We start from the raw sequence: 72,089 nt of genomic DNA, 5'->3' as shown, positions 1-72,089 counted from the left end.
CCATAACTGCCCCTAAATTAACCCTAAACACCCCATCAACCATAACTGCCCCTAAATTAACCCTAAACAGCCTATCAACCATAACTGCCCCTAAATTAACCCTAAACACCCCATCAACAATAACTGCCCATAAATCAACCCTAAACACCCCATTAACCATAACTGCCCCTAAATTAACCCCACCTCCCCTAACTTTCAGCAGCCCAAATATTAATTTTATACTTACTGTTAGATGATTTGCTGAGCAGTGTGGATGCTATATGGAAAGGGGCGGGACCAATCATCAGTGTGACTGCAGGGAGGGAATGGGAGGCAAAAAGGGGCAGGGCCAATTGTCAGTGTGACTGCAGGGAGGGACTGGTAAGTAGTAACTGCTGTGAGTTACACTGAGTGATCCAAAGAATCGGGTCATGAATCAGATCATTTCAATGAACGACCCGAAATGAACCGATTCACTTTACTGATCCTAACTTCACATCACTAATAGAAACAACAACAACAAAAAAAAGGAAATCACTGCATGTTGCTATGCAAGTGTATGTTTGAGGAGGGTGTTTAAACAAGATAGCCTTACAAAGACACTGTTTCCATATTGATTTCAAATGTTTTAGCCGAAAGCAATTGATACACTGTGCTTGTTTTTACTGTTGTCATTGTCTTCTCAGTATATCACATTATCAGAGTTTGCATAAATGCTGTATCTCACTTGATTTTATTTACTTTTTAAAGTTGTACTTTTTTTTTTGCTTCAGTAAACTCTCTGCAAACCTGGAAACTGTCATTCTTGTCGGTTATGTCATATTTAAGATATCTATTGTATTCCACAAGGTGAGATAGCAAAGTCAAGACACATAAAATTATAAATATACAGTTTAAAAACATTATACAGAAAAGTAGAACTATTTGAAGAAGAAAACACCACTATACTTTGAAAAATGTATTTTTATCTAATTAAGTTCCTCTTTAAGTAATTAATACACTTTCACCACCTGTTTTATTTGTTTATTCATTGTAGTTATTGCCATTGGCTATTTGTAGGTGAGATGAAAATGCCAACTTTCTGACTTCATTATGCATTATACAGGGCAAACCCAGCTCAGCTCACTATTCTTTTTTGGCCCTTCCCAATCCATATTAAAGTCAGGTTAAACATTCCAACTGACTCCAGACATAGACAAAATCATTGTAAACAGTAGGTTTTGTTGAAAATGGATACAATAATCTTGCACTGTACCTTTTCAATGCTCTGTAATTTTGTAGGTATGTAGCGATCAAGGATATTTATTATCAATAAACATTTAGGTCACTGATCTGCACTAGGTGGTGCATCACAGAATACAAGAAAAAGTTGGTTTGTCTCATAAAAAAAATACAATTTATACATTTTAATAAAAGAGTTCAGCTCATTATCATATGAAATTATCATAATTTCTGATTTCCTAAAAGAACTATTCCAGTGGAATGTGACAGTGGGGCAGGCAAACTAAGATGTATCTTGTTGAATTGTTTTTTGATGCTGTATGAATACAAATATTTTAAAACTTTCCCCTGAGTTCATTCAGCTGTATGTTCCATTCCTGAATGGGAAGGAGATAGGTGACTCCTGCCAGGATTTTTTCCAAAGGTAATATGTAATCAATTAATTTATAATAGTGTGATATACCAACCATTATCCTATAAACCATTATCCTATCAAATGAAACCCTTATAGGTTGTTGTTGTACAGTAGAAATGGAAATATTTGATTCAATGTGGAAAATAGTAATAAATGATCCTCCCACCTATAGATTACCGTATGAATTTGTTGTAAAACAATGATAACATATTAATTTAAAATTTCCTTTTATAAATTAAAACAATATACAATTTTCAAGAAAACATTTTCAAAACAAACCAATCATGGTTAAAGTCAGAATTAAAACATAATGCCATTAGATTTGGAGGTTCAACGTAAAATGAAATGATTTGAAGTCATGTCTTCAGAGTCCTTGACATAACTCCCAGGCACTAAATCCACAGAGATCTTGATGTGTCTGCGGGTTACCACATAACTGCATAGCACAGTTCCATGTGGTGTAAATAGCATTCCCAATGAAAAGGCTTACGGACTTGTGTTGTATAAGGCTCCATTCAGAAGAGTCTGATAGAAATATATTATATCTGTAGCCTTTCCAACACAAGATACAACTTTATTAAGACCCAGTACTTGAAAAATGTGCTTTATAACTTCAGTCCATTTCGTACCCTGGATAGGCATCTTTGAGGAACCTCACTTCACATAAATTCCTCAAACCCAGAGGCCATATAAAGATCTTTTTTACAAAAGCTTTTCCCTAAACCTGCCAGGGAACACAAAGCTTAATTAATACACAATAACTCACAGGTGTTCATCATTACCCATCAAAGGTCCTATAGCAAAAGCACTAGAGTATGTTAATCCTCCGTGAACAGGTCAAGTTACTGTGGACAAGTTTCCACATGTTCATAAGGTCAACAGGGAGAAGTTTGTGTACCACTAACATGCTCCTGAAAAAGCATGGCTCTTTGTTCATCTTGCTATTTTTATTTTTAACAATGCCAAATGTTTTAAACCCTTCATGCATGATAGGGTTGACGTGGATCACCTCCAAGCACATCCCAAGGAAGACATCATCAATGGGGTATAACTCCAAGGTCTCTGATGCTTTGTACAACTTTTTGACCAAGGGACCTGCCATAACGAATCCTCCACCACCAGCATATGGAGGGTACTGGCTCTTGTTGTAAAGAGAGGTGGGTATGTAGTACTTGTTTTCTTTCCTACGGATGGGTCGTGCTTTGAACAGGACATCTCCCACAAACAGGTCAGGATTGCGGTTGCCATCCAGGTAGTCTAGAATGTTAGTTGGGCTAACGAACACATCATCATCTCCCTTAAAAACATAGCTTACTCCCTGACAGTAGATGTTCATCCATTTTAGAAAATGCACTTCTTTAAGGGTCAGGTTAAAGAAGGAATCTAGGAAGTCCCATTGAAGAATGTCCCCATATATCTGATTCTCAAACTCAAGAAGCTTTTGGTAATTGTCTCGTTCTTCTTCTTTCATTGCTGTCCCCAAAAGAAACAAAGTCTGGATTCTTTTACCATTCACTTCTGTTTCCTTTCCCCAGGTTTTACGGATCACATCTCTTCGGTCATGCTGTGTGATTATTGATTTAACCACGATAAGAAGTTTGATGTCCCCGTTGCATTTCTGCGGATTGTTAATAATCATTGGGAAATAACGACAGTGTCGGTACAGCAGGAATTGCTGGAAATTTGGTTCCAGTGTCTTAAACCAGTCCAGCTTGGTGAGGTTCCAGTTGGCTGTGCAGTTGATTGAATTTACATCCCACTCGGAAGGGTGTTCATGGGTAGGAGGGACCTCTGTGAAGTGTTTGCTTGTTTTGGGTGCCCAGAAGCCATTGTTGCTAGGATAAGCATCTCTTTTGTGAGTATTTAAGAGTTCAGTTGATCCCTTCTGGGTGAAGAGTCCAGGTGGTGATCCTCTTTGTAAGACAGTTAATGTTATGACCACGCAGAAAGTGAGGCACACTCCCTTATATATTTTCTTCTTCCTGGTGGTAGAAAATACACAGTTGTTATTTTGGTTGTCCAAGCATATTTTGTGTCAGATTTAAATATGTAGGAACCTGGAGAGATTAAGCCCCAGAAATGAAACCCTACAGATCCCGTCTTCACAGATGTCCAAAGTATTCCAAGTGCACCATTCTTTAGGGAGATTTAACTCCATCCAGACTATAGATGCCTAATTGCGTATATTGCTAACAAATGTTGACATTAAATTACATATTTTTATATGTTTTTTGCTTATATTTAAAGACTAGCTATTGCTAAATAGACATTCCCCGACCCCATACAAAACAAACTGGTTTTATCTCAGTAACGATGTGATACTTATTATAATGAGTATATATTTCATCATTTATTTTATACATTCAAGGATGTGTAACATGATATAAAGAGATAACATATGCTACTGCTACACTATTTGCCTTTATTATGATGTCATTATGACTTCACTACTGGTATGCGTCAGCGTTAATAACTTGAACCATGCTGTTATCATATCAGATTAGTGTTTATTGTTGGGGAAAATGCGTAGTTATGTATAGTTTTTCTAATGGACCTACTGTACACATACTGTTATCTCATTTACAAACACATATAGATAGATAGAAATAAAGAGTTTTGTCGTTTATTCTTAGGTTATTTTAAGTAGCTCACATGGACTGTCCCAACTTCATCAAGACTCAATAAATGTGTTGTTTTTATTACTTGGAAACAGAGATGGGGATGACAGTGAAAAAGCTTGGTGTATTCCATCAAACAGTTCTAATATTACATGGGGGCTCTAAAGAGAACTAGAGAGGTTAACGATGCTGATTCTGAACAGCTCCTAGGTGCCCCTCGCACACCCCGCATGACAAGTTTACATTACAGAGAAGCCTCTTCAGTTTCCAGGTAATTAAATGGGACTTTGCTATGAATGGGGTCTTTCTCCCCAGTAAGCAGTAAATGCTGGCTAACAGGGAGGGAAGGGACATGTGAATCAAACTCTGCATTGTGAGGACTGCCTGGCAGCCTGGATGCATGTAAAACAGACCATGGATACACAGATATATGTGTAACCCCGATCAACACACTAACGCACAGGCAATCACAATTTCACATTCATAGTTCCAAGCACTGTGTATGAATATATATATTTATATATATATATATATATATATATTTATGTATATATTTTTTTTAAGCTTTGCCCTAACATACACAATGATTATACACATGATCAAACATATCCCCAGTTAATACGCTTTAATTGTAAAGACAGAATATTTAAAATACACATGCATTTTAGCACACTCGATGCACATAGCACACATTTCTCTGCTCTATGTGAAATACCCTTTACAAAATAAGATCCAACAGAAAATCTTGCTAAAAACATAAAAAACTAGTGAATGTCCTTAGAAATCCAGGACTGATGTCACGCCACACACAATACATCATTTTACACTGCATCCTGTTAAATTTGGCCATATACCCAAATATAAAAAAAACTCATTTATAATATTCATCTCTCCCGTTTTATGGAACATTTAGAGTAGTGCAAATCATACACATTTCAATCAAAAACCACCATAAACTTTATATGTTAAAAAATAGTTTTAAATTAAGCCTGTGTAGGTATCTTATCTTAGTTTTACCATAGTTTTTTTTAACGACAAGCACCCATAGAAAACCCCCGAAATACTCTACTCTTTAATAAAATAAATAATTAAACACCGCCAAAAGATAGACGGACAGGAAGGATTCCCTGGTCTTCCAGCTTTGCAATACTCTGGACATCTCTACTCATTTCCTCTTCTCCCCCAGCAAATTCCTGCCACATTCCCCACATAGAAATGAAAGGTACAGATATCCCAACGGCCAGGATACAGCGGAATTAGAAAATATTTGCGTCCACTTTCAGTCCTTTCACTTTAGAATTACTTTTACCAGAATGCATGATTTCACATAATATCAACAAAACTGAGTGACATTATTAAACACTGAAAGAAAACGTACAAAAAGGGAATAAATCTACCACGTGCCATTAAACGTTCCATAGTTGGAAAAATGATGTTTATTGGCCAAGATTCATTAACTAAAACATATTTTTATCTATTTTTCCCCCATTACAATCTGTAAAGAGACTTTTATTCGGTCAACTTATTTCTGAGGTTGAATATGTAGATATGTATTTTAATAACTGCCAAGTGCCTAAAGACTGTCACTGCTTCAGCTTTTTTGCTTGGGTTTTTATCCTGTGTACTTGTATATACACATATATATATATATATTTACAAATATATTTGTTCACTAGTGCTACACTACACTCAGCCCCTACAAATAAAGTTATACTACATTTTTTATTCCGCTAAATTTCTTCAGGCATGTATTTTAATGTGATTCCAAGTCTGTTTTAACAAATTTCCTTCCTTGTTTTAACAAGTTTACTTCCTGCTGCGGCGATTGCCCAGATGAAATGAGTCCTTTAAAGGGTTATTTACTCTACTGACAAAGCAAAAGGCAACCCACAGTTTAAATGTTTTAGCATGTTTTCATTATAGCATTCGAGGGGCTACGGAATGCCATTTGGGCCACGACAGTTACAAGTTGGGTTTCACCATCCCTGGCTGTGAAGGTAATAAGGAATAGGGAAGGTGACGCCATGGGAAATGCGAACGGGTGGTTGATGTGGAAAACTTTAATTGCCCCATTGTATTGTTTTGCAACAACATTTTCTGGAATGAAACAGTCACTCGCAAAAAGTAGATCTGTGGATGACAAGATGCATAGTCATGCAATAAAAACTAGTACATCTCATCAATGAAAATATTTGGACTTGTCAGCTCAAGTCTTGTGTCGCATGAGGGTCGCAATTTGTGTTCTGAATGAGTGAGGGTTATTTTTAAATGGCGGATTTTAATTTTTCCAGTCATTATATGCATTATAGGTCCCTTTATATTTTCATGGTATCCCTGTCACAAGTACTTGGGGAGAGGGGTTCTGCTGGATGTGCATTCACCCATTTGCCTGCCCCAGCTAAAGACAGGAACAAGACAAGCGGTGTAGCTATGGAATAGGAGATGGGGACATGGAAAAGTTTGGAGAAGAAGGTAGGGAGACATTAAAAGAAAGAGTGAGGGAGAGCATGAGAGAGATCATTTGTGATAGCATAAGCGAGAGTGTGTGAGGGTGACAGCAAATTTCAGTTCTGATTAAAAAAAAACCTTTCAATTTTCTCTGAAATGAAAGTGCAGGAAACGACAGTCCCAAAACAAATGGCCAAAAACCACACAAAAAATGTGTTCATATGCAGAAATCTACTTCCCAGGGATGTCCCCAAAGCTCTTCTACTCACTATAGGTGACTGGAAGAGGGTATGTTCACATTAAAGGGATTGGGGTAGCCTTGCTGCATGTAATATTAATCTGCGGTATTTAAACAGACCTGAAGAACAAGCGCCTAACTTGTCACCATGAAAAAACGTGAAACTCATATTTTGCCAGCTGATTTTCAAGCAAACAAAATAGCAATTTTGTGGAAGTTTCTTTGGAATGATGTGCAGCAGTCCGTGGTCCTGTCATAACCCTGTGTGTAGCCGTCAATGTCTTTTAATGAGAACGTTTGATGTTGATGGGGGTCTGAAGAGATCCCATCTCTAGAGTTCACCGAGCCAGCCCTGGAGATGACTGGTCACACAAGGAAAATAGCAGGCGGAGGGAGAAAGGGCGAATGCATATGGGGGGCCTTCTGCAGAATCCCCCCCATGCACTTGCAAAAGGAACAGTGAAAACTTTAAGGGACTGCACAGCTATCATATGAATTGAGGTGCATATTGGTGTTGGAACTAGTAAATTGAAGGCTGTGGTTGTGACCTTTTCATGTTTTCTATATTATCTTTGGGCCAGTTAGTAATATCAGTTACAACTACAATATCACATAAAACTGTTGGAGTGACCTTTAAAACGAGATGAAGAGCATATTATATTTCACCAGGAAAGTGGTAAAAAAATGCCGTGACTTACAATTCGTATGTCTTTGAACTAACAGAGAAAACTACGTGTAACCTTCACAGAATATTATAACAAGCATTAGGAAAGCCAGTGAATCCATGCAGCATCCTTTATACATGCACTACGACAATACGCAGGTACAATAATCAAGTGGTGTCCCTGAATAAAACACAATATATTTCACTAAAAGACAGCTCATTTCTACTCATTAAAAAGACAAAATTAATCAATTGCACTCTCTGGCATGTTGTACAAATAGATCTTAGCAGATACTTAAATCCCATAAAACCAATACAGAAACTTTTTAAGGGCTTTTAATGTAGAATTTGAGAAAAACATGAATTTAAGGGACCACTCAGACATAATACGCATTAAAGTGCATATGATGGCTGGAGTATCCCTTTAATTAAAAAAGGGGTTCAGCAGAGTATGTGATCCCTTTAGTTCACCCAAGATGTCATATAAGTGAATACAAGGATCGTGGCCAAACATGGTCAACATCAGAAGTTTTGCAAAACACAGAACAGAAATAGTTTAGAAACGATCCATATTATGGGCAATGCAATAGCTCGCATCACAATAGCTATAAGTATTTACTGCAGGACAGTACAGCAACTTTTTGCAATGGGTTTCTAAACCGATAAAACTGAAACGTTGTACCTGGAGTTACTGTAGGATGTGATTACTGCTGCTTCTTGGTATTCTGTAATAGTGTCTGTTTCAGGCGTACCGTTGTACTGTTGTGTTCTCTGCTGCATTGCCGTTAGTCTAGTGTATAATGTATGTTTGGTACTTAAATAAACACAATCAAACCTGGAATCAGCATACTAGTGGCGATGATGGAAAAGTCCTTGTATACTCAATCAAAAAATTGCTTTTGACAAAAAAAAGTGCATTACACAACATTTAATGCCATTTTAGTATTGCGAAACTGATAGATCAAGTGTCACTATATATAAGAAACACTCATATTATCAGTAGCTAGTTTCTTGTAGATAAAGTTAATCCCTGTGATACATAACAAGCGGAAGAAGATGGCTTATGGTCGACTTGTCCTGTATATCAAATCTATCAAGGTATGGCTTTTTACACCAAGGTCGGGAATACAAGGCTATCCTAAAGATAGGACGACTACTTTTACCATGTGGCTGTGACTACGCGACACTGATCACGTGAATTACAATGAATCAATAGAACATAAAAAAAGATTAAGTATGCTACTAAAATAATTAAAAGTATCTCACTTCGCATAGGAATATAACAAGTGATTAGTAATGTCTGTTACATAGCGCTGTGCCCTGTCCTGTAAATAACACATTCTGCTTTTAAATTGGCTATTATGTTAAGTTGTAACACTTCTGTAACTCAATACAGCATTAGAAACAATGGCCTCGATTCAACGGACCTGGCCAAATCTAAAAGCAAACGAACTATCGCTCTCGGCCAAAATACACGCAAACCACCGTATCACCTAATCACACCACAGTGCGTGCCGTGAAAACGGTCAAACCACTTAACCACCAATTAGATCAAAGGAAAATGTACGACGCGACGCTGGAGCACACTGGCTGCCACAGGAAATGCTGGTTACAGCGAAAGGGGAAAACTTGCAACAAGCTTTCCATCTAACTAATAGAAACTCATCTGAAATTTGCCAGCTCGTTTACTCCCTCTCTCTCACACTCTCGGAGTCTCCCTACTTTCTCTGCCGACCACTTCTGCTTCCACGTCTCGCATCTTCTTGTTCTTCATCTTCTCATTTGTCTTTTCTTTCTACATCCGCATTTCCACAGTCATAACCTCCTGGCGAACTTCTGCCAAAATAGGGGAGCTTCTGGTGATGTCCTCTCCCCCTGATTCGAGGTAGAAGACGTCACTGGGAGATCCGCCATTCTGCCCTTACACTGAGTAAACTTCTGCCAGAATGGTGGGGCTTTCCATGACGTCTACTCCCCCTGATTGGAGGATCTGGGGGGGGGTCACCAGAAGCGCTGCCATTTTGGCAGGCGTTCATTAGGAGGTTATGTCTACGGAGACACGGATGAAGAAGAAAGAGAGAAGAAAGAAGAGAGAATATGGAAAGCAAGAACATATGAGATATTGAAAGGGTTAAACAACCTCGGTGACGTTTATTTCTCCTCGCCTGTGCGGCGTCATTAACCGGTGCTGTGCATTTAGTTTAGTCAGGTTTAACGGAGATTAGATGAAAGATTTGATGGTCTGAAATGTACCGGGGGGAATAGTTGTTTGGACACACAGTGGCCCTCACTGAATTGCTTTGTTTTCGATGGTTACAGTGCAGCATTTTTTACACTATTGCGGCCAATTAAAGTTTGATGATGTCATTGAATGGAACCCATTATTCCTGGAACTGAAATGTATTATTTAGTTATTTACTCTCCTGCTCGCTAAAACATGAAATAATGATTTAAAGACCCCTTTTATATATCGGAGGCTTTTACACAGGAAGCAGGTGGATGTCTCGTTATAGAGACAATTAAGAAACAATTAAAATTAATTTGATTGCTATGTGACACTGCAGCTTTCAATGGCATTTTGGCTTAGAGTCATGTGATTTGTAGTCACAATGACTGGATTATAGGGAGTAGATACTGAATTTGATTTGAGGATTTGCTTTAGATTTCAATTACAATTATTCATGTTAACCTTTTTATGGTTTTAGGTTATTTATACCTTGTGTAAACCCAAGAGTCAGACTCCAGATAATAAGGGCCAGTGCTAGGGGACTAGACAATAAATAAAACGTACATATAACTATTTACATTGTATGTAAATGTATGCACCGGCACGTTATAATAATATACATTAATCCTTCCACAAATAGACTGTATGATTTCTTCCCCAAACCATGTCCATTTACTAGGAACTATTGGCTTCATTTACTTAAGGGAGAGTGTGCATGAGGGTTGTGGCTTCAATTGCCTCAGTCCAGGGGACTGGAGAGTTCTCATTTAAGTATACATTACACAGGGCCATCTAATCTCTTCCTCCAGCAGGAGCAGCTCACTGGGGTTGACCACTTGTAGTGTGTAGTGAAGTCAAAAAACTCAACACAGCTCTCCTCACAGCGTCCCGTTTAGTGAATAGATGCCACAGTCTTTCAGAAACTCGCTTTCCGTCAAAAGGCAGCAGCCGGTAATCCATTTCTACATCAGCTGCTAGTGACTCACATGCACCTGCATGGAGGGAAGCTTCTGGTTTAGTCTACTGTGTGGGCTTGGTTTTGGGTACACGATCCTCCTGCCCGGGAAAGGGACGCGAGTGCCGCTGGTTAGCGCTCCACGGTCATTGATCGCTGGCAGCCAGAACTAACAGACAGTGCAATTCCAGCCAGAGCAGAGGGTCTGAGCTTCCACGCGTGTCATATGCTTTACTAAACGGAACTAGCGACCGATCACATATCCCCGCACCAACTGCATTCACTCCACACAGAACATGTCACGGAGTGTGCATCAGACACTCGGCACACAGGCTGCCAGACAAACCCATACAGCCCCTAACACACCCCAAATACATATAAATGCATATATGACATCAGCACGTGTATATAGTGTATACATTGTATAATAATGTGTATATATATATATATATATATATATATATATATATATATATATAGTACATGTATGTATAATGTGTACATGGTATACTAATATGTATATATAAAGTACATATATGGTATATTGATGTGTATATAGTGTATATATATATAGTATACTAATGGATATAGTACATATACGGTATAATTATATATATATATATATATATATATATATATAATGGCTTAATACTGTATATATATATATATATATTTAGTACATATATGGTATAATACTGTGTACATAGTGTATATATGGCATACTAATATATATAGTACATATACAGTATAAATATATATACTATATATAATACTGTATATATATATATATATATATATATATATATATATATATATATATATATAGAACATATGTGGTATAATACTGTGTATATAGTACATATATATGGTATAATACTGTGTATATAGTACATATATATATGGTATAATACTGTGTATATATATAGTACATATATGTGGTATAATACTGTGTATATATATATTGTACATATGTGGTGTAATACTGTGTATATATAGTACATATATGGTATAATACTGTGTATATAGTACATATATGTGGTATAATACTATGTATATATATATATATAGTACATATATATGGTATAATACTGTGTATATATATATTGTACATATGTGGTGTAATACTGTGTATATATAGTACATATATGGTATAATACTGTGTATATAGTACATATATGTGGTATAATACTGTGTATATATGGTACATATACGGTATAATACTGTGTGTTTCTTACGTCTCCTTTGGCCGTTCAGCGCACACACCGATACACACCCTTTGGTTACCCCGGAGATTCGCATAGCTTCGGATAGCGGAGAGACTATTGCGCTCTCCTTGGTTCAGTCACTGGTGACCGTGGACTGTTTCTATAACACGCGCCTCTCATTATTTTAGAACGTGGGCTCGTTTCTGGATATTTTACACCCATTTAGTACAATCCACAATCTTACTAAAGTGTAAAGCAGTACGAGCTCCCCGTATAGAGAGCGGGTGTCGGGACGGTAAAGGCAGATATAGATGACATGTCCAAGTTCCCGGATAACAGCATAATACTACTACTAATAATAATAATATTATTAATAATAATAGCCGTGTTCTCATACTCCCAGCGGGAGAGCACTCACCACTGAAACATCGTGATCCTCGGCAGCGATTACTCCGATCGGGGACGCGAGCAGCCACTGTGTGAGTGAGAGAGAGAGGGACTGACACAGAGGGAATGCAGGAGAGGGGGGAGGTGTAGGACACGTCCTGCCTACTTTTCCTTTTGGCAGCTACCTAGGCAGAGTCCCAGATCGTTCTTTTACACAGGTGTCTTCACCTACCGGCTCCAGGAGCTGAGATTTAACGAATTCCTGTCAGATCTGTGTGGCGATCCAGGTGAAAACCACAAACACTCAGAACAGGCACATCGGAATGACTGATTCTGTTTTAAACCTTAAATTACCGCATTAAGCTGGTCTGAGCAGGACCCTCCTCACCTGTTGTCTCTGTAAGTCAAATTGTAATGTTACATGCTACTGGTTATGTCCTGTCTACCCATTGTACAGCGCTACGGAATTTGGTGGTGCTATATAAAACAATAAAAAATAATAATAATAAAGGGTTTAAAACATAAACCACAAAACCAAACACAGTATGCATACACTATGCAGTGCATGACGAGCCAGAGAAAGAGAAATACACATGTTCTTTCTCTTACATAATTGCACAATCCACTCTCACAGTTCCTACTATAATAACCTTTTACATTTAATAACTACTAATCCGAAACATTAGCCAACAAATTGATCTCCCCAATTACTTTGAGGGGGAGTCTGATGGGAAAACAAATTTATTTCGTTTTTGTTTTATTCAATCTGGAAAACAAATTTCTTTCCTGCCCTTTCAGTTCAGACGAAAATCGAAGGATATGTTACATTCGGAAACGAAATCCGTTGCCTCTTTATTATTATTACTATTATTGTTATCTTTTTTTTATATAGCGCCAACATACTGACAGACTAAGACAAACCCATACATAAGCTTACAATCTTGAGGTAATTGGGTGACAGGGCCGGCCCTACAATGGAGCCGACTGGGGCAATTGCCCCAGGCGGCACTTTTGAAGGGGCGGCACTTTGCTGCCCCAAGCGCTTTTTTTTTAAGCGGAGGAGAGAGAGGGGCGCCGAGTGGTTTTCGCTTACCCGCTCAGCGCCCCTCTCTCTCTCCTCTGCGGCGAGTCTCCGTGCTCTGCCACGGTGCCGGCTTGTAATGCTGAGCGCCGGAAGTGACGTCAATTTACGGCGCTCAGCATTACAAGCCGGCACCGTGGCAGAGCAAGGAGACTCGCCACAGGACTGTTTAAAGGTAAGTACCGGGGGGGGTTAGGGTAGATAATGGCGGCGGCGAAGTTTAAAATGCCGCCCCCCCGGCGTCGGCGGGGGGGGAGGCATTATAATCTTCGCCCCAGGCGGCATTAAGTCTTGGGCCGGCCCTGTTGGGTGACAAACATAAGACACAGAGACGGGTGAGAGGTAGTGTGGGGTTGTAGCAGTGACAAGGAAGTTCACTTTCTCTTATTCACTCTCTCATGCACTTTCGCATGCTCATTCATGCTCTCTTACACCCTCATTCACTCTCTCGTGCTCTTTCACACTCTCACTCACTGTCTCTCACATACTCTGACTGTCTCCTTCCCTTGTCTCTTTGCCAAAAAGCTCCGCTTCCTCTCTTGCCTCTGTATACATGTCTATATATCTAGTACATATATGGTATAATACTGTGTATTTATCACGACTCCTTTGGCTGTTTAGCGGACACACCGATACACCCCATTTAGCTACCCCAGATATTTGCATACCCAGGCAATCTACAGGAGGCTGCATTGTAATAATGACAAATAGTATTAGTGGTGGAGCTGTGTAGTGGACGTTCATATGTTGGATCGTTCCGGCGGTCCCCAATCACCGTTGATTGCATCCCCAATCTAGGCCACAGCGGCCACAGCTAACATAAATCATTACAATGGCTTTTGTGGGAGGGAGTATGTGGATAAAACAGAATGGAAATAGGCATGGAAAGTAACATAAATTGGTCAAAATAGAAGAAGCTTGGTGCAAGTAGGTGTGGCTACCATTCAGCCCTGCCCATCATGTTCACCAATGAAACGCCTGAAGCATGATGCTCTTGGCACATAGCTGGTGTAACTAATAGCAAATTAGGCCTTGTCTTCAAAGAACCTTCATATATTTTTGTTCTTGTAGGGGAGGTCGCTCTAACTTGGGGGGCTGAGGCTTGCTAAGGAAACATTAAAAGCACCAATACTGAGTTCTCACTGTCTTCGTTTCATGAGCTTTAGCTACCGAAGTACCGTACAACAAAACAAATAGACTGCCAAACACTTGTGACGTTTTATTTTATTAAAATACGGGGTACATATGATCCATTGAAGGACATGCAGTTGTACAGTGGTTAAATGTATAGAATGTATGTTGGTCACATGGAGCCCTATCAGAGTTATCTTAGAAACGTTGTAGTACATATGAATTCAGCTTGTAGAGTAGATTTTTTTTACATCATACCATTCAAATTCCTGCAAAGAAAGAAATAACAGGGAAAAAAAACAAAATGTCACAATAAATAATTTAACCTTTGTACTTAAACAAAAAAAAGCCATGTTTCCCAAATCTTTAAAAGCTAGATAAAAAAATCGAACAGGATTAAGCAGAATGTGTAAAAAATGTATTGTAATTTCAGGGTCTACCATCTTATCCTTATCTTTTAAGTAAATAATCGACCTTAGGTGTAATTAAAAATACTTAAGAAAAACAATTTAAGATGACACAAAACAAAGCAAGAATTCAACACATGCCCAGTGAATACCATTCAAAAAACACCTATTTAAGGTATAAATATTGGGGATTCCGTCACACTATATGGCCATATATTGCTTTGCCCCCCATTGCCCCCCATTACGTCAAACATACCGGTGCGGGAGGAAAAGAGGGAGCAGCTGCTCTAAGCTTACAATTCCTTGCTCATTTACTAAACACCAAGAAAAAGTGTAAGGGAATTATCTTTTTTACATAAAACATGTTTCTACTTGTGGACTTTTTTTTTAAAAAAATACATTTTCTAATACTTTTTTACAACTCCAGTTAGAAGCTAGAGTTCTACATGCGGAGAGTTTATTGATGTGGAAATAAACCTTATAAAAATATAAAACCTATTTTATAACCTGTTAATTCTGGACTGGCCTTGGATGAATTGCACCATCTATGATACTGTTGGCTGCCAGGTTGACGTATATTCATATGGGTAGAGCGTCTTTATGGTCAGAACACGAGCCCAGCCTAGCAATGATCACACCCGTCCCGCAGCATTCAGTTTCTCAGTAGCCAGCCCTGCTTGGGTTGTGAAAGGGAGTAAACTACAATCTTGGAGATAACACAGTTTGTTCAATAATAAAATAAGAATGTTTGATCATGAAAGCTACAGAGGCCAAGTCTTTTCATAGGATAGATTGCAGGACTTGGTAGCCATTGAAACGGGAAACAAACAAAACAGCTTTTTTGTGTCTTGATCTCTAATAATAAGCTTGCTTGGGTCAATCATGTCCTCCTAGTTTTGTGGAAAATCCTGTCTTGCTACTTGGTTCTTGGATCAGGGTGTCATATTGTTAACCTTCCAGTAAATCCTGTAGATTGTGTTTTTTGGTTGTTTGAAACATAATTTGGCCAATACAGAAAAAGGTCACATAAGCTAATGGTCATTTTCTATCTTTGCCCAATAAAAGGTATCAACGTCAACTACGGTAATTATTACATTTTCTCTTAAGCTTTTATTTATCCTTTTATTTTAGAACACAAATCTAGAGGAAAATCTAGCATCCAAAAATCCAGTTTGTGCCTTATTTTAAAAATATAAGTGATACAATTGTTGACATGAATGTTAACGTTTTGCAGTTCTTGTCTCATCTGTGATAAATCTACTTAAAGGATTAAGTTATTCGAAAATGTTCTAATTTTCCTCATACTTACACTATGCCAACTGAGTTTACCCCTTTAAAATCCTTGTGCATGCAGACAACCCCCCCAGATATCTCCTCTCCATTCTTTACACGACTATTCTCCCCAGCATAGGATAGTCTCTCATGTATCCTCAGACCTCAGGGAAGGGGACCTGGGCATGTCACTGTCTCAGGGCCAATGGAAAAAGATTTTATTAACCAAAAATGTTCTGTTTGCATCCCACATACAGGAAACCCAATGCAAAATACTCACCAGATGGTACACAGTACCTGCTGACCTTCATAGGTTCTTTCCTGAAATCTCAGAGATATGTTAGCAATGCCAGTCCTGTAGGGGTGACTTCTTCCACATCTGGTGTTCATGTCCCTCTCGGTCCAAATTTTGGGACAAAATAGAGCTGGCCATCAGATAGGTATCAAACCAGCAATTCACCATGTCCCCCCCGTCGCAGCAAACCACAGCATATCTAACCAACACATACTACCTGGTGCAAGAGAGTTAACTTCATCTAATGCAGGGGTCGGCAACTCATGGCACACGGGGTGCAAATGAGCGCCACGCGGGCTGCCGACTGCTCACAGTGGCGTCAGCAAGGGGAGGGCAGAGGGGGCCATGCCCCTCCTACATCATTCTGTGCCCCCCCAATTGACACGCCATTTTTTTTTGCAGCCCAGAGGAAGCGCTAGATGCAGAGGAGAGAGAGTGGCGCCAAGAGGTCGCTCAAGTTTTCAGCAACCGCTCGGTGCCCCTCACTCTCCTCTGTGAGGTTTCTGTCTTCAGTGTCTTCGTTGCGGTGCCGGTGTTTCATGCTGAGCGCCGGAATATGGCGTGATATTCCGGCGCTCAGCAGTGAAGCAGCACGCACCATGATGAAGACACTGAAGACAGAAGCATCGCGCTCCCACCACAGGACGTCTGAAGGTAAGTGAACTACAAAGGGGGAGAGGGTAGATAGTAAGAAGGAGGGGGGTAGATAGTAAGAAGGAGGGGGAGAGGGGGTAGATAGTGAGAAAAGAGGGTAATGAGAATATTGAAATAAAGTCAGAGTCAGAATGAGTGAGAGAATGAACAAATTTGTGTACGAATTGTGTAAATGAGTTAGAGAATAAATTAATTAATGTGTGGAAGAATTGTGTGAATGAGTGAAAGAATTAATGAATTTGTGATAATGCATTAATAAATATGTGTAACTAAATTGTGTGAAAGGGTGAGAGAATTAATGATTGTGTGAATTAGTGAGTGACTGTAAAAGTGTCTGTGTGTATTATGTAATAATAATTGATTTTTGGAAAGGCAAAGATGGCACTGGCAGGGTGTTTATGGGATAAAAAGTGGCACAGGTAGCATGTTTATGGGACAAATGGCACAGGATGTGCGGTTTGGGGACAAAGATGGCACAGGGTGTGCGGTTTGGGGACAAAAATGTCATATGTTGGGCTGTTTGGGCACAAAGATTGCAAATCCTATGTGTGTTATCTGCGTGCTGGTTAGTTTCTATGTGGAGAGTGTGGACTCCAGGGCTGGCTTTGGAATGTGCAACCTGTGATCTATGCCTGAAATTTAGGGGATTTTATCTATACCTTTAATGCAGAGATTTTGTGTGAATTCCAAATGATCTATACCTGCAAAGCTATTTTTTTGTGTTTCCATACATTATTTATGCATACCTGTAAATACAGGGCTTGTTTGTCTTATTCATTTTTTTTTTCAGGGGGCAGGTAGGAGGTTGGGTTCCAAACAAACAACATTTTCCCCTCTGCAGTGCAGCGGTTTTCTGAGAAAGAAAAGCAGTTTTCATGATGTTCCTTTTTGTTTACGGAATATAATTTTTCTCAACCAGTTGCTCCTCTTTGAAATTATTGCCGGCACACCAAGGGACTTGAAGGTTTTACTCTGGCACACCACTACCAAAAGGTTGCCTACCCCTAATGTACGGAGGAATTGATGTCTCTTTCCAACAGCCCCTTGCATTGTAGTCAATGGTTTCACTGGCAGAGCTGCACAACCCACTGAGGGCGATGCAAAATGCCCCTTGTCTATACCCACCCGTTATACCCATTAGTAGTCACGACTACACCTCTAGCAAGTATACACTTAAACATTATTTCTGTTTGGAAATCAGAATTGAATAACATCTTGACATTCATACTATGATTCTCTGTCCCCCCCTTTTATTTGGATCGTGTGCCCAGACAATTGCTTTTCCATTCAACATCGTACTGCGGTACATTTTGCCTTTTTACAGGTACACTCAGTCTTGCTACATAATGTTCTTGTTATTGTACGTTATTTTGCTGTTTGTTATGCACAATAAACTCTGTAATTAAACAAAAAGTCCCTGTTGGTGTAATGCTCAGGTGTCCCAATGCTTTTGTCCATAAAGTGTATTTACTTTCACAACAGTGCAAATTTAAAGATATCCCTGCATCAACACCAGGGCCATTTGTATTAATACACATTCTGGTGGACCTTGATCATGGAAAATACTGCTTTAAAGGGACAGCTCAATGCCCCTGAAGACCCCATTAAAGGGAGAATCCAGCCATCATAATCACTTTGAAGCACAAGATAGTCGCTGTGGTTCCTTTTACATTTTCGTGGTGTTGCTTTTGTAAATATATGGGGAGATTCTGCCACATCCAAAAATCATGACATACCATGGCATATCATCAAAATCAGCAAAAACACCTAAATATATCTACATTCATTCATTTTTAAGGTACATCCTTAAGAACATTTTCTTAAAAAAAAAAACAAAAAAAAACATACTAAATGGTTTATCTATAAGCCTAAGGGTTTGTAAAAGAAAATAAAAAAGCTCTACAATATAGTATTTGTTAGCTTTAACTAAACGGGAGTGGGGCAGAATATGCTTGAAAACAAGATAGCATGCCTAAAACCTTTTAGTCCTTAAAGGGGTTCATGTAAGACTAGGATGTATGTATGTATGTATGTATTTATGTATGTGTGTGTGTGTGTGTGTATCCGTGTCCTTAGTGTACAGATACACCACAGCTCTGTCAGGAAGACATTTGTACTGGAAAAAAACCAGTCCATCAATTATACAAAAATACTGCCTGTCTCGAGCCAGATGACCTGTCCCAACCTTTTGCCTACTGACTAGGGTTTGCTCATTACATCATTGTCACATTGAAGAGGATATGTCCTGGTCTCTCAAAGCCAGACTGGGAAGTGACCATATCTGGGATTTCTCCCTGGAAATCAATCCAGGTCAATTCCAGCTTCCAATGGTCTCCACTTCAATGTATTATTTATTTATTTATTGTTTTTTTTTTATAGTGCCATCATATTCCGCAGTGCTGTACAATGGGTATACAGGACATAACAAGTACAATATAACATTTGGTTTACAAAGGCGAGGCGGGGCCTGCTCACAGGAGCTTACAATCTAGAATTTCTGCTAGAATGGCCTGTGGCCATGCCCGCCCCCTGCCCACATTCAGCCATTTATTTGGACATCTGTCACTCCAATGCGCCAGCCTGTGACAACTATTTCTGCTTTCCATTTTTTGTCACTGTAACTGGAAAAATTTGGTTTTACCTCGAGGAAACTCTGATCTATGGAAAAAGAAGCATAACAATTAGCTCCTGTTTGGCGCTCCTCTCCCATGTCCTTAACCCACCTTTACAAAGTATGCAAGAACAAATAAGCTTCCACTAAACGGGAAGAATAGTTTAGTGGTATCCCTACCATACAGACAATCAGGGGGTCTCTGGGGAACCCACCCATTTCAGGTGCAGACTGCCAGGGGCACTTTTTTCAGCTCAGTTATTCTGCGTTTCTTAGTGATTTCAGAAGTGGATGTTCTTTGTCTCTGTTAGTCCTATAGGCACGCAATAAAGGATTTATCAGATAACCCACTCAGTCCTGTCCAAATCACTTATAAAGAATTAAATGTTTGTTGAGCATTTCTGTTGTGATAGAATGTAGACCACTTTTCAGTAGCAACATTTTGTATACATTAACTGTGAAGTAAAGCTGTTTCAAAGCATTGGTAACAAGACACATACTGTATACCAGATCCATTATAAACATATCAACGCAGCCACTCCACTTTGGACTTTGAATCGTTTACCTTTAAATAAGTCGTTTAGTCATCGGTGACCATTACAAGACTTGCAGAGATCTTTGGTGCATATGGGACGTGAATATTGCTATATACTCCTTTAGTAATAACAGATCCCAAACAGAGAATATTGTGACCAGGATCCCTTGACATGCATATGAAATTTATTACATTTGCAGTCTGGTGCACTCATCATTTATTTTTCTAATAAGGAATGAGATACTGATATACTCCCTTGTAACATTATCTATTTTATATTACTATAAAATGAAATGCGTAAGATGCACATGCCCCACTTAGATACCCCTGGCCATGGTTCTTACTTGTACTTGTGAAAGTAACAGATAGCAAGCTGCCCCCCCCAGCTCCTATCATGGAGGATCGCAGGGGCATTAATTATCAAATAATTATCAAAATACCTCTTTGGCATTATCTGGCAAAAGCCCCATTTAACCCTTAGTAGTTGTTTGACCCCATACTGGAAACTCCTGTGACTCCGGCTAGGGAACAGACTCTGGAATGTATTATCCTGGCAGTAACCGACTCCTTTTTATCTCTCTATCTCCCTGTTCCTGTTTACGCCACAATTCATTAGTCGTTAGCACATTTCTGTTTAGAGATTGCACTTCATATTCAATTACATTGGGATTTAAAAAATGTGCACATTGGGTAAATTAATAGTGTCATGCTATTATTTATGTGCAGGGCAGTGGCTCAAACATCTATATTTGTGTAGGAGTAGGGAGCGCTACTCGTTGCCTTCCACAACAGTTCCAGGATCACCAACAGCATAATGTTTCAGGACAGGCATCAATAGCTGCGTAAGACCTTGGCACGCGAAATCCCAAAGAACAAAAATGAGTAGTCTAAAAGATCACGTTAAACACTTGGCTTCACAGGATCACTCACTTTGTCATCCCTACAAGGTTCCTTGCTGTTTTTCAATCAAAAATGATAATGGTTAAAAATGGTTATAAAGGATATAATATTCATGGGGCAGATCTTTTAACGAAGTTCAGATAGTTGTAGCAGATGTAATATTTTATTCTTACAAATAAATCATATGATAAAGCCAGAGAGGAGATCAAATAAAACAAGGCAATGGGCAGAATGTTTTATATATATATATATAACACACACAAAAAACACTATCTGGTTTTTCAAAGCTGCTTATTGGGGTTTTTTAATCAATCAAAAAAATACACACTAATGTAATACAGGTTTGGTTAGGCTATTTGGGGCAGTAGACTGCAAAAAAAACAAAAAAAAAAAAACATATGTATTGGTAGGCACCTGTCTGGCGAGTATGCCAGTATGTATATTCTCCCTATTTTATGACTTTTTGAGAATGTTTTGGGGAGAAATGCCGCTTCGAACGCTTGGGATTTTAGGATGATGAGTCTTGCCAACGAGCAGATTCACATTAGTTGATCATAAGTGCTTCCTGTATAAAATCTAAGAAGGAAATCCTTGCTTTCCCGCATAACATGATATAAAAGAAACGAATGGGTTGCTCTGTTACTCGTGTTTGTTTTAGTGAGCAAGTCATGGTGCCCTGGCTTTTGTTCCTGGTCAACTCTAACTTATCTAACCATGACCGCCATGCTTACAATAAAACAGCTGAGAACAAGGCCTTTTATTTCAGCAGAAATACATGTATAAAAGGGCCACAGAGTCCCTAGCATTATAAAGCAGATCCGGAGACTCAGCTGTCACCACGATGATCATGTTCTCAGGGTACCTGCATAGAGTAGCACAGCTCCAAGCTCACTGGCATATGCACACACGCACGTCTTCCTCTCTTTTCCGCTGTAGACAGATGGACAGTTAAACTGAGCTTGTCTTACAGGAGCCAGATTTTGTCCGTAAACGAGGAAACAGAGCTAGTTATTATGTGCCAGGTTTCACTCGGCATCTTGTCTCTTCTGTACATCTGGCCAGGAAGAGCCAGCATACCTCGGTTGTATTCCCATTCACTACAGGGCCTGCTTTCTCTGTGCGGTTGTCGGCTCTCCGTTATATAGTCTCAGGCTACTGAAACTTCTCTACAATTCCTCTACATCTATCTCTGAGGCGGGGAGCAGGTACCACAAATGCTATTATAGTGACAAAGGCCACTGTTTAGAGTTATACTACACTGTGGTCCTTGGTTCCATTCCGCTGTTTTTAGCTTTTCATTCCAGCACTAAGTAACCAGAAAGAATGAACAGAATACTTTTCATTTTGTAACAGGGATCAACACTATATTGATTCTTCACTCAGCAGTTAGTTACACAAATATCCACAAAGTTCTGGCATTGAGGTAGTCATGAGATCCAAGTACTACTGCAGCTTGAGCATAACATGAAACCTTTAGTCATGCTAAATGTGTAAGGCATGGCACCCAATTTATTATACAAAACCGTATTAATAACAGTACTATACATTTATGGACATGTTCATCTATAGCGGCCCAAAAACTTTTTATGTAATGTAATATTTTCTTTGTTCGTAGGTTTTAAAATAACCGTTTTTGATCGCTGAGGATGACAGTAACCACTTTAAAGCTTACCTGGCTACACGTTAATCCGTGTAAAGCTGATCATTGCTACCTATCATTACAGTAGTCTACATTCATTCATTTTTACACCAGTGATTGGAAATTTCAGAATAAACATACAAAATAAGGGCGAAATTATAAAGCTCTTTATTAAATATTAATACAAAATCACTATATACACTGACCCTTAACCCTGCTACATTACAAAACAACACATCAAATAAATAAATGTATGATCATACATGGTTGTTACAGGTGGGTCTATTTACTAAAGGGGGAGTTGTGGTTTCAGCTTCCTCAGTTCACTTTCTATCACGAAGGGGTGAATAGACCCAGTGCGGGATGAACTTGGCTGGCCCTGTATAATGTATCATTGAAACGCTGAAGAAACATGCCCGTCTTGAGCCTTTGCAATGGTCAGTGGTAAGGGAGCTGAAACTACAGCTCTCCAGACAAATCTTCCTTTAGTGAATAAACCTCAGTGATGCCAGAAAGAAAAACATTGGCGGGAATATTACAAAGTCTGTATGGAGTGAGCCCGAAAAGGCCCATAGGTATGGCTAAAGTTATACGACAGGCCTGGATACAAATTCAGACTCATGACTTCACAATCACTATAGGGCACAAGTACCAACTACGTGGTAATCATATTTTAGGTCACACACACACCGCATCACAACAATCCAATTCTGCAATTCTTAGTCTGCACAGCAGCATTTTGTTAACTCATAATAGGGTATTGGTTTGCTAAAGTAAATTATGGTCGACAAATGACATAAAATATACAGACTTATGATCATTCATTTAATGTGTAAATACAAAAGGTGGATTGGACACTATACAAAAAAACTGCCCTTCAACGTGTTAATCTGGAGTTTTAAAAGTGACAGTTTAAGAAGAGGAGTAGCATTACAATCAATTATTAAACCGATACATTTCAATACAGTTAGATAATGAAAAAGTAAAAATAAAAGAAAGAGCTTTCTCTAATATTATGAATTTCCCAGATACTATATGTCTATGGCTCCACTCACTAATCCTGGTGGAAACCTGTGGGTGGTCTTAACAAGCATTTCAAAGTTTCTGTAACTTACCCTGATTTGAGGAGAACTACACTGAAATGCTCCAGTTAGCCAACAAAAGGTTACAAAATACTGAACGATAAAATATTTTGTGTCGTTTTCACTTAATTAGCAGGCCACCATAAAGAGCAGTCGCGTATTGGCTAACAGTTCCACCGAGGATAAGTGGCCATGACTTTGGTGTGTGTGTGGGGGTCCCATAGGAACACATGTGCACTTCCACCAGTGGAAAGAAAACATGCAATATGTCATTGTACGCTATAAAACAGTATAATAGAGCATGTACAAGGCTGCTGCGATTTCTTCTGTTGTCCCAAGAAAGCGAACACAGGCAATTGGGATTGATTCAGTCCTTCATGATCCGGAACGTTAGACAGATATACAGTAGGAATTACTGGGAGCTGTTGTACAGAAACTGGATGGAGGGATTAGGATGGATTATATCAAAAGGTCATGAAATGCAAGAGAAACATTACAGAGAAGGTGATACATTGAGCATTAGGAGCGTTAAATAAATATATAGGAAGCACGTATAGACTAATCCGAGGACATGGGGTAAGGAGAGGGGTGAGGGGAGAGGGTAAAGAGCAGTTCAATTCAGTTCCTATATTCAGTGATTTGAAGCGGCTATACAGTTCAGGATTTGTATATGACATGCTTACAAAAAAGGATATAGACACTGTCTTTTAAATAGTAATAAAACGCACTTGGGAATTATAAATAGTTTTTTATAACACTTCACAATAACATATCATGTTAGGCTGGGCTTAGAATGAAGGTGACAGGGACTTTGGTTTAGTTAACTGGTCCATAGAAAACACCGGCTCTAATTGCAATAGGCTTCCAAGACAGGCAATTCCAAGAAGAGGACTTGTTCTCATTTTCTATATGACTGGCTGCCTGTAAGATAAAGATGACAGAAGGGTGGTTAGAAATACCGTCCATGAGCTGTCTTAGTGAACACGCATCTCAATGTGTTAAGATCTAGTGATCTTAGTTGCATAACGTCATAAAACAGTGTAAAAACGTGTTCAATCACCTTACCCAAGAAAACAAACATTTACTCAGTATACAAACAGTAGTTAATCTCATCTGACCCCGCTGCTGCAGGAATTATGAATACAAGACTTCAGTGAGTCATCTACAGAATCCATACATCGCATTGCATGGCTTCCGCCGATGACCACTTCAAACTATAGAGCAGAGAGCAGCTTATACAGCTAAATTCATTCTTAAATTAAAAAAATGTGTACAAGAGACTCTTGCTTTCTATAATTAATTCTAGTGTTTTGTAATAGTATATCTTTAAGAGTGCTGGTGCACTAATTTGCTGAATTTACACATCGCTAAATGCAACATTGGAAACTTCATCCTTCCTGTCATGATTAACTCATATAATGTAGTGGATGCATGGAAGGGTAACCCAGCAGAGGTGGTTAGTTTCTTTGTTTAAGCGTTCAATGAGTTAATCTGATGTTGATTTAAATGTGTTTCTTTGTGAATGCCCTCTGTATCTGTTCTGGCTAGAGGTGTCATCTTCCCAAAGGACCCCTGTGGTGATTCATGGCCTAACAGATAAGGATCCTTAGTTATAGGAATTCCATTCCTATCTTAAGTGGAGGGGTTTCCATCACCTTTACCCCACCATAACTTATTGGCACATCAAAGATGGGACCCGATTCTTGGGGATGGTGTCATATAATCAGTCATGTGGTCAGAGGGGCGTTTGCTTGCAAAAGTCTGATTTAGGGACAATGCAGCGACCTCAAAGCAGAACTCCATGATATACTCTGATCGGAACAACATCGTAAGAACCATCTGGATTTAAGGAGTTCCCACAGGCCTACTTATTGGAGAAACTCGTGAGTGAGGGTCCTGTGTTTAAGTCCCATTGTTTTTAAGAACTGTTTGCTGTTTTATTTTCTTTTGTATGTCTTGTTTTTTGTAATTCTGGCACTGTGTAATCTTTGTCTTTTTGTTATTAAAATATTCAAAATCTAAGTCTGTCTTTGGGCTCTAGTATCGATATCCACAAACCCGAAGAGAGGATAACACGTTACCGTATTGTTATTGAGTTCTACAGGATAAATATATATATGTTGCTTGCCCGGGGTGGGTTGATATATATATATATATATATAGAGATAAAGGTTCTAATTCGGATTTCTCACGAATCCGGTATCAAAATCGTGAGTGGTGGCAGACTACCTGGGGGGATACAGGCAGGATTTGGGGGTTAATTTGGTGTAACTTATGCCCTGTTAAGGGGTCAAGTTAGTAAATCCAGAGGCCTGGTGCTATTAACCCCTTCATGCCCACGCCCTCCACACAGTCACGGCTTGGCAAGTAGTCCTGACCGTGACACTTCCTACTGTTGAATTACTGTCCCCCTATCGCAATAGCGCTACAGAATTTGCCGGTGTTGTATACCGTAAATAAATCTATTGTTACTGTCAGGTGACACAAAAGCAGGCAATTACAGGACATTACAATAAAAACTGAAAGTGTTTTTTTTCTTAAATAAAAAGAGAAGATTGTGCTGTTTTCTTGCAATTAAACCTTTAGAGGAAAAAAAAAGGTCTATTTGCTTAACACGCACACAACTTTGCACTCAAATTACCCACCACATTATTTCATTTGCAAGCTGTTTAGGTGGCATATACAGATTTCTATAGTTTAAATGACTACAATAGAGCTGTCTCATCACTGAGACATAGCCAAGCGAACAAAACTACATACGCTGGAAAATTACTGTACCAAACACATTTCAAGCTGTCTAATCATTTTTTTTTGTATTATAAGCACATTTTTAAGCATTGCAAAAACAAATGTGCTTCTGATTTGTGCCAATATCCAGAGCACAAGGTGAATCGAGAAAGTGACTGGATGAGTGGCATCAGATGAACAGCTATGAACATTTTGCCAGTCTGAAATCTTAAATATTTTTAAGTAAATGATCCAAAATCCAAATCATGGAATGAGTGAAAACAGCGATGAAATCCACCTGTATTTATTTAGATTTATTTGGATGATCTCAGCCCCTATTCTTACTTTGTCGGCTTCGGGTGGAGGATCCCGCAGAGCTGGGACGGCTTGTTTGCTGTGGGCCAGACTGAGAAAACTGGGGAGCAATGGTTGGGGTCTTGGCTTTGCGAGGGCTTGTAGTTTGCGTTTCGGGACTAAGAGGCTGCCACGTTCTGCTACTGCAGGATGAGAAAGAGATTAACGTTACATAAACCTTAAATGGCTGCATAAACTGTGTTGCTTCAGTGATACGCATTTTCCTACCAATAATAGACAAAATGTGGCAGATGTGTAGCGGGTCATTTGTGTTCAATTGCTTTGTACTTCAATTACGTGATTTATACCACAAGCTGTGTGATGAGTGCTCTATGCACGATTACATTACCGGCTGCTGTGTCCATTGGTTTTCTCCATGGCCAAGTCCAGCATACGAGGTGAAGGAGGAGATAGCGCTCCATGCTGGTCTGACCGACTGGCTGGAGCAAAGAGCTGAGACGACTCTGAATCCATGGCTGCAATAAGACAGAGAAGCAAACGATCATCGCTATATCATCTCCGGTATAACACCCTGCAATCTACATACATCAACACGTAAATCGCTCATAGAAACGAATAAGATTAACTATAGTTAACGCCAGCTTTAGGAAGTGTGATTTCATTTCTACTCCACACATGCAGAGCTGTATATACTGCTATAGGATTGTACACAAACAACTTGACCTGCAGGAAGGGTTTACACAAATTGAAACAATTTGTCATTTATTAGCATGTGTTCTCCCGTTTGTGTGATATACTAAAGGGTACGGTTGCCTTTTTCCCAGGCCTGTGCAGCTCTAAGATTTCTTTCGCGTTCGTGGAAATACTGTAGAGCATCCATGCGCAGTTTCCTGTGAAAGATACAGGAAGAGGGATTTCCTGCATGCTCTTCAGCAGATTTTGGTCAGAGGAAATTCATCTGAATGTCTGCCTAGAAGTGCCACCTGTTCAGGGTCACAGCGCGGGCAAATGACGTGACAACCGAATCTCAGAGCGTTAAAGACCGTAACACAAAAGTAGAGATGCTAAATCTCCCAACGCACACGGACATCAAACATTTCAGATTTGACATCCTCTCCCCAGAAAAAGAATCCTATCTTATCGTGACCATTCCCATTTTCAAGCCAACAATGTACAAGTATGTCTTCATAGAAATGGCCTCGCCTAAACATGGGGTGAATTACAGTACATTTATGCTTAACAGAGTATTTCTAAAGCATGCCTACGTTTTGTGTCCGACTTTATCATTACAGAGCATCGGCCAACACAAAAGGCTCATTTTGGGCTCACTCAATGATGTAACATTTCTCACATGCTACGCCAAACTGTAGATTAACATTTGAGAATGTCTAGGGTCACCCATGCTTATTTTTCTCCTTTAGAGGAAAAGAATTGCCCAGTGGCCCACAGAGGTTCACATTTCACTACTAAGACATTGAACACATTCCATCATATGCCGAAAGAGTTGAGGTTTTTTGTTCATCCAACCACAAGTACAGAAGAATTCTGAATGTAAGCTTCAGATTGGACCCATGTTTCTATGTGTGACGTGGTACCATGCAGTTTAAACAGTGTTAGAGGGTTCCTTAAAACAGTACAGCCAAAAGAAAGAGTCCATATGGTGACACCCGGTAAAATTCCACCCTTACTCACACGCTGATGAGACACAGTAATCCGCAGTGCTAGAGCGACTACCACTGCGAGTGGGTGGCCTTGAGTTGGAAAAGGAAGACATTTTGCTGATTCTCACACAGCTTGAGGTGCGTGAAGATAGGACAGTGTTCTCTGGCCTGGAAAAATAAAAAAAATCAATAGTGAAATATCCCACTCATGCTGTCAGACGCAGCCATTTTTGTACAATACACCTTGGGAATATTAGTGATTTCACAGAAAGAGATAATGGACAAAAGAGAATGAAGATCTCACATATGGCTTTTTGCCATTTTAGAACAGGACTAAAATGGCTTGTCACGTGGACAATATGACATTAATGTTTCTCTTCGTTTTTTTTAGAACAGGTGACACTGATGCATCCTCGCACTTTTGGATGGAGAAAAGGAGGAGGACGGCATCATACCAAACTATTGGCAAACCCTAGTGTTAAAGTATCTGTGGATATCGCTGAAGGTGCCATCGGGTGTCTTTCTAATGTTAAATTTGATTCTGCTGTGATCTTTATTCCCTACCCTGCTGAAAATGCTTCAATTCATGGATGTAAAAAAACCTAGGTGTAATGCTCTGCAATATACTTACAGCTGGGGCAAGATCCAACCAAACCATAGAAAATAAAAAATATTTTTGCTATACCACCATAGAAGGCAACATTTTGTTTTCATGCCTAGAATAGTGGTATAATAAAAGTTGCATTAAGGCACCAATCATACTGCCTTGTGGTATACAACAGCATGGCTCAGTAAAGGCACACTCCAGCTATCTTATGCACTTTAATGCATATGATAGGTGTGTGGTCGCTTTATATTTTCAGTCTGTTTAGTAAATGTATGGCGACACTTTGCAGAATCCCCCCAAATGCACCTTTCCCAATTCCCCACCTAAATGCCCCGCAGGAGATGCATTTGGCAGAACAGAGTGCTTTAATATACATATTGTAGGGGTGTCCGGGACCCTATTTAGACCACCAAGACTCACAGACTAATGACATTCCATAGAGGAGCAGACTTCATACGCATTGCCATAAATAATCACTCGAGTGCGGTGTTTATTCAGGGAATCACCAAAAATACCACGACTTACAATGGCAGCAGATAAAGGAAGTTTATCGGAACAAAATGAAATGACATAATTACTTTACACCGCACTCTAATGCTCAAAGAAAAATATCTGTATTTCCATGGGACTTCCCTTTTAAAAGTGTCAGACAAAACATTGATGTGGTTGTGGCTCCAACAGCCGAGTCTAAATAGTTTTGTTATCCTTCCAAGTTATTGTTGGACAACAAATCTGATTACTCTTTGCCTGTGTCAGGATTACTGAACACAGCACAGAGCTCAAATTCAAAAACAGTTACAGAATGGTATTCATTTTCTTTTTTAGGATTCATTAAACTGATCGTTAAATGCCAAGTTAAAGGCATCACCTACATGCGCAGATCCTGCAGGTGGGCATATCTTCCTTGGTAGCCCCACTGCTATACGTAAATGGCACCCAAAGGGTTAAAGGAACAATCAAATTAAAAAAAAATTCTTAATATCTTTTCAATTTAAACCAAATAACCTCAAGTATGTATTAATCAATCATACAGTCTGTGCACACATAGTCACTGTATGGCTGATGATAGTATGTAGTATGTACTCACATTGTATGCACGGCGCGCTGAGTGCCGGGAGTTACAGGTCTCTGTAACGGTTCATCAATGCTCTGCAAGATGTTAGGAAACATTCTCTTCTTTGCCTTTAGTGTATGCGTCATAATCTGCAAGGAAAGTAAAACGTAGCATGTGTCTCCTCACGTGGCATTGTATGTATTAAGTACTCACATCATGACCTATCTAAATCAGAAGACCACAGAGGACAACATAACCATAGATAGGGTAAATTGTTTTGAACACGGCGACAACACATAACTGAAGTAAGTCATCTCAAATTTGAATATATCCCCCTTGACCTGACATAACCCCAACATATTCAGTATACTCGGCACCCCAACTATCCCGTATTTAAATGCAATCACCATTTACATGGGCTCACTTGCTCACTCCTAGCTCCTCCTTGGAAGCGAGATGCTACGGCTTCTAGCCACATGATGCTACCCTGTGTGATCAGTCTGACACAAACCTACGTTTTATTCTCTAAAAACACTATTTTACACCTATGAAGAATCTGCTCAAAAACAGCAGGAGACCGACTGTATGGGGATTACCGAGCGGAAGACACTATGGTATGGAATGTCTGGCAAACGTGTGAAGGTTTGGAAATAGCGATCCACATCCTTGCCTAAATTAGGTATTTTATTTGTATTTATTCTATTTTCCTCTGATTCCCAGCAACCCACTGACTGCCCCAGAGGAATAGCAAAACCGGGAAAGTGAAAGCAGCTGATCCAGTAATGCTCCCGAGGCTTCGGGGTATGGGAATATGGCTCTATCTATATGAAAACAGAAAGCAACAGTGTGGCATTACAGTGGTGGTAGTAGACTTTCAAAGATTGATAATAAATAGAGATAGATCATTTCATATTAAAGCAAGCTAAATGAAGCTATCTATCCAGCATTAAACATACCCCCAGGTATTCTGTAGTCAAGAGCTTTTCTCCAGCCAGCTCCCCAGCCTGAGGCTGAATAACTTCATCTTTGTCTAGATCAGCTTCCAGGATATCTTGGTCCTCCTGCACGCAAAGAAACATTAATATAAGCAAAATCATTTGCACATTAATAGTCTGAATTGTCACACAAGTGTCTGAATACATTGACTACATTCAACGTGAACTGATTACTAAAGCATTAAACCTCTGCCCACATTTTTTGCGGATGTAAAAACATGAAATTAAGATATGAGTTTAGTTTCTGTTTTTTAACACAGAAGAAGCCAGCATGGCTCATACGAAGAGAGAATGACAGGTGGGAAAACAGAAAACAATTAAAGTGTATATTTATCATGTTATATATTTATATATATATATATATATATCCTCCAACAAACTTTATAGGCACTATGACACCGTTGCGTGGCTGAGCTGTTCTCAGCTATACAGACGGCCGAGGCAGATCTTGCAGGGAAGAAATTTCACAAAGTGACTTTTAAAAAGGTGGCATCATCTAACAAACATTATATATATATATATATATATATATATATATACACACACACCACACAATCTTACAATGTATCGATCAGGCATAAGTCTCCTTTTACATACAAATAGGTGTATCCATTTAGCACCATTTATTATAGAGGTACATGTACTGCTCACAATGCTTAAAGAATTCTACATAATCAATAAACCACGGAAACAAAAAAAATTCATAGCAGCCGAAGAACAATCAATGATAACACATAATATATCCAGCCTGCTTATAGACATCAATACTCCTTCAGGTGATCTCATTAGGGTCCAACAAAGAGCAGTATGGATGAAAGGTATGTGCCCCCACCCCCCAAGTCCCAATGTAAGGGGCATCTATAATCTTTCTAGCTCTGGTATGCGCGGTCCACAGGAGATGCTTTGTTCCAAACAAATAATCCCCAAAAGCAATACCCCACTCAGGTGCAATGCAATGGGGGGGAGGGAAGTTGTATGATCATAATAAACAAAGGTTTATTATGTATCTATACACACCGTGGATAATGACGGGCGACTTTGCACTTAATATTAATGAAGAAACCTGGAAAATGTAGTCTTAAAATGGGGGTACTCGTATAAGCACATGATAATAAACACAAACACCTTCAGCTTAGAGGTCAGTAAAGGAGCTCTTTATTAATGTACAAGAACCAAATGTAACCGCTGTGCTGTGCTAAGCAAGGTCTTAGAAGCTGCAGCTTCCTCCGTTGTCCCATGTTTCACACAAGTGATTAGCTATTTGAAGAGGCAGGAGAGTGTTCCCACTGGAATCACAGAGCTGAGCCCGCTAGGGGTGAATACATCACCAGTCGGGAGTTGTGTTTGGCCGAATAGCTGTTGGGGTTGCGAAAGGGGCAAATGCACATGGTGGGATTCTGCATTTCTAAGGTGGGACACCGTGAAAAGGGATCTCTCAACTACCATATGCATTAAAGTGAATATGATGGCTGGAATGTCCCTTTAAGAAGATGGCCAACGTGATGCATAAAGTGAATCACAAAAAGAAATAGCAAGAGCTGAACTCTCAGTTTGTTTGTCAGAACATTCACCGTGTCAGTTACTAACACAGCAATTATAATACTTTTTGTTCTGAGTGGGAGGCAGGATGGGGAAATTCCCTGTGCCAAGATAGCTTTGCAACTTCGGTATTGTGTTGCAGTGTGATGAAATTCCATTGTCAATGGTGAACAGGGAACAGATGTATGGAATAAAGAATCGCAAACAGGTTATTTCAGGTTGCCAGTCCAGTTTCTCTAAATGCCAGCCTGGTCTGAAAGCTGAAAGATACATGTCTAGAATTAAAGAGTCAGGAGTGCGACAGGCCATCGCGCACACGGAACGCCCATGAGCAAGCAGGGAAACTAAACGTTCACAGTGATCTGGTACCAGACAGCCTTTGCATGACTCCCCCAAAACCGGCACAGTGAATGGGAAATCAGTAGCACAACAGGCTTTTAGGGGGAACTGCAAATGTTGGCTTAGACCTCTGAGGAAGACATCTGTACGACACACAAGCAGCACAGATAAAGCAGGCTGGAGTTATGGAATATCAGTTCAACCTGCATCTGGTGCTAACCGGAATATAGTGAGCAATAACTACTGCTGAATAGGTATTTTTGAGGCATAGCTTCACGCTCTTTGAGATAAAATACCTTGGATATTTTTGGGTTCGCACGTGCCATTCTATAGGAGGAAGTATTCGCATAACGAGAATGAACTCTGGCACAAAATAACCCAACTGTGACTAATCTGTGCCACTGGTGTGTTGGCCGGTTGAACAGGCTAGCATTGTCCTAGGGCACGGCCAAGCACCTCTACAGAACTTTTCATGCAGAAATATTTGAGTGGGAGAGGGCTTTCATTTCCACTAAGAAGGAACAGGTGTGTCATATTTTTCAAGAATGTTCCTTTAAGAATGTTCCTTTAAACCAAAAGTACATTTTAAGTTGTATAAACATGCATATGCAAATATTATTCATAGATACATTTGTTATAGTGTTTTATGAACAGGAGGAAGGATTTGCCAAAGACAAAATTGTATCCAAATAAATGGCATGCTTGGGAGAATGCTCACCTCATCATCCTCTGCCTCATCTTCATCGTCAGACTCTGCTACTTCATCAAGCTTCTCTTCTGTAAGATGAAGTGGAACAGGTCTTGGAATTAGTGTCCTAGCCTTCACAAAGATGTTTGTTCAATATAGTACATCAGTGGGTTATAATGATCAGATTTACTAGAGACCTCCTTAAAAGAAATGCCTGACATCATCCAAAAAATGTGCACTTTATTTAAAGCGAGTACAGAGACCTAGTATTTATGAAGTCTGGATGAAGTGTGCTTCTGAACCAGACAAGACTCCAGGACCAACACGGCACATGTAGGAATAAAACGTTTCATGTGTAAGTACTAAACCAAGTCATTTCTACTCATGGATACTGACCTGAGTTAAGTTGCCGTATGATGAACTCAAGCTGGCGATTCATATCTGCGTTCCCTTCTTTAAAGAAACATCTCAGAACTTCCTGCATTCCCTGAGGACAATGCATGCACATTTCAGCAAGGCAGAAACGAAAGCCCAACAAGCTCCATACTCGTATTACTTTTTGCTCTTGGAAGGCAAGGAAATAAGAAGCTTTGATTTTACAGAACACACAACAACTCCAGGTATGGGTGGTCTTTCCCTTGTTTTGTGATATCAGACCCAACCACACGAAGTTGCTCTAATCGAGCTCAAGTGGTATTATTATAGTGGTAACTCACCATGGCTCTGGATTCTTCACGTATGGGGGGCACAGAAAGGATGCTGTACAGAGCTCCGTTCACATAGGGGCGAATCTGTTGGGGATGAAGATATACACATATAGGTTTTTACTGACTAGGTCATAGAAGCTGACTATTTTAGTCATGCATGTATATATATATTGCATGGTCATTGATGGCCACTATATATAAATATTATTTTTACTGCTTAGAGGTATGACAAATTAAGATCAACACAGATACATAAAGGCCCAATTCACTGATACATATTCTCTATGCACATCTCTGCGTCTCTTTGCCAAAGTAAATATATCTGGACAAATCCCACATAGCCATGGCATCAAAACTATTTGCACTTCCTATCTTATCGTGATCCTCTTGGGCACATACATCCCAGGACCTTTAAAAAAAAGTTGGCTACTTAAATAGAAAACTCAAAAATAAATTTATTTTATTTTACAGATTAGAAAATGAATGCAGTGTCTGTAACCGGATTGTTAACAAACATATGCACCCCAATGTATATGTGTGACCTATAATCAGGCAAATACGGGTGTAATTGTACTTTTGCTATCACACAATGATACAGACAGATTAGCAAGGTACAAACCTCATGATTCTCATGGCCAAGCAAGTCAGACAGAACTCTTAGCACATGGCTTGCAGCTTTGGCACACATTTTCTTTCCTGTTTATGACAAAACACAGACTCCTTATTCTGCTATATAAGGTTGCTTACTGCAAGTGTAATAGTTTATAGAGTGTAATAATACGATGTCGACATCAAGCTATGTAAAATGATACTAGTATTGATAGCAGCCGAAACAGATGAAATATATGCTCCGACCATGAAATTGTTAAATTGCAATTAGATGATGGATAATAGGTAGTAGCATATCATTAAAAATTGTGATACATCATTTATTTGGGTCAAAGAATCACTACACGTTGAATTTAGTGTTTAAATCTTTTGAGGGCCGAAAAAATCTATTACTGCAAACAGATATATCAAATATATTATAGGTGTTTGAGAGACTGTACCACTTAGCTAGGGGGAACAGTATGCATGTACACATATATAATTAAAATACTGTATAATGTATAAATATAATATACGGATTCACCCTGGAATATATAACTGTTGCAGATGATCTTGGCTATCAGGCCGAGTCAAAAACAAATTCTCAGTAAGGTTCTCCCCTAGACCATTCCTCGAATCACATCCCATAAAACAAAACAAGTTTCACTATCTCAAACTAGGAGATAAGCATACCTGCACTCCGAAGACAGAGGTTCATGAGCAGTGCTACAGAATACTCCACAGTGTAGTCTGAAAGTTGGTCCGTGTCTTCTAACTCCTGCACCAGCCAGAAGATGAGGCCATCCTGGATCATGGCAGACTGCATAGAGCGCCTGGAAAAAGAAAAATCATACTACTCAGCACCGATATCTTCAAGATCACTATAGAATAAGATGATGGAATGGGGGGAAAAACACATTCTCGAGATCTAGAATTTTAAATAAGTAAACTGGATTGCACACACATACTCAAGTCTGTCAAACAATGCTGACTCCAGACCAAGGGGACATTCCTGAGGGCCACAGTTTTAAGGAATGGTGATTGGAATGAGGGCAAAAGACATTATCAAGCCAGAGGACCTCTCTTCCATGCACTTGAGCCATTGACACAGCCTCAGATTTTAGTGCCACTGGACTACTTGCACTAACCAGTCTGCCATATTCACATGGCTGTTCCTTTTTCTTAATCTCATCATAACCATAATATTCTGGGTCTTCTATGGTCCCACAGGAACCACAGAATATAATTTTGTAGTTCAGCAATGTCAGAGGTGCATCTCAAGATTGAGAGGGATCTCAAGAATAGATGGACTCTGAGCAATGTGATCATTTAGGACAGTATGAAGAATTCTTTGTATACTTCATTAAAACTACCCTTGAAAGCAGCATGTGTCTTCACTTTTCAATATTAAATGTTAATATTATTGGTGATATGGCGGCTACTAGACTGGTTTCTATAGCTTTAATTAAATCAATTCTATTTGCTAACAGTTTGACCAGTGCAGGGAGTCATCACGTTGAGAGAAGAGAGCCAAGTCCCACACCTTTATTAGATTGTGTAACAATGTACTGCAATTCATAATACTGAGCTTAAAAAGTAAGCTGTTAAAGCAAACATTTAGACATAGGACAAACATCCATATAAAACGAATCGTTATATATAGATATATATAAAATAGTTTATCTCGCTATTATGTCACGGATTCTTTGGTGTGTGGACATAGCTCGGCAAAAAAGAATTTGACAAATAAAACACACTAATCAAACAAACAAATCACAAAGCTATATCTAGTTTCTGTTGAAATAAATGCATTCACGGTTATGAGCGGTTACAGGGTGCGTCCTACCTGAGGCTAAGTTTTTGTAGAGCACCCAGAACATTCTCTCTTGAGACTGAATCCTTTTCTTCCGACTTCAGGGTTTCCTCAAGGGTATGAAGCAGGCGAGGATTCTGGGAGAGATAAACCCGGCCTAAAGAAGCATAACGTAGAATTATAAAGAGAACGTTGATAATTCTTCTTAAAGAAGAAGTCAAATGATATGTAACAGTGTATCCCACTGTCCACAACATTTGTTTCTCGACTGCTTTACTACATGTGGCTTTACCAGGTATTAGTACGCAATCTGAGTTTCAAATAATGTACTTTAATTGATAATCTGATTGTCTCAGTCATTTGACCTGCATTGCATGAGTTTATCGGTTTAGCAAATGCCCAGTCATGTATTTACAATTCCATTACATAGGACTTTTATTATTAGCTCCCCATTAAACATTAATGAATACGCCACACCAGGGAAAGAACTGTAAAGTACATAATGTAGTTGCTGTATAGTTTTGATGACGTACAGTTTGAGAAATAGTTGTGTTTACTTTGGTGTGAGTTTGAGTTAGTTAAGAGTTGATATCAGAACTATGCGCTCTCTCTACAGGGTATTTATTCTGCTTATTGTAGCATCCAGCTCCAGCAGTCAGGTTAAATTGGCAACAGTGAGAGCCCTACATTGCATTGGTAATAAATATTCATACCCAAACACTGACGACACTGCAAGACCATTTTTTTTTAAAGCAGAATCATGACAAATTTGACTTGGATTTGTATTTACATCTACCTAGAAGTATACTCTATTGAGAAGATAATGGGTCTTGCACCAGCCTCAATATTGCTGAGGCAAGTGGTATTCAGACTTGTGGACATCAATACATATAATAAAATATACACACTAGTTGAAAACTGGATTGCGGATGCTAGTAAAATATAATGAGGTAGCATTATGATTTGGTATTTTATCTGTGTTCGTATGATTTGCTTCTGTTTATCATCTATACTTGCTTTCTCTATGACTGATTGTATATATAAGTTATGAAACAATGTAACATATCTACTTAGATGAATTCAAACCAGTAGAAATATGCAGAATGGATATCACGCCTTTTGTTTACGATCAACATGAAATACGTTAATACAATGATTCATTCTACGTGTGTTTAATAAACTGTTACACATGTATATGTATGTTTAATGGACGTATATGCATATATAACACTGTTGATTTGAGTTCATGTATGCTTAATGAATTTACATACATAATATTCATTCATAAAACCACTGGCAGATGGTTTCCTTGCTGGTCTGCTATGTGTGTGCCACCACTAAGTGGGTGATGTAATGAGGCCACTTCCTTAATAATTTTGAATTTTTTGAAAACGGGGAGTTATATAAACTTCAAAAAGGCTTTAGTTAGATAGATCAAACCCTTGAAGAAAACCATTAATGAGAAAGGTACCAACATGTTTGGGGGGGCTTGCATTGGATTTCATAATACATTGCAGCAAGCACATATGGCGGCGTGCAGCTCACATATTCATTGTATATGCCGGTATGTGTAGGCAAACATCACTTGTATTGTATGAGGTTTGCACCCTATTAACCTATAGTGCCTTGAGCTTTCGACATATGTGCATATGCGAGTGCCCTCTTGTTTCCCATCACTAACACCACGTATCTTATTGGTTACAAGTCCCCTTTGGGATTGTTTCTGTTTCACAAGAAAATTGTTAAAATGTTAGAGGTTTTAGACTTGATGTATAATAATGTAAAGATTGGAATAAAAGCAATACCAGGAAAAGACATGGGGAAAATGGTCTGTTCTTATAAGGAGATCGTATCTTACCTTCAGACAAAGATGCAAATGCATTGATCAGACGCGCTGTATATTGCCTGACGACCTCATTACTAGAATGGAGAAGTTTCAGAACGTTTTTCTTTAAGAGACAAAGAAAGAGAAAAGTGGTGAAACAAAAAAAGCAAGATAACATGAAAATAAAACATAGAGGAAAACAATAAGAATAGGACTGGTGCTTTTATTTGTTCTGTCCTTTTTATCACAAATTGCCCCCAGAGAACAGAGTTTCCTCACCTGCTCATTATTATGACAGGCCAGTAGGTCATTGCTAATATAAGCCTGAAGAACAGTGTCTCTTTGCTCTCCAGGTTGGGAACGTGTAAAGCGCTGAGGTAGAAGAAACAAAAAATTATGATTCAAATGGGATCTTAGAACTAATTACAGTGCAATTTGGCAATGCTATATTTAGAAAAAAAAATCAATATACACAATTTCCAAAACAGAAAAATTAAATGACATTGAAAGGGGGCAATAAACCAGACTCACCCAAAAAATGAGCTAGTGCTTATAGAACATTTAAAGCTTTTGTAGGCAGAGCGGTTCATGCTGTATTTTTAGTTCTAGTTTTAGGTTTACCCAGATTTATAAATGTTTCAATGCTTCCACGCAGAGTAGTATAATAAAGCAGCAACGCAGGACCTTACATTACTGGAGCAAGACAGAGATAAAGATACAGACAGACAAATATATCAGAAAAAACACCTTGTTTACGTGCAGAATATGTCAGGAAGCACCGATATGTCTATATGATTGTAATGGCTTGTACGATTCACATACCACTGAAACAAGATCATTTCCCAAATGGCTGAGTAGGAAAGTGGTTTTAGATACCGTACAACCACAAATCACTGTGTGATTCTGGTTGTTTTTGGAAACAAGAACAGAAAAGGCCTCACCATTTGAGGAGCTGAAATTAAATCCACAAAAATATTACTATAACAAATAAAATGTAATTTTTAGTGAACAATTAAAATCAGCTTATTAAAACTATATATATATATATATATATATATATATATATATATATATATATATATATATATATATATATATATAACGGGTTTTTCTGTACCCTGGAATAATTCGATTTTTGAAGTCCTCAGAGTGTAGAGTGTTAATAAGATGATCCCTCTTATTTGAGTGTTGACTATTTGTATAAACATTATTCCTAAATTATTTCTCCACTTTGTTTTTTCTGGTTTGGTTACCCCCAATTTTAATAGTTCAATAAAAATGAAAATTTATTTGTTATAGTAATATTCACATATACCAATAAGTTGTCTATATTGAAACATGTCATTACTAAAAAGTCTCTTCTTGTTCTTACCATGCATGATTTTTTTATTTTTTTTTTTAACATGGAAAAGATTTTTTACAACCAGAAAATACTAGTTTTCCCGTTTCAAGATGGGATTGCAAAATGGTTATATTGGGTTTCATTATGGCAGTCCCCTGCTTTACAATTCCATCAATACAAGTTTGTGCTGAGAGACAGACTCATTAGATAAAATAGATCACATCGCTCCGATGCCACTAACAATGATGTATTAGCTTGGTTGTTGTCTACATGCGCATTAAGCTGCACAATCTAATCTTCAGACCCAGCAGTAGTGGGGTAACTCATTTCCACGCCTAGTCTCCTGTAGGTCCCTCCAGCAGATGGTAAACAGACACACCAATAGTATAAAGGGTTATTGACTATAGTTTCCCAGAAACCATTTCCTTTTCTGAACCCAATTATCAACTAAAAGTCAAAGGTATTCTATGTAGTCATACTGCCTTTCACATACCCTCTCACAAACCTTTGGTGTCATTGCCTCCATAGCTCAAAACAATGACAAACACTGTGTGGACACCTACCCAAAACATCTTGAGAAATAGACATTTTTTACTTGCCACTAAAATATTTTCTCCACCTCTTAGCTCTGTTACTTACTAGAACTTCCTTGTGCCTGTGTATTCTACCCTGGTTATGTCATACCAAGTGTACTAAGAAATCTCCAGGTGCTTACAAAAAAGATGGCATTTTATGTAATGGAGTGAGGAACCATGAAAATGTTGAATGAAACCATATACAGGGGAAGAGAAATTAAAAACTGATCAAAAATAACAAATGGACCATGTATTGATCAACAGTAAGGGAGGATGAGCTCCTTACCCAACGCAAGGCTTGAAGGATAAAGGCTTTCAGACGATCATTTCCAAACACCAGGTCTTTCTTCAGCTTCTCATAATCCAACGAAGGTAATAAAGGAATCTCCTGCAGTTTACTGAACCACAAAGGAAAGAAATGAGAATAAAGAGAAAAGAGATAAATGAGAATAAAGAACAAAGCTTATATTCCAAAGGAATGTAAGCATAAAGAAAAGTTTGCAAAAAACATTTTTGTACGCAATATCGTTTGCATAATTCTAATGTTTTATAATGAAAACAATGCTTCTATTTCAGTGGGGGAAAAAACAAATTGCATTTTATCTAAAAGTCATGGATCTGAAGTAAAACTCATACTATTTGCCCTTTTATATATTCATTACGGTATCTTGAGTAGGCTTATAGTTTGGTCCTACATCTAGTAGGCCTAAGAGGGCAGGTCCAGGGCGGAACCCCTCATATAATTATAAATTGTATCTCCACAATGGAACGAAGCCTGTATCAACAGCAGAAAAGCTCTGTTTGAATAGCAGGCTGCAATTAAGGCACATAAAATAATAACCGTGTTTCAGTCTATCAACTTTACTTTGGTTGTATTGTTCAGCAGGTCCTAGGTCTGCATGCCTTTGTACTGATGCATTTCATTTGTTTGCTTTTAGCTCCATTCTTTTTTTGTAATGGAAAATTATTTTTGGATAGGAACTAGAATTAAGCACAATTTATTTCCTGACAGCTCTCTGGTAAAATAAGTAGCCATCAAACCACACGAATGATCATTACAATATCTTTGCAAACTAATTGAAATAACTTGCAGCAAAAGAGTAAAGTGATATGAAATAGGTGTGGAAATCAGCATTAAGTGCAGTAATCTACAGTTAAATGCATTCCATAGCATTGTATTTCTCCTTATCTCACTCAGCCGGTATGGTAAATTCTTTATAAACGTACATGGGTGCTATAGACGCTCTGAGCATGGAAGAGGCCTGCAAAATAAGAGAAAAGTGGGAACATAATTAAAACATTTACTAGTTAACCATAACAGTAAAATATATCAGCAACGCACCAGAGTGATAGGCTTACAGAACATCTGACTGTGGTTAGCAAGCGTGGATGAGCATGAACACAAAAACTCACATGGTTACCATGCAAGTACAGGCCATTTTTTAGGTTTATATGGGTAGGAATTCAGCATTGAAATAGACAGAGAAAACAAGTAAAGCATACTAGTGATAAGTGCCAGCCATCTCCAAGACCGGCTCTTCAACTTAAAGCTAATAACCCAGAAACCCAGTGAATTTAGCAAAAAATGGCTTCTGGTGATATGCTCTCTTCCAGTTGGAGGATTGGGGAGATGGTATGCCTGGAAAATTCACTAATTTGCCCGGAGATAACCTCCAGGGAACTTCTGCAAAAATGGTGGAGCCTCTGGTGACATCCTCTCCCAGACTGGAGGATGTGACCGGAAGCGCCACCCATCTTGGGGAAAGAACATCGGACGGTCATGTCGGCGGAGATGCGCACAAACAAAAAAGACAGAAGAACAAGATGATATAGAGGATGCTAGAGAAGAAGCAGAGCTGTGAGGCACAGAAGCGGAAGCAGTCGGTGGAGAAGTAGGGAGACATTCAGGGAGTGTGAGAGAGCGGGTGAGAGTGACTGTGGGTGTCGGCCAACAAATTTAATTTCCAAATTTAAAAAGCACCCCGTTTTTCACCCAAAACTAATGGTCACGAAATGGACTGCTCTTCACTCACTTTGCATTTTGTTAAATGACAAAAATTAACTATTAACATGTCTATTTTGAAAGAACATTTTTTTTCCACACTTGTTTAAAACCTATATGTAAGTTACTTTGAGAAATGACCATAAATATTTAATCAGCTTAATAGTATATACAGTGTATTATAAAATTATGGTGATTTACATAAAATGTATAATTATGGCAAAACGGTGTATTTTAAACTGTAGATTTTATTTTTAGATTGTAAGCTTGTTTCGGCAGGGTCCTCCTCCCCTGTTGTTTCTGTGAAATTGTTATGTTATGTACTACTTGTTATGTCCTGTCTACCCGCTGTACAGCGCTACCGAATAAGACAGCACTATATAAAACAATAAATAATAATAAACAGGACACTATTAATGTAGCCTTGTCATATGGTTTAAATGGAAAGGAGTGTGCTATAGGGTTTGTGACCATAAACCACCATGTAAATCAAGACTAAATCCTAGATTGGAGTCACAATGTAAGTCTGCATTCGTTGGAACACTTCCTTAAAAGAAATACACCTTGATTCCTAAATTAATTAATTCATTTTGTGATAAAGCCAAGCAAAGAAAACAAAACACGTGACCTTAATTTAAAGCCAGAGAAGAATTTCTAATAATGACAGATTAAAAAGATCATTTTATTTGGCGTTATATTTGTTTGCTTTGTTCTTATAAGAAAGATAACTTCCCACTTTAGAATGTGTTAGAAACTTGATTTAAGAAACTCATCCTGAAAGTTAATCTTTAAGCAGGATGTGTAAGACAGACACACCTATACGCAATACTTTGTCAATAAGAGCGGAATTAGTCTTATCTTAATGTTAGTTCTTGTCGACGTTAAATATACCGGCTGTTGCACAAGATTCCAAAAGAGTAACAATTGCGATATTATAAATAGCATCATTTATATAGCTGTCATCCAAAATGTTTCATGATACTGTAATCCAAAACGCTTGGGGTCACATAAAAAAATGAGCAAGACAAACACTTCCCTATTATGTCTCAACAAATTAATCAAATTAATCAACTGACTAATTAATCCAAGTCACGAACCGAGCAATCTATTCGTCATCAGTGTATATTGCTTATGTTTTAGTCCTGCGGCTAAAACACACATATTTATTTAATATTTGTTTATTATATTTATTTAATACACATTTTTGGTCATGAATTTTACCCGGAGAGACTATAACTGGAGATTTGGTTTTCTCATTAGTTTACATATCTCATCTAGAACATGACAAAAGGAGGTCTTGGATAAGATATAACAGCGAAGAGAAGCTTTTAAAAAAAGCCATGTGGAAGTGAAGGGAAGCCAGGATGGCAAAAACAAGTCGGAAAGCTGGAAGTGAATGGTAACGAGACCAGAAAGAGAAAGACAGAAAAGGATGTAATGGAGGAAAAGAGATTGTGGGGGTATTAGGGAAGGAGAAAGTAAAGGGTAAAAATGTGTTGGGGGGAGCACATAAAATTCTCCACAATCATTTCCAGACTAATATGGTATGCCTTGTGACCGGTGGATATCAATGCCTTTTTCAAACTAAAATCATATATTGATCTATTTGTAGGCTTCTGATAAAGCCTTGTCAGTTTTGCTACATATCCACTAGATTGATATTGATAAATATTTAGAAATATTAAAGTAACAACATCTTAATTGCTCAGTCTTACCTTTCCTAACTAGTTTTTGTATTTAGATAAATTACCGCCCTGTTAAGGTCCATTTAAAATGGAGTAGCTGTGTTTGCTACCAATTTATTTACTTAGAAATGTATTTACTAGGCTATTTGGATATTATTATTATTATTATTATTATCCTTTATTTATATAGCGCCAACAGTTTACGCAGCGCTTAAACTGTTAAAAGATATAATCTTCGGTATTAAATGAAATGTCCTTATTGGATGTTTATCACATTTACTGATGAAATAAAGGTCCTGACTACTGCAAGTGCTGTAATCCCGGCTACGGTGAGTTTTAGGTCGTGGTAAAACAATAGGAACGAGCGATACCTGGTTATTGCGCAATCTGAAGCAATAGTGATAGATTGTTTATGAAAGAAGAACACGGTTCAAGTACGTTTCCCCAGAGAGTTAAATAAGAGAAGGAAGGGAGGTGAATTCATCAGCTTCTAAGCATTAAAGCAACGGGTAAAGTGGCATAAACGGCCGCATTAGCTCCTATTACTTGGTGGTTTTATGTTAAGGGTGGGGTGAGTGTACATAAAATAAATGTTAGTGGAATGCTTTTGTATCAGTCATTGTTGAATTACTGCCAAATATAAACTGGGCAGGTGAATTGGTTAGTAAAGGCATTTCAGTATCGAATTCAGTGAATAATCACATGTGACCCAAAGACTGGTTATATTGTCTTGAATTGAACGTTAAACAAAGATTTGTATGGTGCGATTCAGAAAGTGGTTTTGGCTTTTATGGTTTTCAGATATCACCGTGTAATTAGCTTTTGACTACAACGTATGAAAAGGATATTTAGCTGAGGGACCTATCCCAACTTACATCATTGCCAAATAGGTCAGAAGTTAGGAGCAAAGCTTGACCATGGTTAGCTGGCCTAAACAAAACCTGGTCATATACATAAGATTTTAGGTCTACGGAAGTCTGGTGACCAACATTCACTGTCAAGTAGTATATGTAAGGAGATATGTGATATTAATGGCAACTATTTCTATTCACTGATTGGCTGTTTCATGAAGCCATATCTGGTACAAATTACGGACAATTAATTAATGGCATTCTTTGTTGCTGGTGCTATACGGGGCATAAGACTTCCTCTTTATATATATGTCTGAATTTCATGACTCAGTTTATAACATTGGTATCTATAAAATATTAATCATACTGAAATAGTTGAAGACATAAACAGAATAGTCTATTTAAAAAAAAAGGAACGAGTTTCATTTAATTATCCAATTGCTCATCACAAGTATAACTGCACAATCAGGTTCTGCTTGGGGCTGTAACAATTTGTAAATTCGCCTAACAGTCACTAATAAAGTGATTAACTTTCATGTGCAGGCCCATAAACGGTATATTTGAAGGAAAATGTCACCACTGCTTTAAGAATCAGGGTTATCCCGGGGCATTTGATGGACGTGGAAAAAGGTAGCAGGACTTGTTGATTTAAGTTATCTCCTATACCTCACCCTAACAAAAGGCTGTCTAAACCAGTCAATCATCTTAATTGGGAGGATTATTAATGTGCGTAATTCGAACAGCAAATTAAGACGACTGCTCCCATGGTAAATACATGAGGTGGGTTTCTAACGCACAGAATATTTGAATGTGTCAATTCTATTATGTCGATTTACGTATTAAATTGTAAAATACAGGATTTGCCAAGTGGCAGATTCTCTCTAATTATTACCATGAACACCTATGCTTATGTGTAATCCTCTCGACAATACGGATAAACGAGTCCAGTAAAGCCCTAAGACAAGCTGTCATGTCCCCGGCTGTAAACCCCCCCCCAAAACTTATAATATGTTTTAAGCATAAAGAGAACACGACATAAAAGAGCGGAGATCAGTGCTGGTCTCCTATGTCCTGGTACAGAGGATCACGCGGCCGGACGCTAATATCCTTTCTGTGAGTGGAATGCACTGCCCGCAGGCAACAGCCGGGGAACAGAGACAAGCCGGCCCGAGCTTAGCTTCATCTGGGATGCAGGACTATGGCACAAGAAGAATCAATTGGTTTTAATAACAAAGACAATTCCGCAACGCAGCTAACCCTTGGATGCTGACACCCAATCAAGTAATGCCAGACGGCATATTAGTACTACTCTAACACTAACCTTACTGGTTGATAAAACCAGAATTAAATTAGAACAAATTCTACACAGATTGAGTATAATGAATATTATAAAGGAATAGTCCCTCACAATACTTAGTGTGTCCGAACGTGTCAGGATAATGACAAGCGACTAAAGGTTATTTTTCTCCTCTGAAGCCTGATGCGCTTAAAAGGACACTCCAGCTATAATAATTTACTTTAATGCATATGCTAGCTGCATGGTCCCTTTAAATGGTTGCAGTGTTCTTTCTGCAAATACATGGTGGGGGATTCTGCAGAATCCCTCCATGTGTATTTGCCCTTTCCCCTGTCCCTTAGCCAACTGCTATGCAGAATATGTGTTCAGCCAAACATGTGGAAGACAAGCCACGTGGACTAAGCCCCAGTCCTCCCAACTCAAGCCAGTAAGCCACAGATATTTCCATTCCTCCATGGCCAAAGAGGGGCGTTGGATCTTTCCTGGGGACTGCAGGGAAGCTTTGGAAGCCCATCGTTTTCAGTGGAAAACAAAACTGACAAAACTGTGCTCAACAGTATAAAAATGGCCCATGTAAGAAAAGAATAAGTAGCTAATTACAGCCCCAGCCTTGGCACAATAAAATAAATCCTACCCCTTCAGCCCAACCGTTAGCCCAGGAGAAGTGAGGAGTAAAAAATGGCACCCACGGGTGAAGGCAAGATTTCACATGTATTTTCACACAAACATCAGCAGTGGATTGAGATAAGTGTTAAAATTAAGGCAATTTTGGCAATGTATGTATTTACATAGATCCTTCCTACCCCCACCCTTCTGGTGTAAATGTATTTATCAGCTGGTCCATTGAAGTATGCTTTTACTTTACTTTTTCATAGTGTCAAGGTCACTACATCTCTATAATCTAATACACTGATGTATTTCTATACTTTATGTATATTCATTTCAATACAATAAATGTGACTTTTTAATAACGCAGTAGTAGTGTGTTGCTGTGTACCTCAATGTGCATGCATACAGGAAAAAAAGACATGCAAACACATAACATACAAGCAATCATGAATAAAGATATTAATACATAGTGTACATACAACATATCCCACTTAGAGACGATGGCTTTAAGACAGGGGTATTTCAGGACGGGCATTGAATGCATATAATTAAAGGCCATTGCACTGTGGAGGCTAAAGGAGAAGCCATAGCAAGACGGGATGCAGCAGGCAATGGATGCAGTAAAATGACTGCCACTTACATCTTCCTCGAGACACGGGCTCACATAGTAACATCCCTGCACCAGAAACAGTCAAATCATACATTAACAAAAAAAAACACGAGAGACAGACAGAATAAAAGTATGTAAGGCACAGAAAATGGTGAGAAAAAATAATATATGTATAGTTTGGGGTCACTTAGAAGTTCCCTTGTTTTTTTTTTTGTTTGTTTTTTTTTTTTTTTTAAAGAAAAGCTCATTTTGTCCATAAAATTAACATGAAATGGATCAGGAATACAATGTAGACATTTTTAATGTTGTTAATGACTACCTTCGTGGAAAACGAATGATTCTTAATGGAATTTCTTCATAGGCCTAAAGGCCCTTCATCAGCAACCATCACTCCTGCGTTCCAATGGCAAGTTGTGTTAGCCAATCCAAGCTTAAGTTTAAAAGGCTAATTGATTATTAGAACTGCTGAAATAACTGTAACGTCTTAAAGAAAATGCTGTTTTGTAAATCTGCATCACAGAGACTGATTTGTGCACTACTACTTTCACGTTTGTATTCTGATTTAATCATTTAGTCTTTCATAAGTATAGTCGAACAAATATGCTGAATGACTTCTAGCCTGTGTATGCCACAATGAAAATGTATAAAAATGCTCATCTTCAGTATTTTTTTTTATGCAGGGCTGGATACAATCTGTCTGCCACGGCAAGTGGAAATAGTCATCAGCGCACGCCACGTGGCCATTTACCAATAGCAGAGTATTTGAAGCAGTGATATGAACTCAACAGGGTCACCATCACAGAAGTGTTGTATGAAGTGTTATAAGTACTTCTTGGTGGCACTTACTGCCACCGGGGGCTATTCCTGGTATAAGCATTTGTAATTTCTTTAGATATAAACAACCTACAAATAATGTTCTCTTATTTCCGAAATGACTGGAAATCTTACATTACTGAGAAAAACACACGCAACATAAAGCATTATCACCCGCACCAGCCGACAGTAGTCCAGATGTGACGGTTCACATGGCAGGCTTTGTCTGACAATTTGCATATTGTGGGCCATGTAAAAATTTCGGTTTAACACATATAGCAAATAATAAGATTCTGAATATTGGTGGCTTAAAAAAAAGGCATGCTTCCTTTCTCCATCCGTAATATAACAATTTAATTAATTTAATTACATAGGCTAAATGTGGCACAAAGCAGTGTCTTTGTTCATGTAGATTGCTATAAGGACATCAAGCACCATGCGCTACTAATTTACAAATTCAACTATTTCCTTATCATTTTACATGCTGTAGAGGCAAGGGCCAGACTTCATGCCCCATCACGATGCATTGCTTATCCCTGTTATCTTTTTCCTCTTGTACGATATTACTATATAAAAGGTTCCCCTACCATTCTAAAAATTACATATTTTGTGCATGCGCTCCCCAGGTAATGAATGTAAGACAAGGCAGAGTGGAAATCTTGCTTGTTACATTCTGTAAATGAGGAGGGTCAGTGACGGCGGCTCCACGGTGCTAATCCAGCTCATTAACCAAAAATAATACAATTTTAAAATTTTAATGCCTTTTAAAGCTCTGTACACCTTTGGCAGTTAAATGGTTACAATGTTAAAAAGGAGCATATCATTATCCATTATTTGCACATGTCCTTAGTATATAGTTCCCAGCAGTGAAAGCATTTGTGCCTTTGTAGCATATGACTACAGTTTAGCTGTTATTAATAAGGTAGCTTTACACTATAATTACTAGGAGAGACTGCGCATGCATTTGTACCAATGACGTCAGTACCGGGCATCTCATTTTGGGAGAGGCTCTACATAGGGGAAATAAGGACAAAAGTAATGTCTAAATAGAAAAATTACACAGATGATCAACGGCTTCTTGTTGAAGGGTAATGCTTCATTATTAAGCAGCGGACAGGTGCAGTGATCTTTGTGTAACACACATAACCCTAACTGGGAACACACCCTACTTTATAATAAAGGAAAGTTCTAGGCCCGTCCCTTATGAAAGTACAATCTGTGATGTTTACAGAAAAAAACCCACAAAGGAGACTACAAAAGGATATATTAAAAAACTATTTAAGTATCTGGGGTCTCCAAATAACCCTGGGGCACTACTGAAATACGCATGTGACCGATGCTCTATTACACAATTTTTACAGCTTTCATAATGTGCTACTTAACTTAAACGGACTTCTTAAACTCAGCGCCCACATTTTCCAAAAGCAGCTTGGACTGGTTTCTAAGGGTTACCGGTATTGCCGGGAATTGCCTGCTTGCATACAGTGACCTAGTCTGGGAGGTTTTCACCTTGATTGATTGAGGGGATTACAACAAGATCCTATCTACTGTTTATGAGCAGAAAGAAGCATTTCTCGTTGCAGAAACGGTGAGAGAACACTGCTTGGTTGTCATCCGGTCTCCATTGACCCCACCAGCCCCTTCTTTCAACAGCTAGTTTTTATTTTTTCAACTGCAAGAGCCAATAAAAAATAACTGTTCTCTACCAAGATCATCTAAAATGATTTAATTTCTTTAAGGCCCTCTAAAACAGAAGTATCAGAAAGTATCAATCTGGCAAGGTTACGGTTTCTTCAGAAGCAAAGTATCTATTAGTGATATTTTGTTTAAATTATGTAAATTCTTGTGATCTGAAAACCTCCTTTACAATGTATAAAGATGGGTGCCTTTGACCTGTATAGTAGCAAATCTTGACTTATTTCATCATAATTGATCATAAAAAATGTTTTCCTCTTGATGACTTGTGGCTACACTATTGGAACAGAAACACAAACAAATGAAATAAGTCCCAAACGTGTGCTGCACACAGCAAGGTACCGCAGCACATGATGGAAATCATAATGAAGAATAAAAAGTAACACAGCTGGCCGACCTGCACAATGTATCAATGCTTTACTTGAGCGATACATTTATATTTTAACCTATACAGGGCATTCATCCGATTGTGTGTTCTGCTTTGTGGACTTACTGTTCCTGGCCTGGTGAAGTCAATGCTGTTGGTTGCGCTCTGCCTCATCTGGCTATTGAACAGACGCACACAGACATTCTGCAGGTACTCCGGCGTGATCTGGAAACACAGAGCCCACATCAACTTTGTATGAAAACATTATTACAAATATTACAACACATGGTACAATATCTTAGAGATACCAACATATGTCAGAGGGTGTACAGAAGTTTGCTGCACACATTAGAAGACTGAAATACTATGCAGTTTACAAAACTCCGGATACATGCAGAGGAGGCATGTGACACGTGAGATATACATGTTGGTAAATGCAGCTGCAGGCTTAGGACAAAAGGGGTTCCTGCCCCAGGCCCATGATGCTCCTTACCAAACTCCCTTACATTGAGGTCTCCACAAGTCTCAGTAAATTGAAGTGCCTGAGATGACCAGAATGAGAGAGAGCAGGACCCCTGTATTGCACTTCTTAAGGCCAAGGGGTATACAACAAACAAATGTTACCAAATCACCAAGTATAAGTCACATCAGAGTTTACAAGTGAAAGAACATATTGAAAAGCACATAGGAATATTAACAATGCTTGAATCTATATATTCCATATATATATAGAATGTGGCACATCGTGTTTCTGTATTAGCACCATGAATAACTGCTGCTAAACAGGTTGACCATACACGGCACAAAATCAGACGTTTCTCAGGTCTGCCATCTGCTGGCTGAATTTTTGTACTTAATTATTGTACTTTTTTATCCATTCTCATACATTGCATTGCCACCTGCTGGGCACGGACTCACCTAATCCAACTTGAATATGCATTTCATTTTGGACTTGGCTATATTTCGGAGTTTTAGGAGTTTTTTTTTCCACGTCTTTTGGCCATTTCTATGCCCAGGCTCCTGCTTCGAGAACCATGTATCGATTGGTTCATCTTATTCAGTTTTTTGTTGTTGTTTTTTTTAATGTTATTGAGACTGGTCTGCAGGCACTTGATGGTATATACACATGATAGTTATTTAGTGCAGAAATCCCACATGCTTTCCTTTGTCATAGGTCTGAGGATTTTGCTTGCTTTAAGTCAGCTAGTAGACTGTTTTACTTTCTGTACTTTATTATATTTTTATTTTCTATGACTACAATAACAGTTTTGTTTTAGTATATTATCAGCACAGTCAGACATACCTGTTACTACTGTTTGCTCACAACAGATCAGCTGGTTACATGTTGGAATACCCCCCTCCCAGTGCATGTTACCATGGTAGCAAGCTGCCTTTAATGTGTTTCATTTTACTTTGGAAGCTGCTGATCAGTCTAAACCAATCGGCAACGTTTTCTTCTGTACATATGATTAACTCACAAGACTTCTACCTGGAGCAGGCCAGCCTCCGCTACCTTACAGAAACATTTTACCGCAATCATGAGTAGTGATCCCGGAGAGAGTACCCCAGAGCTCAACAAAATATGTGGTACATACTTTGCACTCTAGTCTTTTTTGTGCCGGTTATGTACTGCATTGGCACCAGCAACTCTAAGGTTAAAATTATTCAACATCAAACTTGCTGTATACTGCAGGAGAATGGCATGACCATCCTGGCACAGATGTAAACAGCAATCCTTTAATAAAGTTCATTACCAGCTTTCCATTTATCGTAGCCTCGAGGGAATCCACAAGCTCAGCAGTAACGCCTATGAGATTGTGGTAGTCGGCCTGCATCTTGTTGAAGCGTTTCATGTAGGTGATGGTCCTGCGCTCAGACTCCATCAGCTGCTGCTGTAAATGCTGATGTGACTCTGAAAAAAGTTTAAGCATATAACGGTCAGCAAGGGACACTTTAGGCACATACTATTTGTTTGACTTTATATGGATTAATGCAAATAAGGGTATCATTCAGAGACTGAAGTCTTTGGTCTTTCTATGCCCTTTTCTAAGCTTACTTACTATGTAAGTGAACTAAATCCAGAATCCCAGATATTTCAAAGGAGTCTCACTTAAAATATCAGTTCCCTGATTTACCTCAAGTTGGCACTATTAGCCTTCATTCTAACAGCAACCTATGGTGTATACTTTTCTAAATGTATTCACGATAAGGCATCTCCCAGGCACCCTCTCCCCTAACGTGTCTCCATCTCCCAGGCACCCTCTCCCCTAACGTGTCTCCGTCTCCCCTAACGTGTCTCCGTCTCCCCTAACGTGTCTCCGTCTCCCCTAACGTGTCTCCGTCTCCCAGACACCCTCTCCCCTAACGTGTGTCCATCTCCCAGGCACCCTCTCCCCTAACATGTCTCCATCTCCCCTAATGTGTCTCCCTCTCCCAGGCACCCTCTCCTCTAACATGTCTCCATCTCCCAGGCACCCTCTCCTCTAAAGCGTCTCCATCTCCCAGGCACCCTCTCCTCTAAAGCGTCTCCATCTCCCAGGCACCCTCTCCCCTAACGTGTCTCCATCTCCCAGGCACCCTCTCCCCTAACGTGTCTCCATCTCCCAGGCACCCTCTCCTCTAAAGCGTCTCCATCTCCATCTCCTGACAAAGGTCAGGCATATTTATTGCTTTTAAATTTGTATTGTATGGCCCTTTATAATTGCTAGTTGCATCTTTATATCATGTGATATACATCCATTGAGAATTGGTTGCACCATAAGGCATTACTAATGCTTCCGTATAAATCATTGTTATTATTATATTCAACAAAATAGTGCATTTTACCAGTGCGAAATTCAAGAAAAATAGCATTTTAGAGACTGTTTAAAATAAGACTGACTTGCCCTAAAAACGTTTAGACATACGTTTCAAATATGATTTATATAAACAGAACATAAGTTTACATTTTACTTTAAATTTGAAAAATGTATAAACATTTACACCTTGTAGAACATATTATTTGTGTTTTTATGCAGCAAAGCAATAAATCATGCCTATATATGCGCAACAATGCATTATTTTTTCCTAGGCATTAGAAACTGTCATTTTCTGCAAGCAAAGTTTTTAAGAGAGTAGAGAGAAGGTTTTTTTTTTCCTTAAATCGCCACATTTTAATTGTTTTTGGGTTGTTTTTTTTGTTAAGGCAAACGGGTATACCTTTTAAGTACTCAATGGTGGATTCTTTGGAAAATTACGTGACATTTCACATATACAGTCAGTTACAATTTCCTTGGCTCATAAAAAAGCAAAGTCTGATTAATATCCGCTCTGCCAGAATTTTACAGATTGCTGCGTTCATTAAGCGCTACATATTTTACCCACAGAGCAATACGGAGACAGATGAGTATTTACCAGAAGTATGTTGCTGTGATATATTTTATGAACATAAAAATGATTCCTGACATTTATATTTACTAGGACTCCTTAAACAACATGGGCATGTCAAACAAAAAAAAAAAAATTAGTACTCAATTTGAAAAAGCCAACATTCCTATAGAATTTCAGAAATTGTAGGGAGAGGCAGGTCAGATTTATATTCTAGATTTTCCTAGCCACTGGTGCCCCCCCTTAAAGAACTGGAAAAGATGGTCAAAAGATCCAGCCAAGGCATCTTTTTGTCTTGCGGCCCCATGACACATGACTAGCCCGTCTAATGGGAACACTGGTCCTGTGTTGAGAATTGCAAATAAAGGCATTGGATTGGTCACTTTCTGTTTTCTTTCCATTTCTTACATGGGCTCCATTCTAAATGCATTACATGGACTGGCTGGCCTCTCATCATCTTTTACATGAACAGAGACATCTACCACAGTTTAGCAGGTTAAGGAATAAAGCCTTAACACTTGGTAGACATAAGACATACGTAATTATTGCAACAGACTTACCGCGACTGTTTTGGGTGCTATCTCTCTGTATAATGAAGAAGAGGTTAAGGAAAAGAATGGCACATGTAAAGATAACAAATGTAAAAAAAAATGTTATGGTAAAAGTAAAATACAGCACATTACATGCAATCTAATAACATAAACGTCGACAGAATGTTCTCATATACGCATTCAACGTGAACTTCCACACTACACAGACTTCCAAGCCCACACGGCTGTCAGAGATTCGTCTATTACGAATGTATTATTTATTGATTTATATCGCATCGCCATATTCCCCAGCACTGTAAAAAAGAATCACTGAATTGAGACATTATACAAGGATCAATGGTGAACCCTGTGCATGCTGAAAACATGTGTTTTTAAATCTTGCCAGGTTTGCGTGCCAGAATGAAGTCATTTGGAGACAGGTACTAAGGTTCATTCACAATATGTGTCACATCCAATGCCAATAATCCATAGTTAACTCACACGTCATCACACCTGCTAAGGGCAATGTGTTTCCAACCATGGAACACTACGCTTGAAGAAGTACATCCACCCCCTTTCATGTTAGTAACTTGTTTTCATACCAGGATACTGTTTCGATAGACCAGAATCAGTATAAAGTTACAAGAGGAGGCATTGCTCAGTTGCCAACAGAAGAAAAAAATACAAGTAGTTTAGGTTCCTGATCACTTTTTGCTTGGGTACGACTATAGCAAATAGGTAATGCAAAGGCAACAACAGATGAGGAGATCTGCTACTAAAGAGTGTAGTATCCAACGGAGGTAGTCAAATAAATGCTAAAAAAAAATAAATAAAAACTAGGAATAATCGTACACATCTTGACAACAAGAGGTTAAAGGGGCTGGTCCAATGGTATATACAAAAGTAGGGTTTCAAATATATGTATATATATATATATATATATATATGTATATATATTTTTTTTAGAAATATCTGTAAACATCATTGCTTTGAATTCTTTATAATGAACTAGAAAATGTAATAGTTGGGTGACAGATCTGCTTTCAGCACATATTTAATGTACACAGAGCACTGACAATACTGGCATTAATACAAGTCACTCTCTCTTTTGCAGGCAATGGGTTACTATGCGGCATACATTCTTCTCTGACATGGTGTGGGTTACTCTCGCCGCTGCACCTTCCACCTCTGAAAACATCGCTTGAGTTAAAGAGGTTAGTGTCTGTGTTCATATCTACTTCTGCCAGGGAAGAGTTGAACCTCTGTGTTGCGGACCCTAGGCAAGGAGAGGTTAACATGTGTGTTGCATGTCTGTCAAGGAAGTAATTAATCAGTGCTCTGTAAATGTTTTGGCGGGGGAGGGTTTCATTACCACTCTCCATGGCAGTAAATGTGCTGCAATCCTCTTGTGGGATGGAATGGATCCATTTGTGTGTTTTCGTTGCAAGTAAACAAGAGTATATGAAATATTTCTTTTCTATAGTGCTTTACACGTATAAAGGGACTGCTTCATGATCAGAAGGAGGAGAAACTGAAGAAGAGCTAGAATAGATACAGGGTTTGATGAGGCAGGAGGAATGTATACCACACACACACAATCTTTGGGGTAAATGATGGAACCAGCATCTATTAATGGTTTACCCATAAATATTATTACTGTATGGAGTGGACTGTCTTATTCAAATGTAATTCCCCAAGTGTTAATTGAACTATAGCACACATACCCTTCAGTCTGTGCTTATTGTCATATCCCAGAGTTTAGTAGAAAGGAAGGTGGCTGCAGCGTTAGGTTGTGGGGCGTAGCTGGGGAGATACTCTGCAGCTATATTAAGAAGTGTTATAGTGGTGACCCACATGACAAAGAGAGACAGGGCTGGACAGTAACCTTTTCCATTTCTAAGGACAAAGCTCCTTTATAGCATGACATTGACTGTACCCAAAGTTAAAAGGATACATATAATTCCAGGAGACGGGGAGTAGCAGCAGCTTTCAGAGACAGAGATAGGAACTTTTCCAGTCTTTTTTTCAGTTCAGGTTCCCATGATTCCTGATTTAAAAAAAATACAAAAAGTATTCTCTTTAGGCATTTCTAGACAATAGAATAATTGCATTTTCATATTTAAAATGAGCTACAATGCATATATATATATATATATATATATATATATATATAAGTTGGACACGTGGACAGTCTCAAGCTGTGACAGCCAGCATAACCTTTTAAACACATGGAATTCTTGACTTAGACATTATAAACCTTTTCCCCTTACTCACCATCCCTGCAGACTGTAAGGGGGGTTTCCTGCTACTAGTACAGTAGCAGATCTTGCAATATCAGCATAATTACTAATAAGCGCAGAAGACAAAAGAAATCTCCTCTAAAAACGTTTACAATTGTGTGGCAAGGAAGAAGTTAAACAGCCATTAAAGGGAGTCAACGAATCCATTTAAAGAAGGGTAATAGTCTTGCAAAATGTAAAAAAATAAAAAAAAAAGATTTTTAGAATGCATTTAAAATCTTGACAGCTTTCCCCATCTGCTGAGTGAAATGACACAGGACCCTTACCTTTAAGTTTTATTTAAGGTCAAGCATACTATTGAAACTGGTGTGCAGACCTGTATGAAAGCTTTATTATAAAACTGCAGTCTATATGCACAAATATGTACTTCACCAGTGAGCCAATAACAAATTCGTTATCCTAATAAGAGTAGAAACTGGAGCAGAAACAAAAACAATTCGTGGAAAGCTCCCCCAAGGGTAAGCACTTCTTGAGAGGGGACTTAATGGGTCAAGAGATTCTACTTACAGAGCAAGCAACATGAGCTATTAGTTTCCGGTAGTACTCCTAGGGCTCTCTTAAGCATTTCCTGATGACGATGCCTGTGACGCTGTTCAGCACTCTTGTGCAGATATTAAGTGATTTAAGTAATTTAAAAATAAATGATTGGTAATTCTGCTTCTAATGTAACGTGGGTGGAAGCTTCCAAGCTGTGCTGGACACCGATCGCCTGTTGTAGAGTAGAAGGTATAGCCCTGCCTGTCGTATGTTACCTGAAAAAGTTCCTTGAAAGAGGGATGAGCAGCTGGATTGGGCACGAAAGGCAAGGCATAAAATGGTAGAAATTCTGTGGTCTGGCTCAGAGCAGCTCCACTAGTTTCGAGGTATGTTTTGAAGTGAGATATTCTGTCCTCGCAGTCAGCACGATCCTAAGAACACACAACTCATTTTTAGTCATCTCAAATATAATATACCTATCATGTTATCTACAGGCTTTAATTAAAACAAAATATAGCAAAAATAAAGGCTGTAATAAACATGACATGCAACTCAGATGTTCCTCAGGAAGGGGATTAGGGATGTCATCTCTAGTAATCTAGCATAATAGAACTGCTGTGTGTGTTTGGGGGGGCACTGTCCTAACTACAGGGGACACAGCTGCGATGAAGCCCGTGTCTCTAGGGGGTCTGGTGTGACCCCTTATTCCTGTTTCCTCATACCGATTCATAAAAGTGTGTGTGAGCAGCCAGACAGCAAGCTGCAAGAGCGGTGAGAGGTAAGCGGGGGTGGGGGGCTATATATGCATATGTGTATGTACGTATGTATGTATGTGAGCGTGGATGTGTAATTGTGTGTGAGCATGAGTGTATAGGTGTTTGTGAGCATGTTTGTATAAGTGGAGTAAGTGTGTATAATTTGTGTAAGTGTGTTTATATTTGATGTGCGTTGGAAGTGGGGCAATTGGCAAAGAAGGCATAGACAAGTTGTTTGGGGGCAGTGATGGCACAGATCAGCTATTGAGGTTGGGGGGCCCCTGGGCAATTTTCGCACCAGGGCCCCGTGGTTTCTAGTAACTTCCCTTTTTGAGGAGTGACATCATACCATGTCTACAAATTTATCCCAGTGTTCAGTGGGTTGGTGAAGAGGTTGTCTGGAAAATTGAATGACAACAAGTGTAATAACTTGCCACGAAAACGTAACATATAACTGCCACACCAGAGTTCCTAACCTAGAGGTCACTGGGTCGCTGCGAGGCTCTGGCTAGACTAACTTACAGGAGCACAGTATCAGGAGAGCTGCTTGAAGGAAGGCTATTTCAACAATGGGGCTGTCAAACCAAAATGAATGTGTTCCGTCACAAAGTCCTGAGTTGGTTATACTGAGATTGACTATAGTGAAGCAAAATGCATTATATACGTTTCTTTTGAGGTAATAAAATACATTATCACAATAAAGACACGTTTGACGTACCATCCGGCCTACGCTGTGCTTCAATGGAAATATGGCAAAGTGGATGTGCAGATAAAACTCCAGCTTCTGGGCAAGAGGATCATTGATCCGCATATCAGCCGGGATATGCCCCTCCCATTGGTCAAAGAAGACTTTCCTGTCCCCATCCTCAAAGGCAGTGATTAGATCCTTCTGTGAATGACATGGAAGCCTGTAACAAATTTGTGTCAAGGAAAAGCAACCCATACCCTCTGATTCATTTGTACTAGTTAGATATCAGATTTATTGTGATTCAGTTAAGCAATTAAAAATTATTTAGAAATGGCAGATTTTTGCAATGGCATTGAACATTTATACCCCCAAATAATGAATTAGTGTATATTATTATTATTTTCTTTATTATTAATTGCCAACAAATTACGTAGCACTGTACAATTTAAGTAGGGCAGTTAACACGCATCCCAAATATACATTAATACATACAGATACATAAGGAGATGAGAAGCCTGTCTGTGAGCGGCTATCTAGCCTTTTAGGCAATGTTCCTGGCAGGAAGGGTGGCCTTTTGAGGGCCCTGCCCTCGAGAGATTACACTCTAAATGAATAGTGTGGGTAACTGAAGCAAAAGGAGGAGTGAAAAGGGAGTAGTAAGTCTCTTGCAGTCGTAATAAGGGCTCCGTGGTTTTAGCGTGGAAAAAGGGATGTATAAATAAAATGAACAGAGGGGGTTTGGCATATATACACAGGAAAACATGCAGAATTATGCAAAATATGAATTAAGAAACGTACTTGCAGATCTTGCTTTATATATGTTTTTTTTTCTTCTCCACAGCAAATATCTCCTAATTATAGTGTTAGCAGCTGAATGGATTATTGATTATACTCTGTCAAACTGGAATGCACTTCCTACTATGCTGAACAAGCTCCGTGCTTTAATATGTTCATTGGTGAGGGTTATAGTGTCACCAGACACTGCCCCAATAAGTATCACAGCCAAACACACCTAATGAAGTCTCGAAGTCTTCACATGTTTAAAGAGACTAGAGTTACACAAGGAATAATGGAAGACATTTAACCTAACTCTAAAACTTTTCCAATCAGTTAAAACATTATTAGCGGTTATATCTTAATATTTGCATTAATTGTAGAGTTAACTTTGACATGAAACTGAAAAAGCCCCCAATTTCATAATGTGTTATACAGGGTCCGATCAACCCTTACTGTTGGAGGAGCACAACAAGGTGAGCCCTTGCTGATGCACTGTGACTTGAAATGATTTACCGCCCCTACACTATTGAATAAATCATTATGAATTTAGACAATTGGCCACACACAGAGGCTAAAACTAACATCCGGAGTTATTTTCAACTGAACACCTGCCCTTTATAAAAATGTGAGGTTTGTGACACATTTTACTTTTAAGTTGCACTCCATTATAATGGAAGGAAGTTGGGAGATGTCTCCGTATGATGGAAAGTTTTGAAAAATGAGACTACCTGGGATTAGAAGGTTCATCATGAAACTCATTAAAAGTAATTTAATACATTTAGCAAGGGTGTTTCATTTCCTTATGCTGTTAAACCTCCATCTGAAACATCATTTGCCCAAATCTAGGATACAAAGGATGGCCTTACCCTGATTTACCCTCCCTGACCTTGAAAGAAGAAGAATTAAGCAATATATCCTAAACAGACAAGACATTTCCGAGCATTCAACACCCCTGTCTGCAGGAGGTGGCTGTACAAGGTTAAGATCAGATTTGTAGCCCAGACAGGGCGTTGTTTCTCGTTACCAGCGAGGCTCCCTCACTGTTAGCATTCCACACATTGCACATTTACTTGCTCCAAACCACTACACCGAGTCATGCTAAAAACTTTCAGCGCAAGAGTTATTGGCAACATAAAGTAGGAACTACTTCCAACACATGAAATGGGTTAAATGCATGCTTGCTGTACCTGAATTAACAAGGTTTTCGAATCCCTCAAAGAAGACCTGGAGCTTCTGGGCAGAGGTTTCCCTTTTAATTTGCACTCCTTAGAAAAGCACTCCAGTGTCTCCTGGAACTCACCAAAGTTCAAGAACTGGGAAAAAGATGGAAGAAAGCACAACGCTCATCAAACAAACTCACAGACAAGCTGCAGACACGATCAAATGTATGCAGTGATGTGCTTATTAACGTGACCAATAATATTATTTATTTCTATATAGTTTTAAACAAAAGACGCTTTAAGAAAAATGAGAAAAATACCCTGTTTCGGTTGATTAGCACTTTTGCAAGTGAAGAGGAACAGGGCTTTATGAAGACTAATTAGAGATGCATGGGTAATATATACACTAGGGGAGCTGCGCAAGCATATTCTGTTAAACGGAAGCTGGAGCATGAAATGATTGTTTGATGAGGGGCCCGTTACAAGTCATGGGAAGAAAACACTGGTTCTGCAATCTCACTCAACAATATTTGTGTTGTCCAAATTCACATGTAGCCTTCTCAGCCTTCTAGTGGAGGGAAAGCCATCACTGTCAAGTTACTTCTCGCTATCTAATGGAATCAGTAAGTTCCATATGAGAATCTAAACCAGTCTTCAAACAGAACTTGGTCAATAACATAACTGGCAGAATCCTTACCTCTTTCACTAGTCCAAGAATATCTGCTTCGTAAGCCAAAATATCCCCCATTCTAACACGCTTCTTCACATAGCAAGAAGACCTGAAACAAAACAAGGACAAGGACGGCGCCTGGTGTTACTTTGCGGCAATAAAATTGTGCATAAAAATTAATTGTTTCTCCCGCTTTACATACATTATTTTTGTCACCCTTACAGTTTAATGCAGTTGCAAACAAAGTTCCCAATACAGGCTGCATTTACATTTTAAATAATACATTGAAAGACAGATTAGGTTTATTTTGAGGTCGGTTCGGTATGTGTTCATTACCCCGCTTGCTCCCTAACGTGACTTTCTTGACTCGTATCCCCCACATCATTCTTTATAACTGAAATCATATTTCTAACCAACAGCAACTGATTGTACTCATTATAACCAACATAAATAGTGCTTTCAGGTGATCAGAGATTCAGAAAGCAGATTTCCATCCAGGGACTGCTGATATTTTGGGTTAAGAACTGGTTACGCGTATCTTTAGAGGGAGATATTTTTGCATCCAGCCCAAAAGATAAAATGTTACTTTTAGTACGTCTTGTACCCTTTCCCTGCTCTGTTCTGTGTTTCGCACAGTTGGCCAGAGATACAGACGCACAACTATATAACTTGATTATATCTCAAGGTAAGTTTATTATGTCTTGTCTGCCACTTCTCATATAATTATATAGCAACCGGGTCTACATTAACAAGCCCCTCGAAACAACTCCACATTAACAAACTACAAATTGAAGCAGAATCTACATTTTGTGACTTAATATGTATACAGACACCAGAAAGATAAAACTTAGCTGAACGCAGAGGGGGAAAAAAAGAAGGCAGCGGCATCTGGATAAAATAAGAAAAATGGGATTATTAGGAAGGACTGACCAAAGTCCAAAACTTAAGAAGTATGGGCATTGGAAGACGTGATGTCGGTGTTAAGTTAGGACATGTTACGCAGATCACCTAAATGTCTTGTACTCAGACAGGTTTAACAAAGCTCTGAACCATCTCACATTCAGTGCATTCCATGCAGCAACTTTAGGTACTATATACCCATCCACACACACACAATACTTGTCTTGGATCGTGTGTATACTTAGGTAAATTACAGAATTAAAAAGTCAGCCAACTAAAACAGGGGAACCTCATATCTGATATCAACTTGATAAACAAAAGAACGTCTCGGTTCTAGAGTTGTTAGGCGGTAAAGGCTTTGTGGTGGATATTGTGCATCACCTCACACATACAGTGTTTGTTTCAGAGTGCAATTCCACTTCTAGGGCTTTTTATATTCTGTTGGTGAGCTGGCCTGGGGAACAAGCTTGACGTGTTTACGTTCTGGTTAGGAAATAAGCAAGTTTGTTAAAGGTGATACCTTTATTGATGGACTAAACTTTGTTCAGTTTAATTATATTCATGTACTTGTTCTACCAAGAGCTTGTATGTTTTGTTTGTTTTAGGGGGTGTTTAGTTTACTATAAGAAACCTACGAAAGTCAAGTTATTTTTGTTATAAAGAAATAACAAAAGTAGACATTTACTTTCCTGTCCTGGACTCTCTATTCACTCTAGCCTTACAAAGATAGCCTGAATCAATCTGCTTCCACCAAAAAGGAGCAGTAACTTAACAAACCCTACAAATCCCAAGGCCAGCTGAGATAGGTTTCAGTGGTCCTCTGCCTTGCGAGGAAGGACCAAGAAGATCAAGCCACCCCGCACCCCTTTTGGAAGGGACCACATATCCCTTCAGGAAGCGCAGAAGAAGAAAATGGGATCAGATGTCCATCGTGGCCCTCAGGCACCACCCGAACCTCTAGAAAAAATGGTTCCAAGGCATACATGTAAGGCGAGTCTCAAACATTATATTGCTCATTTTAATATGTAAACACCATTGAGTATGTTTATTTAGAGACCAAAGAAGCGGGTGTGAAGAGAAATGGATAACTGACGTCAGCTTGTTTCCTAGAAATTAGCACATGCCATTAATCACATTCTAAAAGAAAAACCCCATTGAAAGAACAGTTTCAAGGTACATATACTATGGTACCTACTACAACAACATGTTATATTGAAAGTCAGCTGTCCTTTTCATTTGAATAATGTCTCTCGTTATCTGCATGTGTTTGGATTTTGAAGTCTTTAGGCTTTAATGTAGAATACCCCACAACATAACATCACAAGGATAGGATATGAAGAAAATGGCGTGTATGGCTTCAAATAAAGGGTCGGAAGCCAGTGAACTGGAGCCTTGAATAAGCAGTTTTGGGGAGTCATCAACTGTATGAGATACAGGCATACCCCACATAGTTGCAGCACAACCATTCCCTTGTTTACGCACTCGCGCTTCGTGAGAACAGACACATAAGATGACGCCAGCACGTCACTTCGTCGTTTTTTGTGCATCTTTTGAGCTTTCACGTTTTGTAGTGGAAATGACCTGTCGACTGCAGTGCAGTACACGCATTGATGAGTGGAAAAAGTAGTGCCTCACTTAGAGATGGGAAGGTCTGGGGGAAATAAGGGGGAAAGGGTTTTTTTATCCCATTTTTTTCCAAAGCAATTTTTTTGGGGGGGGGGGTTCCCAGAAAAATTTAAAAAAATGGAGTGTGGAACATCTTCTTTTACAATGATAAATAATATGTTTATGACATGGCATTACTTCTTTTAAGCACAATAATTTTACATACACTGGGAACATGAAATGCAGGGTAACAAAATTATTAAAAAATTGTAAAACTACTCCGCATTTTTTTTCCATTTTTTCCATGGCTGGAAATTTGACATCTCTAACCTCACTTTAAGTACATTTTCATTTTACATACATGCTCTGGACCCCATTGTGTATGTTAATGTGGGGTATACCGGTATGTCAAACTGTAGCATGGAATACATGATGCTGTTACAGATTGACTCAGCACGACAGACACGTCCACAGAAAGAACGAGCTAGTTAATATAATGGTTGGATATAAGTATTCTACAAGGAGTATATCATAGACTATAAAAAGTCAAGCACCAGATTTTAAAAGGTCCGGATTAAGTCATCTAACATTGCTCATCAATCATTGTTTAACTTTAATCAGGATTCTGGAGGCAGGGTGTGGGGGGGCAATATTTGATTTAATTGATTTTCGTGTGATAATAAGGCCCTGATCTCTAACCTGGGCAAGGCAACACACTGCTAAAGAAAAGAAGGCATACACTTCAGTTGTGTCTAGGTCATGGGGCTGGGTGGATGAAGCTTTACACAGATGTGAATTCTATATTCATTATTCTTAAAATGATTTTTTTTGTAAGAGTTTAATTTTCAGTTTCTAAAGCATTCATTTATTTCCAACAAGATCTCCCGGCCCTAATATTTTTAGGTATAAGGTGGTACGCTTCTCTGCTATCAAGAGCTACATTGCCAGAATTGGTTCATTTGGCCTTAACTTTAACACAAATTCTCAGTGGTTTATATTGCTATATTGATATGCAATATAAGGTGCTAAACCAAAAACCAAGAAGGTTGTCATTGGAAGCATGAATAAATGATGCAATACATTTGGATGATACAATGGAAATGATGCATTACATTTGGATGATACATTGGAATGAACAGAATTATCAAAAACACATTTAACAAGAAAATCTGTCAAAAAGAACCTGAACAGACAGGCAACAAGCAGCACAAACACCATTACACAATACACTATGTGCTATAACATCAGGCAAGAATATAAAACCATGATCCAGTATTCGTGTACTAATTACTAAAATACATTTGGCTTAAATGTTTGGCCGGTATCTTGGGCAGAAAGTGACCCCCCCGACTCTGTTATCTTTTAGTGTAAAACGTCCTATGTGAACGTTGGCATTGCTCTGGAAAAAAATGCATCAAGCTTTTAAAAGAAAAGTTTTAGAAAGGAATAAATTCATTAGCTATTGAGTTGCTAAACTATTCCCTACAACCCAGCCTGCTGCATTAGTAGTTACCAACGGCATCAGGGAATGACATCAGAGGTGCGTAGATCCAATTCCCTGCTGTCAGTCTATTTTACAGGGCACACCTGTTCCTGTGTGTATGGACACCTTTTCTGGAGGCTGTAGGTGATGTAGATGTTCCACTGCTAGGAACCTGGGTATTAGATTGCTTCAGTGTTTATATTTTATTCTAATTAATTTATACTACACTGTAGGCATGAGGAGAAACATGCCTTAGCCCATTACATTCAATCATGTTTACTGCACTGGTAGATGTAAACATATTATCCAATGCATCTATGTTGTCTTCTCTCATCTCATCAAGCTGTGTCCTGATCTGTCTATATCTGACCCGTCTCTAGATTGTAGCCCTTCTCATCTGTTGTTTCTGTATGTCATCTTGTCATGTCACATACCGTATTTGCTCGAATAGAAGACAAGGTTTTTATAGAGCAAATGCTCGGCAAAATACCCCTCGTCTTATAATCCAACCTCAGATAGAGATCGCACTATAAGATCCAGATCCTCTGGATCCTCCTGTGTGGCAGCCGATGCACTGCAGACAACCTCTGCTGCTGCCCGGCACTTCCGTTGACATTTATCTTATCAAAAAGATATTGTGGCTAGGACGCAGTGGCGTCGCTACAGGGGGGCAAGGGGGGGCAATTGCCCCCCCTAGGATATTCCTTGCCCCCCCTGTTGCCCCCCCGCCGAATCTGGAGCCACCCAGGACAGTCCCCTTAACTGCTAACGACGGCATGGTGCCGTCGCTAGCAGTCCCAGTCAGGTGCTAACGACGGCACCATGCCGTCGCTAGCACTATCTTACCTTGATGGAGGTCTGTGGACCCCCATCACCACCTACCCCGGCGATCTGCCCCTCACACTGAAGGGCATCACCGGGGCCACCCGATCCGGCCGGTGACGGCACGCGCAATGACGCGATGACGTCACCGCGCAACTTTATTACTAACTGACAATTGTCAGTTAAAGCGGTATGGGGGCATGCTGCTTAGATGCCTGTATCTCAGGCACCTAAGCAGCTACAGACCCCCAACATATACCATTGGAAAGGTAATCGCCTCACCTTTCCAATTGTATAATGCTTGTGAAAAAAGAATAAAAAATATTAAGTAAAAAAGATAAAAATGTACCAAAAAAGTAAAAAAAATGATTTGGGGGTCTCTAAAGGCAGATAAATAAAGATCAAAATTGCCTAGAGACCCCCTAATTAAATTATCTATACATAAACTAGTTTAACTTTAAGTTTACGTATTCTAGCTAAATAATCACTGTGGTAGCCAATGTTACCACAGTGATCATATAGCTATAAAAAGTCACATTCCCTTTTTAAAAATGGCCGATACTAATTTTTAATCCCATGATCCCTTTGATCATGGGGTTAAATTTAGCCAACGGTAGAGGGAGGCAATTTTTGAAATCCTGATGAACTGCAAATATTAATAAAATCAGCCATTTAGCCTGTGCGGTACGTGAGTAACCATCTCATCCCTGGAGCTCCTTGCATTTTTACTGCAAAACTTATTTTCTCCCTTTACCATCATTTCTTTGGGATAGTAAGGGGAAAGAATGGTGTGTGCTTCTGTGAGTGAATGTATGGAAAGTATGGTGTGTGCTTCTGCGAGTGAATGGAGATATGAAAGGCGAGTGAATGATCAGTGAATGATCAGTAATTAGGGTTGAAGCCTTGACGTGGCATTACTGCTCATGTAGGAAGTTAAATTATGGCACAAAAAGTACATATTTGCAAGAACTACACCCCTTGGCGCATCAAATGAGGTCTGTATGTGTTTCTAGTACAAACCTGGAGTGCGCTAGACACAAATGAACATGTCGCTATGGATAGAAAAAACATATTTTCTAGCCAAAGCGACATATTCCATCATTATTTGTGCACTCAACTTTTGTCCTAGAAATACATGTAGCCCCTCATTTGAAGCTCCAAGGGGCGTAGTTTCTTAAAATGGATGAATTGTCTGAATGAGGGAGAGCATGAGTTAATGTGTTTGTGTGTATCATAGATGTATAATTGTGGAAGGGCAAAGATGGCACTAGCAGGATGTTTGAGCCTTGGGGACCGAGATGGTACAGGCAGGGTGTATATGGGACAAAGATGGCAAATCGTATGTGTGTTATCTGGGTGCTGGCCAGGTTCTATGCTGGCAGTGTGGACGCTGGCTTTGGGGTGTGCAACCTGTGATCTATGCCTGTAATTTAGGGGTTTTATCTATACCTTTAATGCTGTGTTTTTATGTGAATTCCAATTGATCTATACCTGCAAACCTGGGTTTCTGTGTTATTCTGTAGATCCATATCTGCTATGCTATGTTTCCATACATTATTTATGTATACCTGCAAATACAGGGTTTGTATGTCTTGTTCAGTTGATTAATACCTGCAATGCTGTTTCCATGTATTTATTTGATCTATACCTGCAGTGCTACGTTTCATATACCATTGTATACCTGCAAATACAGGATTTGTATGTCTGATTCTGTTTATTTGATATATACCTTCAGTGCTGAGATCACAAGTGAATTTCAATTGAGCTATACATGCAAAGCTTGGTTTATGTGTTAATGTATTGATCTATACCTGCTATCGGCAGCAGGGACTAATATTAATATATATCGGCAACTGAGGCTAATAATATATATGGGCAGCAGGGGCTAATATATATATATATCAGCACCAGGATCTAATATTAGGCCCTGAAATCATTTAGTGCAAAAGTTAAGGTATTGTGTTGTTTAAAGGATTTCAAGGATTAGTCTTACTAAATTGTGGCTTCAGGCTTCCCATGTTGAATGATCAAGTATTGTATTGTCCAATAACAAAAGTATAATTCCATAGCACATTACTTTTGGCTATATATATATATATATATATATATATATATATATATATATATATATATATATGTTTTTTCAGTGGTATGATTTAATGGTGGAAATTATTAATGCCCCCCCAGTTTGACTGTGGTATCTTGTGTGCCCCCCCTATATACTGTTTCTAGAGTCGCCACTGCTAGGACGTACCATTAGGCGAGCACAGCTACCACTAGGATGTTATAGCCCATCGTTGCTATTTTGCACTGGCAGGGAGATCCTACAGCTAATTCACATTAAATCAGTCTCTGATAACTTCACACTCCCTACAATGAGAGCTTTGGAATACTTGAGGAGAAGGGGTGGCATTCCCTTTTAACAAACAGTGTCAGTAGTGATGAGGCAGAAATGTTCTGAGACTGAACTGGAGACCGTACTGTTGCTGATCACACATAATACATGGAGAGCTGAGGGAGAAGAGAAAGACAGAATGTCTCCCACTTTGAAAATAAAGAAAGAATAAAAATAGTCCTTCAAAACATAACAAAAAACATGCATGTTGGGAGATTTTGAGGAACACATTTTTCAGAAGTGGAGCCTATCCCACCGAAAACGTTTTTTATATTTTAACTCTAACAAATATTGCAATATACAAATCAAAATGACTTTAAATTAATGCCCTGTTTGACCAGAAAAAAGATATGACTTGCATTCTTTAGCACATTTAGAAAATGTATCTTATCAGATCTGTCACTGTATTCTTCTCTCTGAAGGTTTAATCACATAAAAGTAACACAAACATTTAGGAAGCTTTTTCAGTTTCTATGGCAACAGTGTATTATTCAGCCTCTGTGTCACATTACAATTAAACATTGTCTTAACCATTTTTAAAGGAGAATGTTATATGACTTCATTATTTTAGAAAGGGGCTTTGGTGATCAACAGTACTAGGAATGATATTGCATAATTTAGTTATACTTATGATATTAGCAGAGTAGAGGCTTCAAGGTTAGCTGAAATTCTGTTTTCTTAGGGCAGCTCATCTGGTTCACATAACTATAATCAGAGTTCTTTGCAGCCACCACACTTTACAACTGGTTCTGTTAATGTATCCTCGCAAAATGATGGCAATAAACACTAATGTTAAGGCGTATTAGCCCCCTCACCAAAAAAATACTTCGACGCTCCTGGGGGCTCCACATTTCTTGAGATGTTTAAAAGTACTATATAGCATGATGGAACACTTCAGAACTGGGTTACTATAAGTCATATAGGTCCAGTGACTCCTATGATTTAAGCCAATGTTTTAAGAGTACCCAGTTATACCAATAAAACAGTTTAAACACTCCAGAGGCAGTCACAGGCAATGTTACGTTAAGGCAGGCTCTGGGAAGGTAAGGGGGTGAGGAAGGAATGAAAGAGATGGTAAAAGAATTATATATATATGTATTAGTGTGTGTGTTAGCAAAGGTCTGTATGTGTAAGTGTGTGCGTTATCATGATTGTGTATGTTAACATGAGTGCGTATGTGTGTTAGTGTATGTGGTTGAGTTTGTGTAAGCGTGTTAGTGCGCCAGTATGTATGTAAACTACTCCAGGTGGGACAAGAGGCTGATGGGGCCCTTACCTTTACTTGCCCCCCCCAGGTCAGAAGCACTGAGCACTTGCACGAAGTCAGGGATTTTGTAGGCATATTGTTAGGTGTATGATTACAATTATACCAAACAGAAGCTAATGATCATAAATTTAATATGTAGGTTGAAACACAATCATTAACTGAAACAGCTGTGTTGGAGGAATAAAACTGGGTTTAATGTCAAGTGATACACCATGGCAAAACTGAGCACAGCAACAAGACACAGGGTAGTAATACTGTATCAGCAAGGTCTTTTCAAGACATAAATTTAATGACAGACAGGGTTTTCTAGATGTTTTGTCCAAGCTCCTTTAAAGAAGCACAAAGAAATGGGCAATGTTGAGGACCGTAGAAGCAGTGGTCAGCCAAGGAAACTAAGTGCAGCAGATAAAATACACATCATGATTGCTTCCCTTCGCAATCAGAAGTTTGTGCCATCGGTTCGGCGTTGGCAGAAAACAGTGGGATCCTGGTACACCCATCTACTGTCCAGAGAAGTCTGGTAAGAACTTGTCCTTGCAGCCAAAATGCCATACCTCCAATGTAGAACAAAGACCGAGTCAACTATTAAATATGAACACAGGAACTGAGGTGCAGAAAAATGGCCGCAGGTGCTCTGGGCAGATGAGTCAAAATTGGCCATTTGTTCGGGCTGAAGGGCTGGAGAGCAGAACAAGAATAAGTGTTTGCAGGCACCAGTGAAGCATTGTGGAGGTTTCTTGAAAGTGTGAGGCTGCATTTCTGCAAACATGGTTGGGGATTCCGTCATAATTAATGGTCTCCTCAATGCTGAGAAGTACAGACAGATACTCATCCATCATGTAATACCATCAAGGACGCATCTGATTGGCCCCAAATGTATTCTGCAGAATGACAATGTCTCTAAACATACAGCCAAAGCCATTAAGAACTTTTTCAGCAAAAACAAGAAGGATTCCTGGAAGTGATGGTATGGTCCCCACAGAGCCCTGACCTCAAAACCATTGAGACTGACTGCGATTACATGAAGAGAGAGAAGCAACCAAGGCTGCCTAAATCAATAGAACTATGGTTAGTTGTCCTAGATGTTTGGAACAACCTACCCCCCGAGTTCCTTACACAAACTGTGTGCAAGTCTACCTAGAAGAATGTATGCCATTTTAAAGGCAAAGGTTGATCAGACAAAATACTTGTTTGATTTTCATTTTGTTAAATGATAAAAAATTAACTTGTATATTTTTGAAAGCATTGTTACTTTACAGCATTACACCTACCTAAATGTTCTGCACAGTAGGTACCAACATTTAAAATAGCCAAAAACGTCCCCTTATCTTTTAGGATGTGTGAACAGAAGTGTGTCTAACAGGCAGGGCTTTAAGATGTCGTATGTGACATCCGCTAAGCAATAATCAATTAAGTGAACTTTAACGAATTATTTTTCTGTAGCATTCAGAATGCACTTTACTTTATATAACATATTACCTTATGATTTATATACACTGCTGTGACCTGTAGGGCTGTAGAACACAAACACTATTACCCAGCAAACGTTTTGAGGAATATCAAGGGAGTGGATTCCCCAGGAGGGACTGTCCTTCCTAAAAAAAAGGACACTTGGGAGGTACGCAAAAATATGAAGATCTTTTACGTGAAACATACGTAGGACACTCGTCGTTCTGTTAACGATTTCACACCGGCAGAGACAAAGTAAAGTCCGTGTAGAATATCTGAACATGTCTCACGACACAAGGCAGTCACACAGCTATACCACTATTTCATGAACGGCAAAAAAATCGCCAAATATATCCCATTAAAGAGACCAACAAGCAGGAGTCAAACTCACGATGCTTTTAAAGTGTAGAAATAATACAGAAAACAGAAAACACAAAAACACGTAATCATTGAACTTACTGAGCAATACGTCACTTTATTTGGGCCCCTCTCTCCCTTTCTCTATGCGAAGCACCGATGCCCCAGCAGGCCCGAGAGACGGTTACAACACGGTGAGCGAGTTCGTAACCAAGGCAACATTCCACTTCCGGATGCTACTGGACCGAAATCCAATCAAACGGCTCGTAGCAAGAGAGGAGCCAACGGCTTCCAATTAGAAGCTCTGACACAAGAGACTGAATGGAGAAGAAGTCTTGCGGGAACCCAAGATGCAGAGGCTATTGAGAGGGCTGTGTGATGGGGGGAGTAGAGCGGCAGCTTTATCGAATAGGACTTAAC

The 72,089-nt window shown here is 39.0% G+C and overlaps 2 protein-coding genes across 2 annotated transcripts; both read right to left on the bottom strand.

The window, feature by feature from the left end:
- Window positions 1-1,825: 1,825 nt before the first annotated feature.
- B3GNT7 (UDP-GlcNAc:betaGal beta-1,3-N-acetylglucosaminyltransferase 7) lies at window positions 1,826-12,460 on the bottom strand. Its single transcript, XM_053460595.1, has 2 exons — window positions 12,389-12,460; window positions 1,826-3,597 (listed from the first exon to the last, which is right to left on the bottom strand). The coding sequence occupies exons 1-2, from the start codon at window positions 12,397-12,399 to the stop codon at window positions 2,424-2,426; spliced, it is 1,185 nt and encodes a 394-aa protein (XP_053316570.1). The 5' UTR covers window positions 12,400-12,460; the 3' UTR covers window positions 1,826-2,423.
- A 12,267-nt stretch (window positions 12,461-24,727) lies between these two features.
- Window positions 24,728-71,888, bottom strand: ARMC9 (armadillo repeat containing 9). Its single transcript, XM_053460754.1, has 26 exons — window positions 71,772-71,888; window positions 61,419-61,500; window positions 60,749-60,874; window positions 58,815-58,985; window positions 57,617-57,772; window positions 56,519-56,611; window positions 54,595-54,619; window positions 52,423-52,580; window positions 50,795-50,893; window positions 47,824-47,859; window positions 41,967-42,001; window positions 41,026-41,137; window positions 39,102-39,194; window positions 38,856-38,946; window positions 37,031-37,154; window positions 35,878-36,017; window positions 35,216-35,292; window positions 34,606-34,680; window positions 34,286-34,376; window positions 33,920-33,978; window positions 31,285-31,389; window positions 30,362-30,477; window positions 28,699-28,835; window positions 27,395-27,521; window positions 27,037-27,188; window positions 24,728-24,885 (listed from the first exon to the last, which is right to left on the bottom strand). The coding sequence occupies exons 2-26, from the start codon at window positions 61,467-61,469 to the stop codon at window positions 24,863-24,865; spliced, it is 2,472 nt and encodes an 823-aa protein (XP_053316729.1). The 5' UTR covers window positions 61,470-61,500; window positions 71,772-71,888; the 3' UTR covers window positions 24,728-24,862.
- Window positions 71,889-72,089: the final 201 nt, after the last annotated feature.

Source organism: Spea bombifrons, chromosome 3, assembly GCF_027358695.1.
Source record: "Spea bombifrons isolate aSpeBom1 chromosome 3, aSpeBom1.2.pri, whole genome shotgun sequence".
NCBI classification, from domain to species: Eukaryota; Metazoa; Chordata; class Amphibia; order Anura; family Pelobatidae; genus Spea; species Spea bombifrons.
Note: the sequence above shows the minus strand (reverse complement) of the source record. Positions and strands in the feature narration are given on the sequence as shown.

Bases quoted from the DNA above. Each gene is read 5' to 3' on its own strand.
- ARMC9 (XM_053460754.1), bottom strand. From the start codon at position 61,469: ATGGGGGATATTTTGGCTTACGAAGCAGATATTCTTGGACTAGTGAAA. The intron at 50,894-52,422 runs GTAATGAACTTT...CTGTGTTTCCAG, and splicing joins CTACGATAAATGGAAAGCTG to ATCACGCCGGAGTACCTGCA. The intron at 27,522-28,698 runs GTGAGTAAGGGT...GTCTTATTGCAG, and splicing joins TTACTGTGTCTCATCAGCGT to CCATGGATTCAGAGTCGTCT.